Source organism: Vigna unguiculata, chromosome 4 (assembly GCF_004118075.2).
Source record: "Vigna unguiculata cultivar IT97K-499-35 chromosome 4, ASM411807v1, whole genome shotgun sequence".
Taxonomy (NCBI): domain Eukaryota; kingdom Viridiplantae; phylum Streptophyta; class Magnoliopsida; order Fabales; family Fabaceae; genus Vigna; species Vigna unguiculata.
In genome coordinates, this window is record NC_040282.1 from 23,005,688 (window position 1) to 23,077,776 (window position 72,089).

The 72,089-nt window shown below is 31.4% G+C and overlaps 1 protein-coding gene, 2 long non-coding RNA genes and 1 pseudogene across 3 annotated transcripts; 2 read left to right on the forward strand and 2 right to left on the reverse strand.

Moving 5' to 3' along the window:
- Positions 1-1,051, reverse strand: part of LOC114180610 — a 6,107-nt pseudogene extending 5,056 nt beyond the window's left edge.
- Positions 1,052-13,892: 12,841 nt separating this feature from the next.
- On the forward strand, positions 13,893-32,197 carry LOC114182508. The gene is made up of 7 exons (XM_028069393.1): positions 13,893-13,906; positions 29,271-29,394; positions 29,487-29,573; positions 30,174-30,455; positions 30,715-30,857; positions 30,940-31,703; positions 31,785-32,197. Exons 2-6 carry the CDS (start codon positions 29,347-29,349, stop codon positions 31,127-31,129), a joined length of 750 nt encoding a protein of 249 aa, XP_027925194.1. The 5' UTR covers positions 13,893-13,906; positions 29,271-29,346; the 3' UTR covers positions 31,130-31,703; positions 31,785-32,197.
- Positions 24,700-27,219, forward strand: LOC114182509. Its single transcript, XR_003604102.1, has 5 exons — positions 24,700-24,834; positions 24,902-24,991; positions 25,377-25,473; positions 25,583-25,654; positions 27,007-27,219. It is a non-coding gene; the product is annotated as an uncharacterized LOC114182509 (long non-coding RNA).
- A 15,523-nt stretch (positions 32,198-47,720) lies between the features above and the next one.
- On the reverse strand, positions 47,721-51,111 carry LOC114182657. Its single transcript, XR_003604160.1, has 4 exons — positions 50,823-51,111; positions 50,267-50,713; positions 49,457-49,596; positions 47,721-47,893 (listed from the first exon to the last, which is right to left on the reverse strand). It is a non-coding gene; the product is annotated as an uncharacterized LOC114182657 (long non-coding RNA).
- Between the last annotated feature and the right edge of the window lie 20,978 nt (positions 51,112-72,089).

The window sequence follows — 72,089 nt, forward strand, 5'->3', positions numbered from 1 at the left end:
GCACGGAACATACGAACCTACCTCGCTCGTATCCCCACGTGAGAGTAACAAGATATGAACCTCCCCGCTCATATCATCACATGTTAATCACCATCCATGAACCTCCCCGCTCATGGTACAGCATCTTCCGATCCAAGCAAGGTATCTTTATTAGTTAAAACAACACACACAACTTACAACCTGTCACGTAAATGCCTAGCGCGTCAACTAGTGCCGCCTGGCGAAACAAGTTCAGGCCGCCTAGCGGTTCACGTCCCACCGCCAGGCGCCAGCGCCCTTCCAGCGCTACTGAATTCCACACACTGCCTGGCGGAGCACTCCCTTGCCGCCAGGTGCCCCGCAGTACAGGGACCTCTACAGTGATTTCTATCGCCTAGCGGTATCAGCAGACCGCCAGGTGCCATACCAGTAACTCCCTGCTACTGATTTTGGCACTCAATATGACTAATCATGCAATTCCCGAATACCCTAGAATGTACCGTACAACTGTTCTTCAGTATTTATGAATTCTCTATCAAATATCACAGTTTAGAAACATTATCAAGTCTACTCTCATCATGCTTAACTCACGCTGCACTACCATGCCTTTCATTGCATACAATATTGTCTAATCACACAACTTACCTTTAAGCTTACGAGGCATCAACCACTTAAAATCTATAATCCAATTCCCAAGGGTATTTAACAACATTTATGCGGAATTCTAAACTTTTGAATCCTAATCCATTAACTGATATTATCCAATCTCTTTCTTTACTTAGCTCAACTCTCAACAACCCATCACATAATCCTCCCATCAATTTCTTCCCATTACCATACATACTTACCCAAATATGTTACTTCTTACTATGCCCATCTTTAAGCCCCAATATCACTTGTAACTCTTCCCACACGACCACACAAGCACAACACAGATTACGCCATTGTTCCCGTCATTGCCTGGCGACAAGCTAGGCGCCGCCAGGCGGTGTATCAGAACCCAGAAATCTCCAGGTTTCTGTACCCGAGTCATGCCAAGTGCTCCAGAATTCAAGCCATACCATGTAGACATTTTACGCAATAACACACACCTAGTTTACTGTTCCCATTTCCTTTAACATAATCCCCTTAAGTTCATTCACCATGAATCCTAACAACTCAATTCGAGTTTTTTACCCATTCCGATAATCCAACTTTGTCCATGTCAAATTATAAAAGGTATTCTCAAACACCATCAGACTCCAATTCAACCCATTTCATAATTTCAACGAATAAAATCACAATCAGAAACCCCCCACGCCCCTGTTCAACTCGCAAACACAGAAACGCAACACTGTTACGTCGCCTGGCGGATATTCATCCCTGCCAGGCGGTTTAAGCAAACAGACAACAAAACCATGCATAACTGCACGAACCGCCTGGCGGCACATGCATGCCCGCCAGGCGGTTTCTGGGCTGAACCCAGAAACGTGAAAAGTTGTACATAACAAGCAGAGAATTCAACACATATGATCGTACAAGGCACGAAATGATGTACACAATTAATAGCATGCGAAAAACAACTCCCCTTACCTGGAATTTCTTGCTAAACCACAAATTCTTGATGTATCTCCAATCCAAAAAGCTTCCTTAACCCTCTCTTGCACGTCCACAATGTTTTCCAGCCACTCCACCCTCTTACAATCAGTTTTCCCTTCTGAAAACCCAGTATTCGACCCTTACACCCACCGTGGTACTCTTTGCCTCTCCAACTAGCCTTTTCTCTCTCACTTATTACCCAAATTAAAGATGCTCAATGCTAAAACGAAAATACCTTAAGTATCCTTACTAATGACTACTCATGAACCACTATTGAATGGTTTCTTACCCATTAGACTGCCTTCATAATATGCAGCTAGGGTTTCTACGTCCCTTCAATACCATGCAACCCAAAATTGCCAAAAAGAAAAATTAGTTTTGTTCTTAGCAAGGATTGAACCCACAACCAATCAATTAACAATTTAAGTACATAACCACTTAACCAATCCATATTTCATGATAACTCCTACAATTTTAGGAGTTTATCATTACACTACGCATTCAATATATAAACACACAAAAACACATAATTTAGATAACATCCAAGTGGCACACATAGGACTCAAACCTAAGTCCTCACACACCATAAAGTACTCCCAATCACATGAGCTAGCACTTTTCCACATCATAGCTTCTCACATTTATTGCTTTAAATGTTCTCATTACCCGTCTTAATTAAATAATTAATTAAATAACTATTAAATTTTCCCGGATCTTACAAAGATTGTTAGAATATGAATCAAAACAGATCAATTTAAAAAGAGAAATAAACCTAACAATATTTAAGTAGTTCTGAATATCCCAAAACAATAGAATGTGGAAGCGTACCTGATCATTACGAACAACCTATGATGCATCGATACTTCAATCTAGATCACCTATCCGTATCTGACACATATTTGTATCAATACTTTAGGATATTTTACCAATGCATATCAATGAAGTATCTAATCTATTAAACACTAATACTTTTATGATATATATGATTTTAATTTGGATTAACAGAATAACAATAATATATTTATCATATTTTTTTAGAATAATTATACACTTTTCAAGTTGCATATATTACATATGATATCCTATTATCTTCAAAATAAATGTATCGACGTTTCGAATACGTGTCGTATTGGATACATGTATCGTATCCGTGCATCATAGGGAACAACAAATAAAAATGGTATCTGATATTCCAATTGTAGAGCACCTGAAGGTTCCCTCTTAACTTCCCTTTTAATGGGGAGGAAGAGAAATGTACAAGAATAGTACGTATTGTGCTCACAAATGGGGACCACAACCTTATATGTAACTTTTATCAATTACTCACTTAAATTTCAATATTTGTAATTTGTCCTCTTCAACAAATTAGAATATTGCTGGTATTTTCACATTTAATATATTATGACATATTTATGCTCTTAATCATAGATTTAATTTTTTTTATCACTTTAATACTTTGACTAATAATAATATAATGGCCCTAACATATTTAATTATTCATTATATATATATATATATATCCTTATAAATGTGTTAGACTTTATAAGCTCAAATTTGTCATTAGACGCTTAAATTTGATTACATTTGAATATAAACCCCAAACAGTTTTAGTTGCATTAATTGCAGCTAAACCTCACAATGATCATTAATGCTGACAGAACCAAGTACATTGGCTTATCATGACATGTGTAGCATGAAAATTATGTGAAGGTGACCTACACACATCTATTTTCAAGTGGTCCTTACTTTATCTCAATGAGATAAATATAATAACCTTAATATACAAATTGTAATTTCTTAATAATATTTAAAGTATTTCCAAAGACAATGCATTTATACATAAAACCAAATATAAAACTCAAAAACACGTAAAAGTGACTAACTCCCATTAAACCAACGATTCCTTAAAATGTAAAACATTCATATAAGCAACATGTTCATAAAAAACCTTGGTGGAAGTCCCCTAGTAAGAGGATTTGTCATCATGGAATTTGTCCCTTATTGTTCTATTGGTAAATGTTTTACCGACAAATTTATTATCATCGGTAAATTTTCTTGGTAATTAAAGAATTTCTTGTAGAGACTAAGAAATTTTTTTAATCTCTCTTTGTTTGTAATGATCACTTTTGTGGAATGAGCAAAAGATAGTGTAGAAGTTGATGCATCTCTGGATGATGAAGAACCTGAGTTTAAGTTCATAAGATAACATTTCCTTTTGTCATGTTTAATTTTGGGATAATTCTATGTTTTGAAAGTTTCGATGTATATATTATGTTAATATGATTATTTTCTTTTTAGATAATTGTACAAATATATTATATATCGAGAGATGGTGGTGGTGGTGCTGATTTTTTAAAGTAGGATATTATTTTTCTTTAAGTATCGACAAAATGTTAAAATACATAATTTAATTAATTATAATTTATATTAAATAAATAATATTTTATCTATCGAAAATATTGAGTGATCACTTACTATATTAAATATATTTTATAATATAATACTTTCTTTGGTGGCTAAATCGGTGACTAAAGTATTAGATTCTGGATAATAATTTAGCGACTGAAAATATTTGGTGGCTAATTATCATATTAAATATATTTTATAAAATAATATTTCTTTCGGTTGCTAAATCAGGGACTAAAACATTACATATTAAATATTGTTTTAGCGACCAAGAATATTCGGTGGGTATTAGCATATTAAATATATTTTACAAAAATAAAATGTATTTTGATCGCTAAATCAGTGGCTAAAATATTAGATATTAAATAATATTTTAGCCACCAAAAATATGCAGTGACTAATTACCATATTAAATATATTTTACAAAGAAAATTTATTTCGGTCGCTAGATCGGTGACTAAAACATTACATATTAAATAATGTTAAGCGACCAAAAATATTCGGTGACTAATTACCATATTAAATATATTTTGCAAAATAAGATTTATTTTGATCACTAAATTGGTGGTTAAAACATAATATTTAGAGACTAAAAGTTTTCGATGACTATTTCAGTCGCTTTAGTAATGAATACTATTGTACATGTATTCAGTCGCTAGATTAGTGGCTATTTGTGACTACTATGAATCGATGGCTACTTTAGTCACAATTTGCAACTAAATCATTTTAGTGACTAATATCGGTTGCTAAATTGCATTTTTCTAGTAATCTTTTGTCTTTATTTTATATATATATATATATATATATATATATATATATATATATATATATATATATATATATATATATTTCACTGTTATATGGGATATTACAAAATTAATTGTGTTATTGAAATAAAATAAGATTAAAGTGTTATATTGTAATTTATTGTAAAAAAGTGAAATTAAAGTAATTTAAAAACATATTTATTATTTATTTAAAAAACTTATACTAATAAAACATTTCTTCTTAATACCAACCCAATATTATTTATAAAGAAATAGAAAACATTTTTTTATAAATTGTTTTTACGATCTCAAATGTTTCTCATTATAAATTATTATCACAAGTTACAAATAGGTAAATATTAGATTAAACTAAATAACCTAATAATAATAATATCACTATTATTATTAAATTATTATTATTATTATTAAATTACAATTTCTAACGCCCCATTTAATTTAATAAACGAAATTAAAGGAAGCATCACACTAAACTAATATCTTAGCGCAGTCTCAGAATTTAAACACCACTCCTTACAATCCAAGGCACACCATGATGCTAAAAAAGAAACAAGTTATACAGTTTACTGGAATCATATAGAAATCTAAAGACAAACAAGTACATGGGTCATAGCCCTAAAGAAAGCCTAAGAAGAACATGAAGTCCAGCCCAAGTAGACTATGCAGCGGAGTCTCTCTCCTGTTGACCACGAGTAACTCTCGCATCTGCTCCCATGAATAAATTGATGATCATCGCAAAGGTAGAAGAACAACATACAAGCAATTCAAACAAGCAAAGGGTAAGTTAAAGTCAAAAAGATTTTCATCATGCAATCAGATATACTTTCACAGTTCAATATACACACATCTTCCAAGCATGTTATGACCTTCCAATCAATACACTAAGACTCAAATCGACTCATCTGGATATGTATAATTAGGTCGGATTCAGCGGATGCTTGCGCTTGTGGTCGATATCTCTGCTGACCCCCGAGTTGCTCACTCCCGAGCTAAGTGTTACAAGTGTTATAATATATCCAAACCTCCACACACAAGGTTAGCCCTTAATGAGTTTCAGGCCTCCTGCTACCCACACCACAAGAGTCAGTCCGCTCTAAGTGAGACTAACTGACTCCTTAGAGTGTCAAGATGCAACCTTACCTTGAATCCTTACCCAATTATATAGATTGGACACCATCATGAATTCTCACTACCAGGGGTCATGGAAATACGTCCCGACCACTGAAGCACGACCCTGAAATCTCACCTAGAGATTTCAAGGAAATTACGCACTGACCACAGACCAAACATATACATACAACCAAGCAATATTTATCATGCGGGTATATATATATATATATATATATATATATATATATATATATATATATATATATATATATATATATATATATTACATCGACCTTTATAACCAATCCCTTTCATGTTCCAAATCAAACTCATACCAACTCATCATACTCCATCCATGAATATAGAATTTCAACTCATCTCACTACCATGCCTTTTTCATAACCAACCATTTCATGTTCATTACATGCCAAGTATTATTCAAGTTCATCATTCACAACTCACACACCCTCCCACTCATGCATATTCATTCCCCTCATGCCATTATATAATAATCTAATCAAACAAGAGCCAAACATCCAAGAACAGGAAAAACGCCAAACCAGAACGTACTCTCGCCCAGCTCCTCGCTCAGGCTGAAGGGTCTCGCTTAGGCTGAAGGGTCTCGCTCAGGCGAGCCCCCTTCGCCCAGGCGAAAGCTCGACATACAAGTATAGTGACTTTTGCGCATTCTCGCTTAGGCAAGACCCTCCTCGCTTGAGCGAGACGCTCACTCGCTCAAAAATAGAACTAGTCGCCTGAGCAACCATTCACGTGGAAAAACCTAGGCGAGCCTCTATTAATCTCGCCTAAGCGAGGCAGGCTCGCTTGGGCGAGAAGACCAGTGCTCACCACTATTCTCTCGAGTAACAGCCACCCACACACATCCAAACAGTTCAAACAGGCATTTTCAACGAATTATATTCTCACACAGGCCATCCAATCATCATATACTCATCAAATAAGCAGATTCTACCAAAAATATAGTAAGTTCTAGCTTCCCTAACCTGGAAAGGGTTAGCCACACAACTCCGACACTAAAGCGAATGAGTACGAGCACTCCCGGAGCAGATTTAAGATCTGAGGAACCCTAACATATATGAGGCACGAGATTAATTACACAGAGCCCTAACAGGAAACACGAAGAACTAAACCAGGGATGAAGGTTAAGGGTTCGTGAACAACTTACGTGGTAAAACGAGTCCAAACCGACTCAGATCTGACTGAACTTCAAAACCCTAGCAGAGGTTTTGTGGCTGCTCTATGAAGGAATGAAGGAACTGTTTCTGCAAAGTGAAAGGGGATGGAGCATTAGGGCAGACTTAGGGTTTGTTGCCCCTTTGGGCCAACCCTTAGGTCCAATAGTTTGGGGCAACCTTTAAAAATAAAATGGCAGAATAAAAGTGGGCTTTACACAATTTCCTATAAATATATATTATACCAGTTGAGAAATTAGTGGTGGATGTAACCAATGTGAAACAGAAAAAGACAATATATTTTATAATCATATATGAAAATGCTCTTAACGAGGTCAAATTGGAAAGTTTGGGTACATATTGTTACTTTATATCTTACTAGCTTTAAAGTTTATCTATTTATTGTAAGAGTTGACAGTTGTTTTTCTAATCTAAAGAGAAAAGAGGATGTGATGTCACAAGAAGGGACTCGCACTTGGAAGGGAGATTGTTAGGGATCTAAGTGTGAATCTAAGTCCCACATTGGCTAAAAATGAGAAAGTAGAGCACTATATAAGGATAAAGACCCATAAACCAATTGTGTTAAGATTTTGGGTTGAAAGTGATGTCAATAACTTATGTGGTTGGACTTAGGTCTCATGGTGTTGTATCTCCCCAAAGGAAGGCCTTCCTCCCTCTTAAACCAAACAAATTTTTATATCAAATGACATATATCTAGATAATTGAGTTTAATGTTCACTAATTGGTGTGTGTATATATATGATGTACTGTATTTTATTCATACTTAGCTTTATATTTAATATGATTTAATTGTCTTAGAAAATTCTTTGCACACGCTTCTAAATAGTTCCTTAGACTCTAGTAATTATTTTGTCGATGGATAGTTCTTTTGAAAAACTTATGTTGTCTATAATTGGTTTGCATGTATGTTATAGTTGTTTTCTTTTTGAATAACTATATATTAATACCTTATAAACTAGGTCTATTCAATTTTATAACATTTTATTTAGTAATTCTATAAATTTACGTTTAATAATAAAATATTATAAATGGGGTTTTCATTTTAAAAGACTTGTTTTAAGATCCAATAATTTATTTATAAAATAGTATAAATTTTTTAAATATTAATATCTTTATACTTTCTTATAGTTGTAGAATCTTTTAGAATTTTATGACACAACCTGTTATATAAGCTAAAGAAACAAGGAAGAGATCATTGAATCTTACCAAATTTATCTAAAACAGTGTAAAAATTTAAATATATTAATATGTATACTTTTCTTATTATTTCTGTCTCCAACATGAAATTTAAAAACATTTAAAATCACCATAGTATTTAAGATTTTTGTTTTCTTTTTAAAAACTTTATAAAAAATAGTACATATATATATTATATTATATATAATTTAAATGTAACAAAATCTTCATCTCATCATAGATCATATAAATAAGTATGTGTTTAGTCCCTGAACTTTGACTCAAAATTGGAATTCGTCCTTAACCAAAACTTTGATAAATTTTAGTCCCTAAACTTTAAAAATGAATGAATATAGTCCTTTTAACTCAATTTTATTAACTTTTTTTTAAGTTTCGAACGCATTTCTCAGTAAATATTGAGTCGAGAATGTGTCAAACGGCGTAAACAACTCCAATATTAATACGAAATACATTCAACATGTTGAAAAAAGTCAACGTAATTGGGTTAAAAGAACTATATTCATTCATTTTTAAAGTTTAGGGACCAAAATTTATCAAAATTTGTACCAGGGACAAATTCCAATTTTTGACCAAAGTTTAAGGACTAAAAACATACTTAAAATAATAATTTAACATGAGTACTCTATCTTTTTATGTTTCTATATTTAAATTACACTCTTTTAAGATGTGATAAAGTTATTTATTTTATCTTGCGTGTGAATAGAGGAATAGCGGATTATTTTGGCACATAACCCATGAATGGTGAAAAATCTTATCTCTTGTGGTGGCACAGAGTTACATGCAAATGCAAACTACTTTATTATGTATTTAATAGTTCTTTACAAGTTAGTTTTCACTGAATGGTTCTCACATGAACACTAAAATCTGCTGGGCAGGTTTCTCACAGTAACCTTAACCCTCCTCCTTCTGCTATCCCCACACTTTTTTTTCTTCTTTTTCTTTTTTTCTTTCTCTTAAGAGGTATTGTTTTGGTGGTGCATTTCTATAAAGTTCTACAAAGATGAATGCATACTATGAATAATTTCACTACATTCATTCTTGTGGCTAATTCTGAAAGTTGCACATGTTTTCTCACAGTAACTCTAACCTAAAAGTCACTCGAGATTGGTGAAGTTAAACCTGTTTCAGATTGGAGAAGCGTTCTCAGAATTCTGACTTGGTGAGCTTTCTATTCATGAAACGAGATGACTGCTTTATTTCATTTCAGATTTAGAAGCTGTTGACTGGTGTTTTTTTTGTATTTAACAGATTTTTTCTCATTTTATATTTATAATTCTTTTTACCCAATAAATCGTAAATTCTAAGTTGATTAGAGATGGCAAATAAACCCGTCCCCGTTGGTATTGCCCGAACCCGTCCCCGTTTTGACGGGGAATTCCCGCATTGACTGGATATGGGTATGGGTATGGGGAATCCCCGACTTTTTCAGTTGGGTACGGGGATGGGTATGGGGATGTACATATACCCGCCATAATACCCGTCCCCGCCATATCTCCATTCTCGTTTAAATTATTAAAATATTAACAATTAATCAAGTAACCCCTATATATATATATATATATATATATATATATATATATATATTCTATTTTTATTTCTTTTAATTATTTCATTTGTCATGAAACTCATTCTCATCTTCAATATATTTTTTATCTTATCATAACCTTTATGTAATTATGTTAAAATGATGTATGTTAATTAAAAAAAAATTATGCCTCACATTTGAATATTTATATTATTTTTTAATATTTTTATTTATTATAAATTTTCCTTTCACATGAGAATGTTTATACTCTCAATTCAAGGTAATATAAAAAAAAAATTCTTTACTTATTATTATTATTATTATTTGTTTAATTTGAAGAACTCTTTTGTTTCATTAAAATAATTTTCATTATTTTTCAACCATTAAGTATATATGTTGATATTTGAAAAGTTTTCTTAATTCACTAAGATATTTTTCGTCTTATCATACCTTAGTTATACATTTGATTTCCTTTGTGTGATTTTTTTCGATAGTCTCTCAAATTATTTCTAAAACACACATTTGTTAGTTTTTTAATATTTTTATTTATTGTTTTTATTTTCATCATGTAGAATAATATTTCGATATATTCTATCTAATTATTTTTTATTTTATAACTCATTATTAATCATAATGTAAATTTTTCACTTTAAATTCTGTTTGAAGTGGTTAAAATTATATATATATATATATATATATATATATATATATATATAATGATATTTAGGAATAATATATGATAATTCACTACAAGAAAAACATGAAATGGTGACTGATTTAGTCAGTAACCCATATCAGTCACTATTTTTCGTCATTGGTGGTAGTAGTTGATTTATTGTCTGAATGAATGACTAAATTAGTGACCGATTCAATGATCAAATTGGTACTTGATTTAGTGACCAATTTAATTACTAATTTATTTGTAATTTAATGACAAATTTTTTGGTCACTAATGATATTTCTATTTAATTTTAACCACTTCAAACATAATTTAATAATTAGTTCTCTAAGGTATTTTTCATTTTATCATACCTTAATTATACATTTGATTTCCTTTCTGCGATTTCTTTCGATAGTCTCTCAAATTATTTCTAAAACACACATTTGTTAGTTTTTTAATATTTTTATTTATTGTTTATTTTCATCATGTAGAATAATATTTCAATATATTCTATCTAATTATTTGTTATTTTATAACTCACTATTAATCATACTGTAATTTTTTTACTTTAATTGTATAAATAAATTTTATTTACTACAATATAAAAATTTAATGTAATTGCTATGAATATTTTTTTGTCACTATCCAACATATATTGAAGTTCAAAAGATACAAAATCTATGTCAAAATTTTATTATTATGTTTATTATATGTTATTTGTGTCATTTTGATCAAGTAATGTATTATAACTTTTATTAGTGTATAAAAAAAGAGATTCATTATAATTTAAAAAATTGAAGTAAACAAACATTTAAAATATATTTTAATTTGAATATTTGTTTTCCTTTTATTATTATGTTTATTATTTGTTCTTTGTGTCATTTTGATCAAGTGATATATTATAACTTTTATTAGTGTATAAAAAAGAGATTCATTAGAATTTAAAAAATTGAAGTAAACAAACATTTAAAATATATTTTAATTTGAATATTTGTTTTCCTTTTATATTTTTTTGAAATATTTTTTAATTTTATCAACTAAGTTCATCAATGTTGTAGTTTGCAAATTTAATAAATGTTTTGGTTCACATGAAATTTTATTTGGTATTCTAATATAAAATGTAAACAATTATAATTTATTTTAAGGTATTTGGCATCGAAGAAAATTCTCCTAATATTGAATATTTCATAATATTATGTTTTCTTTACCGTAATTTTTTTTCTTTTATAAAAATTAATATTGAAGTAGTTAGAACACGGGTACGGGTACGAGATTATACCCGTTACCCGGTGGGGATGGGGATGAGAAAAAAGTTTGATACCCGTTGGGTTTGGGTATGGGGATGGGGATGAATTTTTTTTGTGGGAATGGGTATGGGATAGCGAAACCCGTCCCCGCCCCGTTGCCATCCCTAAAGTTAATGCTATGAATTTAAAATCTTATCTTCAAGAGACAGAATTTTTAATACTTTGACAAATATATTCTTTTAATTTAATTTTTTTAATTTATTCTTTAGAAAAATTACAAAATTGTAAAAAAAATAAAAGTATATATTTATACTCATATTTTTATTCTTTGTTAGCCACAGTAAGAGTGAATACTTGTTTTAAATTTAGTATTTAGAAAATAAAATGATTTTGAACTTGTCATGTAGAAATAAAATAGACAAAATTTTAAAAATGTACTCGGAAATTTTCTCATAACAAAGATCTTGTGTTAAAAATTATCTTATCACATAGTTGTAATGAGTTGAATAATGCCAAGAGCCCAAAATATCTGTGTGACGGAGAAGACGATGCCTCTATCAGAGAAATTACAGAATATCCTCTGCTAATTGCTTTCGCTGTCTTTGTTTCTTCTTACATATAATTGTCATCACATATTATAAACATATTAAATTGATAAAAATGAATTTTTTTAAATAAAAAGATATGTACTTTTCATTTAATTTAATAAATTTTCAAAAAATTACTAAACAGAATTTAAATTTATTGTATGTTTCAAATAGTTTTAGGAAAAAAAAAATAGTAAGAGAATAATTTAAAAAGAATAGAAATAAAATAATTAATTAATAAATTAAAAGTTTGTGAACTAACATCTGTATTCAATACTAAAACAAAAGACTGTTGCTGTAGCGCAGGTTAGTCACGCGTATAAACAGAGGTGGTCCAACATGGGGTTAAAGGTTACGGTCTTTGAAAACCCTAACTCATAAGATAATGAGAAAAAATAATTTCTAACCTACAGAGAAGAAAACCTAAATATAGAGAAAAATAATTTAACAGTCGTTTGCGGTGTGTATTCTTGGAGGTTTTATGAATATGTTTGGCTGTCTTCCTTCTGCATAAGAAAGTATGTTGTTGATGGTAAACTTCTTTTCTTTCTTTTTTTATTTATTTATTTTGTTCCTTTGATGAAGCCAGTGGTAAGGTTTAGTTTTGCTCTGATGCATGCCACCTATCGCCATATTCATTTACCTCTTAGAACTTTCTAACACTGTCTATCATTTATTTTATTTTAGCTTTCCTTCCTGCTGTGAAGGTACTGTGAAGGAATGATTCACTTCATCTCAGCTTATTTTCGCTGGAATGAAATTCTATCACGCCTCCTGTTGGTTCAAAGAACTTTTCTGGAGAGGTATTCTTCTTTTTCATCTTTACATTTTATAAACAATCTGCATGCTTTACTTGGTCACATTATGCATATTTTTGTTTTCTTGTCTTCTTGTACCAGGTCATTGGTATCCCTCATGATTGTTTAAAATTGTTTATCATGCTGGATACGTGTGCCTTAGTATAGAAAAAACTATGACTACTATTGTTTTGTAAATGTGAAATGTTACAAATGTCAGCTGAGATATCCATGGTACAAAATGAAAGAATGAGAGAGTATAAAATACAGTACTTGTATTGTTGTTTTGAGGTGGGTATTCACCAAAGTCCTACATTGACTAAAGTGAAGAAAGGAAAAGTAAGAAACTACTATAAAAGTGATGAGTTGATTTGAGAATTAACACCACAACACAATAGGTCTTTTGGGTGTATGAGGGGCTTGGGTAGTTGTGTGTCATTAGAAGGTTTGCAGTTTTTGCCAGAAAAATTACACTATGAAGGGTTTGCAATTTTGGTCCACAAAAAATTACACTTTGAGTGATAATATTTTTGTTGAGTGTTTGTGGATGTAGACCTTGAGGTGCCGAACCACGTTAAATTTTCTGTGTATTTTTATTTATATTTTTCTACTCTTATTTATGGGTGTGCTTCCGCTTGAAGAGATTATTTTTAGTACGTGATTTCCCAACATGTATATATGTATATGTTTTCTTTAATGATGGTTTTCCTGTGATGAATACAGTACTCGTTTCTTATATGGTAATGCCAAGGAATATGGTTTCGTCCAAACATGTAGGGAATGCGGTGCAATTCTTAGAGTTTGGGGAGTGTTTGGAAAGGTATAGTTTCGGCATGTATACAATATTTAATTTTAATGCTCTGTTTGGATGTTACATTTTAGTTATTGTAGTTTTGTGTTTAATAATGGATGCTGCACAGGTGCAAGCAATAAAATGGTTTCTTTCCTACAATTGTTGCAGGGCTAAAAGACTTAAAAGCCACAAGTTTTCTCCCGTGCTTTTAACTGAAGCAAAGTTGTAGGATGTTTAAGGTTAGTATTGCCCTCTCTAATCCGGAGTTTACTTGTGACATCTAATATTGCTTCAACTATTTATGGTCCCATGTAGTGTATAATAGCATAATTGTTATTGTTTGAGGTAGATTCATATAGGTAGGTCCTTCCACTCATGGAATATTGGAGTTCATATTTTATTTGTAAGATGATGAAGTTGATGGTAATGGTAAAACTTGAAAAAGAATATGAACTTGTTGTATCTTGTTGTAGTGGATTATAAAGCTAGAAGTTCATTTTTGATAGAAACAAGAGAAACATACGTTTGTCTTTTCAGCATTTGAGATTGAACTAAACACGTTTGTATCTCTCAGGGTTTTTTTGGTATCACAGTATATGTGTTGGTTTTGGAATATAAAGCTACGGCTAATTCCTTGTTTAATTATTTCCAGTTACATTTAGATTGGCCTTTAAATTTCCATTGTAATCCACTTGGCATGTAGTAAACTACTTTTAGTAAATTAGAATAACATCTTCTGAAACTTGTTCAGATTTAGCTTTAATACATTTATAGATTGATAAAAGTAAATTAATACGTTTATTACTACAATTAATAAAGTTTTTTTTATTATATATAGAGACCGAAGGTGCCTTGTCCTGGACAATCACCAGCCTTTCCATTTTGCTACTTCTTTCAACTCACCATTCAACGAGGGAATTCCGTTCTCCTACTCCAAATTGATGCCAGATTGAACTCTATTGTTTCCAAAAAAGTGTTTATATAGTCCAAGAAAATAGGTTAATATTACACAGTTTTTGTTATGTTATTCAACAAAATATAAATGAAAAAATTACACATTTTTATCATGCTAATCTAGAAAAATTTGTTTATAAAACGGTTGTTTAAGTAATTTATTATAAAGATAATAATTAAAGATTAAAGTATCAACGTATATAATTTGTCAATCAACTTAATTAAACAATCAAACTATTCAAATATTATTGAGCAACATTTACATTCTAGCATTTAAAAACATGAAATTTTGATCTTACATAATTAGGAGTAGTAAATAATTATAACAAAAAATTAAAAACAATTGTAAAAAAATGTTCATGGGTTAAGTGGGTCAATCCGGCTCGAACCCATTTAATCCGTAGATTAGATGAGTCAGGTGGAGTTCAACCCACCATTGAAAAAGCCTAATGTTTTTCAATCCAACCTGACTCGAACTCGTGGTGAGCCAAGTTGGTTCACAGATTTAAACCCATTTTGACATCTCTACACATAAGGTTGTTTTGAGATTGACACAGTAACTATGCGACTCTTGATAATCACAAAATGCTAGTTACTCAATATTAAAAAAATATAAATTTTAGAGCAACGGTTATGGGACACAATTGTATTTTAGACTAGATTAAGTCGCAATCGGTAGCGTCAGTTAGCCGACGCAAGTTAGCAAAAAAAAAAGAAAAATAATTTTGTGGAGATGGCTTAGAGTGAAGTAAAAAAAAATATTATTATTAAAGAATAGAGTGGGTTGACCGACACTCTTATATTATTTTTAATGGAAAAATAGATTAAGATAGTAGGGAGGGCTAAGGGACGCAATCAGTAGCGTGAGCTAGGCGACGCAATTTAATAAAAATAAAATTAAAAATTAATTTTGCGGAGATGACTTGGCCTAAGTTAAAAAATAAATATTATTATTTAGAAGGGAGAGTGGGTTGGCCGACACTTAAAGAAGTAGGTGAAAAGTTTAGATAAATTTTAACTTTACCAATTGCCTCATTTTCACTTTACCAAAATTTAACTCTTCATTTTCGTTCTTGCGTGTAGAGAGTTTCTTTCTCTCCATTCTCATTTCGCTTCCTCTCCTTTCTCATTTTCAATCCCTCCACCCAGAAAGTTTCAGTCTCCTCTTTAATTGGCGCTCAACGAAAAACCATTTCGGCCCTTGTGAGCTGTGGTTAATGAAGAGCGGCAGGATCAACCCAGAATTCGTGTTCTCTTCGATCACTAGTGCAGATTTGATAATTTACCTCGCCTTATAGGCCTCGGTTATGGCGGAACCGAAGCCTATAAGGAGGCAGTGGCAATTTTGCAATTTCAGCAACCTATATTGCTTCGGTTCTACAAACAATCGATGTCGTAAGCAACTTTAGGCCTCAGTTCCTTAAGAACCGAAGCCTATTAGGCAGCCCAAAAATGAAAATTTTAAAATTGGCGCCAGCGAGAACACATTTGGCCTCGGTTACTTTTCGACCGAGGCAATATTGCGCAGTTTTAGGTCTCGGCTGAAATAGAACCGAAGCCTATAACCCTGTCCAGAAACCCTAATTTATAAATTTCATCAGCGCCACCCCCTTTGGCTTCGAGTCCCCTTCGATCGAGGCCATTGAGCCTATTAAAATCCCCAAATCGCGAACCCCGATCACTATTCATCTTCTTCCCAAATTCTCTCTGCGCGAACCACAATTCTCTCGTCATTGCTTGGTGGACTGGCGCGAAGGATTCGCGATGGGTGCACGCTGTCGTGGAGCACGAACCAGCGGGGGCGCCACCCGCGCTCATAGTTCACCCACTTGTGAAGGATGCCGGAGATGCCGTTCCCGACGATGTCGCTGAGCATTACCTCGCCGCGTGTGGTGGTGTGCTGGTGGGTCATGCACGCGGAGGCAGAGCACTGCACTACGTGGGAGGCGGAGGGGCGGCTGTGGCCGCAGTTTGAGAGGGAGCGAAACTACGATGGCTGACGGCTACGTGGCTGAAAGGTTGGACGTAGTGCAGATCTGAAAGGTTCGCATTTGCGTTGTTGTTTCGCTGTTGTAACTGTTCCGGCGTGATGGTTCTGGTTCGCTACTTCCATGGTGGAGCGTTAATGGTGTTTTGAACGCTGTTGTTGCTGCAAGCGCGGTGGTGATGGTTCAGCTGTTGTGCGAGCAGCTTGCTCATGGTGGTTCGATGGGGTATGATGTTGCGGTGGTTGTGCGTTGCAGAGAGGATGGAGAAGCAGTGGCTGCCGACAATGGTGGAACGTGAACTGCCATGGTTGGTGCGCGAGGAAGCTTCGCGGAGGCTGCAAATTTTATTTTATTTTTTAAAAATATTGAGTCTATGGCTTCGATCTCTCTACAACCGAGGCAGAAAAGAGACCTATGGCTTCGGGTAATGACCGAGGCCAAAAGGGGGTGTCTTTTGGCCTCACTTTAATATGTCTCGGTTCTTAAACCGAGGCAGAATCTCGAAAATAACCGGGGCCAAAAGGGGTTACTGTAGTAGTGGATGTTTCTTTGGTGCAGAAGGAGGTGGGTAGTGGGCAACGAAAGGGAGATGATGACTTCAATATTTTTCTCGCATTCTCTATGAAATGAGCTAGTGAGTTCTAATCCCTCATATTTGAATATATTTATCATTTGAAGAAATTGGTTTTCCAATTGATTGAATAATGGTTTCCGAAATGTTTGGCAGCTATTTTCCCGATCGAATACCCCGTGTTATAGCTATTTTTATCTACCTAAGTGAAGGTGAGGTGGTGGGAGGCCAACTGAAAAAAGGGGTTGTTGTAGTGTCGAAGTGGTCGCCCTGCAGTGTTGGAGTGTTGGTGGTGTAGACCGCAAGGGTGAGGGATTCTATTAATTCATTGGTATTTTATTAATATTCGTTTTGCCACATTTGGATATATGATGCATGTTTGAATGTTTTAAGTGTGTTTGCTACATGAGATACTGAAAAAGTTAACAATGCATTCTGCTATATTCTTCTTAATAATATGATGAATCTAATTTATTTTACTGGTAGCCAAATCATAAGTTATTGATAATTTGATTTGTGAATGAGGCATTCAATGCATGTGCATAATGGCTTTGAATATGTGCAAGAATGGTTATTGCTTAAACAAATATTAGAATCATTCACAAACCATTCTCTCTATCAGCATCACAAACCACTTAGGTGAGTCACTATAAACTAATATAAAAGATACTGTTTCTATTGCTGTTAGTTTGCATCTGTAATCTTTATTTTTGAAAGAAGGGTTATGTTTTTGTAATTAGTGCTCATATGAATCTCTACTATTGGAGACCTTGAAAGGGCACAAGCTAAAGTCTTGTGTATCAAGACTTTCTCGAACCTGCAACTGCAGCATATTACTTGTTTCTTTATGAGCAAAAGATTTTTGATAAGATATGAAGTAAATGTTGCTTAAGATTTAAGGGAAAGAATGTACTGATCACTAATACTTTGCTTTGATGGTATGAAAGAAAGTGGTTTAGTTTTAATTTGAATTTTGAACACTTAGCGCAGGTATTTGATTTGTGAATGGGATGTGCAATATCTTTTTTAGTTAGTAGTTTTATTTAGTATCTTATTTTTTCTAATACTACTTTAATATTTTAGAGTTTGGTGTCCAGATTTTTGTTCTAAAGTTATGGAATAATTTTTTATTTATATACAGAGCGGTAGAAACGTATAAATGAGAAGTTAATTTTAAAAAAACACTCTTGCATTCATACCATATAATACTAAATAATAAAAATATTTTTAAAGAAAACTTATATTGGAATATAGTTTATTTTAAGATTTTTTGAGTTTATAATTTACAAATTGCTATTACTTTAATTAGTATTTTATTTAATTTGTTTTCTACTACTACTTTAATATTTCAGAATTTGGTGTCTAATTTTTGTTCCAAAGATTAATTTGTTTATTTATAAGAAAACAGGTATATCTTAGAGGTTAATTTAAAAAATATATTCTTATATTCATACTATATAATACTAAATAATAAAAACAACTAAAAGGAAACTTATCTCGAAATTTAAGAAGTAACAAAAGGAAACTTAACAAGTAAGGGTGAGAAAATTTATGGCAAAGTGAAAAAGAGTTTGACATCAAAATTAGCTTTATTCTAATGCATGGCATTAGTTACCACATTCATTTACTTTTGTAACTTTTCTTAAGCTATGTAGTTATATAAGTTATTTCTTTCCACTATAAACTCTATTTAAAGGTAATGAAAATTACCGTTATAGGAGAATTCTCCTTTTTACCATCAACGATTCCCAACCAAGTATTAATACTTAATCTTTTCACCATTATGTGGGAAATATTGTACTTCAAAAACTATTTTTAATATAGTTTTTGAAATTTACAATTGTGTTTGATAGTTGATAATAATTCTTTGTTGGACATGTAGAAAAGATGGATCGTAGATGGACAAGAGTTCGTTACTAGAGTGACAGAGTTTGTGTCCAAAGCAATGGAACAAAACTATTATATTTTAGATGGAGGGATTAGGTGTCTGGGCGTCAAATGCAAGTGTCGAAAAATACATAAACCACCGCAAGTGAGGGCTCATTTGCTACAATATGGATTTATGCCAAATTACGACATTTGGGTTAATCATGGAGAAGATGGATCAAATGTTCAGAACTTTGGTTATGTATCTTGTAGTTATGAAAACATGAATTGTGGGCATCAGTTTGTTTCGGTCACTGAAATGGTGTATGATGCCTATATGCAAACATGTAATTTGATGCATGTTGAAGTCAATACGGGGAATGAAAATTTATATGAAGAGCCCCCTAACGATGAAGCGCAAAGATTTTATGAAATGTTAGCTGGTGCAAATGAACCCATTTATGAAGGAGCAATCAAGTCAAGATTAACAATAGCTATAAGACTTTTAGTAGCTAGAATCAATTGGCATGTTCCTAAAAAATGCTTAGACCATTTTATTCAAATGCTTTTGGATGTCGCTCCCAAAGATAAAAAATAATAATAATATCACTAATAATAATAATAATAACAATAATACAAATAATAATATATCGCTAATAATAACAATAATATTAATACTAATATTAATAATAATATAAATACTAAAAGCAATAATAATAATAATAATAATAGTTACTATTATTATTAAAACTAAAAATAATAATAAAACTAATAATAATAGTAATACTATTAATATTTAATACTAATAGTATTAATAATTATAAGAATATTAATAATAGTAATAATAACAGTAATATTATCAATAAAATAAAAATAGTAAATGTAATAATAAGAAGTATAATAACAATAAATATAATAATAATATTATTAATTAAAATAGTAATAATAATGATATTAATAATAATAATTTTAAAATAAATATACTAAAAAAATAATATACTAATAATAATAAAATAATGATAATAATAATAATAATTATTATTATTATAATAATAATAATATTGTTAATAATAATAACAAATACTAATAATAAAAATAATATCAATACGAATAATAATAATAATAATAATATAAAAACTAATAATAATAATTATTATTATTAGTAAGATTAACAATAGTAAAACTAATAATAATAGTAATACTATTAATATTAATACTGATAGTATTATTAATTAAAATAATATAATAATAATAGTGTTAATAATAATAAATATACTAATAATATTATGGTTTAATCATGCTTTTGGTCCTATTTTGGAGGCAAAATCTCAATTTGGTATCTTTATTTCTAAAAGTCTCAATTTGATCTCCTTTTTCATTAAAATGTCTCAAATGTGTCCTTTCTGTTAAGTTGGACTAGACAGCGTTAACTGAACAGTGACATGTGAAGGTTAACCAGTGGTGAAACTGTGACTAAGAACAGAGTACAATGACGTAGAAAAGGAATTCTTTTTAAAATAGTAGTTAAGTTAAATTAGGATTAGAGGTTTTAAACTTTGGGGAAATTGGAATACAATCAGATGAGGTAGAGGAAGAGGAAATTGCAATATCTGGTGATTCTCACATGGACCATCATTAGTCTGGAAGTTGGATTCATGATCGTGAAGAAGGTGAGGATGAACAAGTACTGCAAAAACCAAAGATTAAAAGCAAACGCAGTCTTCGTGTTCGACCTCGTCATCCCATTGAAAGACCTGAAGAAAAAATCTGGTGGTGAAATGGCATCTCACTTGGCAGTCCAAGCAGACCACAAATATCAAGTGCAACTTAGGACTGACCCAGAATCCAAACCACTTGGTGACTCAAATTCCAACAAGCATGAACAAAACATACCATCATTAAAAAATAAACGAACTTTGCCTTCACAGAGAGTAAATTGCCTAGCAAAACGAACAGGATGAGAAAATTGCCAAATCTTAATCTTAGCTTGGGCAAGCTTGTCGATACAATCAGGAACCTAGCAAAACAATATAGGTAGGCTTATTATCGGAGTGTTGTTCCACTAGATATATCTTCATATATGTTAACTTTTTTTCTAAACTACCCCATTACCAGATACCTTCATATATGTTAACTTTTTTTCTAAACTACCCCATTACCAGATACTGCAATTTCCCCTTCTTCTACTTCATCTGATTGTATCCCCAATTTTCCCAAAGTTTAAAACCCTAATCTAATTTAACTTAACTATTATTTAAAAAAAAAAAATCTCTTTCACGTCACTGTGCTATGTTCCTTGTCACGGTTTCACCACTGGTTAATCTTGTCATATCACTGTTCAATTAACGCCGTCTAGCCTAAATTAACAAAAGGACACATTTGAGACATTTTAATAAAAAAAAATGGAGACAAAATTGAAACTTCTAGAAATAAGGGTACCAAATTGAGATTTTGTCTCCAAAATGAAGAACAAGGACATGATTAAACCTAATATTATTAATACTAATTATGTTTCTATTAAAATAATATTACTAATAATAATTATAATAATAAAAAAATAATACTAATAAATAATAATAATAATAATAATATTAGTAATAGTAATATTATCAATACTAATAATAGTAATGAAAATTATAAATGTAATAAATAATAATAATAATGCTGCTAATAAAATAATAGTATTAGTAATTATAATTTTAATAATAAAAGAATTATAATAAAAATGATAAATATAATAATAGAAATGTGTGTTGAGTGGCATTTTTGAAAATAAGATAAGATAATGAGGGTATTAATTGGGTGGCATTTGCGTAAATTAGAAAAAGCACTAGTGTTATTTCGGATAGAACACCAAATGAGACGTATGAAATGACAAAAAATTCAAGGAAAAGTTATTTAGGAATTGACACATGACAAAGTACAATGTTTCTTTTATTTATATATATATATATATATATATAATAATAAATTGTCATCACATAATATAAACATATTAAATTGATAAAATGAATTTTTTTTTCAAATAAAAAGATATGTACTTTTCATTTAATTTAATAAATTTTCAAAAAATTACTTAACATAATTTTAATTTATTGTATGTTTCAAATAGTTTTAGGAAAAAAAATAGTAAAAGCATAATTTAGAAAGAATAGAAATAAAATAATTAATGAATAAATTAAAATTTTATGAACTAACAACGATATTCAATTGTATGTTTCAAATAGTTTTAGGAAAAAAAAAATAGTAAAAGCATAATTTAAAAAGAATAGAAATAAAATAATTAATGAATAAATTAAAATTTTATGAACTAAACGATATTCAAAACTAAAATGAGAGACTGTCAGTGTAGTGCAGGTCAGTCACGCGTGGTCCAACATAGAGAGGAGAGTGTTAAAGGTTACTGTTTTTTTTTTTCCTCCTTATAAAAGAAAGTATGTTGTTAATGGTGCTCTTCTTTTCTTTTCTTTTTTCTTTATTGTTTTCCTTCTTTCTTTTATCCCCATATTCATTTATCTCTCTTAGAACTTTTCAACACCGTCTATCATTTATTTTATTTTACCTTTCCTTCCTGGTGTGAAGGTACTATGAAGAAAACTGTGAAGGAATGGTTCACTTCATCTTAACTTATTTTTACTAGAATGAAATTCTTTCTGGCTTGAATTTATGATCAGTCAGATTAACTTACAAGTTTTAATCTATTTTGACAACTCTATTATATAATCTTAATATTTTTTTTTAAAAGAAAAAAGAACAATAATCCTATTTTAAAATTTTAGTTGTTTACTCTTTTTATAATGTCACAAAATGTCATGTCAAAACACAATATAATCAGTTCATAGTATAATTAACTTTCATTAAAAATCTCGGCATGGAGTTGTGAGTTTAGCATAAACATTCCAAACAAATTAAAGCATATTTGAAGAAAATTTTAATAGAATCAACCTGTATCCTTTCATGCATCCAAAAATTAGGAAGTCACAAAACTCACTATAAGAATATAGAACAACTATCATACCTAAAAAAAGCATATGAGAAATAAACATACATAAATAAAGTAGGAGATAGTACTTGCAATGATTAACATTGTACCAGTTATATCCAGTTAAGAAGGGAGATTTACTCATAAACATTATAAAATGACACTTAATAAATTTAATGTTTTAAATCACTTAAGTTAGACAGACAACAATGTGTAAACAAATGTTGAAACTAATGAAATATTGAAGAGATAAATTAGATATTAAATGTTTAAAATGAATATTTCCAAAAATAAATTATTTGTGAGTAGTAGGTGATAACTCCTTTGTTTATGATTCTGCAAAGCATAAATAGTACTATAAATATGTACGCCTCCGGTGAATTCTATGACATATATATGAATAATTGAGTTTAATATTAATTATTTGGTATATATATATATATATATATATATATATATATATATATATATGATGTACTGTATTTTATTCATGTTTAGCTTATATTGTCTTAGATCATTCTTAGCACACCAACTTATCATGTTATTTTGTTTTTCTTTTGTGTTTTGTTTGTCTATTTATGATGATCACTTTACGATATCAGCAAATGAGGAGTTAGGTGATGATACATTTATGATGTAAGGAGAAAATGCTTCTGATTAAGCTCCTAGTAATTATTCTGTCAAGAGATAGTTCTTTTGAAAAACTCATGTTGTCTATAATTGGTTTCTATATATTTTATTGTTACACTTATTTTCTTTTGAAATAACTATATATAATGTTTTATTCAATATTTCTATAGATTTAATAATAAAATATTATAAATGAGGGTCTTCATTTTGAAAGACTTGTTTTAAGATCCAATAATTTATTATATAAAACAGTATAAAACTATTAATATATTAATACCTCTACACTTTCTTATAGTTGTAAAATCATTCAGAATTTTATAGCAAAACCCTATTATTTAAGCAAAAGAAACAAGGAAGAGAACATTCAATCTTACAAAATTTATGTAAAAATAGTATAAAAATTTAAATATATTGATATCTATACTTATCTTATAATTTCTGTTTCCAACATGAAATTTAAAAACATTTAAAATCTTCACAGTATTTAAGATTTTAGTTTTCCTTTTAAAAATTTATAAAAAATAGTACATATATTATATTATATATAATTTAAATGTAACAAGAATTTCATTGTCATCATAGATATCATATAAATAATTTAACATCATTACTTCTATATTTTTATATTTAAATTATGATTTTCAAGATGTGATAAAGTTATTTGTTTTATCTCGCGTGTGAATAGAGGAATGGTGCATTATCTTCCACAGAACGATGAATGGTGGAAAATCTTATTTCTTACGGTGGCATAGAGTTACATACAAACAACTTTATTTTGTATTTAGTAGTCTTTTGTAAGTTAGTTTCTACTGAATGTTTCTCACATCAATCCTAAATTCTGCACAGGTTCACAGTAACCCTAATCTTCCTTCTTCTGCTATCATCCCCACACTTTTTTTTCTTCTTTTTCTTCTTTTCCTTCTCTTATTAAGAGGTTTTGTTTTCATGGTGCAGTTCTGTAAAGGTAAATAAATGCATATTATGAATAATTTGACTCCATTCATATTTTTTTCTAATCCTAAAAGTTGCAGATGTTTTCTCAAAGTAACTCTAAAAGTTTCTCGAGATTGGTGGAGTTAAAACTGTTTAGATCGAAGGAGCGTTATCAGGATTCTGACTTGGTGAGTTTCTATTCATAGAACAAGATGATTGCTTTATTTCATTTAAGATCTAGAAGCTGTTAACTAGTTTACTGTTTTTTGTATTTGACAAATTTTTTCATGTTTATAATTCTTTTATTTAATAAATCCTAAATTTTAAGTTCATGCTGGAAATTTAAAATCTTATTTTCAAGTGACAGAACTTTTAATACTTTAACAAATATATTTTTTTAATTTATTTTTTAGAAAAATCACAAAATTGTAAAAAGAATAAAAATATATGTAAGGCCCCTTTTTATTTTTCTGCTTCTTTTTTAGGGTTGCCCTACAGTAATGGGCCTAAAGGCCGGTCCATAGTAAAAGCCTCCAGGTTGCCCTAATTTCACACTTACTCTCACTCTTGCAGAAACTCAGCAGCCGTCACTTTCCCCTTCCGCACTAGAGCTCTGCTAGGGTTCCTCCCCAAGCCTCTCAAGCTAGCTCCGAATCAGTTTCTACTCCACGTAAGTACCCCTCTAGATCATCAGAGTTCTCTTTTCGCTTTTCCCTTGTATTCTCGCAGTTAGGGTTTAATACTAATTTGCCCTTGTTTCGTGTACCTTCTGTTTTCAGCTCTTTAGTGCGTTCTAGAGCTGCCGTGCTCTTTGGTTACGCGTCGAACGTTCTGTACGAACCCATTTCTAGGTACGGGAAGTTAGGGTTTCGAGTGTGGGTCGTCTTTGTCCTGCTTTTGTGCTTGTTGAATATTTGTATGGATAAAACTGTTGTCTGTGGCGTGTGGAATGCCTTGCATGCTTGGTTGGTTCGAAATACATGGTTGTTGCAGGTGAAACAGTGGCGAGACCTGTTAATCTCGCCCAAGCGAGCCAGTCTCGCCTAGGCGAGACAAACAGGGATTCGCCCAAACCAGTTTATGCGAAGGGTCGCCCAGGCGACCCGCTCAAATTTTGAGCGAGCAAACATCTCGCCCAGGCAGGAGGGGTCTCGCCTAAGCGAGATCCTGCGTTGATTTCTGGATGCTCTTTCGAGCCCTCGCCTAGGCGAAAGAGGTTCGCCTGAGCGAGCTTGCCTCGCCTGAGCGAGACCCCTCAGCCTGAGCAAGGTACTGGGCGAGAACAGTGTTGTGATTTGATGCCTGTTTGTTCTTGAATGATCTGTTTTGGTTGAGTATGATTGTATGATGAGTAACATGTATATAATGGAGCATGAGGTATGTTCGGCATGATTCATGAAATTTAATGATGGGTTTGGTATGAGTTTTGGCATGAGAACTAAATGAGATTGGTATTACTAAAGTGACATGAAAATGAGATGAGTTGTATCTTATGATCATGAATGGATTATGATGAGATGGAATGCGTTGGACCTGGAGATGTGAAATGTAACGACTTAAACGGTTGACATAATGAATGCACCCTTGGATGGTAAATCCTATTTGACCGTATGATTGTATTTCGTCTGTGTCAGTGCATAATTCCTTGGGAATCTCTAGGTGAGACTTTCAGGGTCGCGCTTCAGTGGTCGGGACGTAATTCCATGGCCCCTGCTAGTGGGTGTCCATGGTGGTGCCCCATCTGTATAACTAGGTAAGGATTCAAGGTAAGGTTGCATCCTGACACTCTGAGGAGCCAGTTAGTCTCACCTAGAGCGGACTGACTCCTGTGGTAAGAGTAGCAGGAGGCCTGAGATCCAGTAAGGGCTAACCTTGTGGTGAGGGAAATTTGATTCAACATAACACTTGTATTACATAGCTCAGGATCGAGCAGCTCGGGGATGAGTAGAGGTATCCACCATAAGTGCAAGCATCCGCTGAATCCGACCAAGTTATACATATCCGAATGAGTCGAGTCGAGTCGTAGTGTATTGAGTGAAGAGTCATAACATGTTTGGTTGTTACATGGATGCGAGATGATGAACATATATTGGACTGTATGATGCATATGTTGTTGGCTCTAGCTTACCCGTTTTGTTGCATGATTGTGTTGTATGTGATTGTTCTTCCTTGCGATGACCATCGACTTGGTTGATGGGAGCAGATGGGCGAGGTTCTCGTGGTCAACAAGGGAATGGCGATTCCGCAGCTTAGCCATCTGGGCTGGAGTCATCTTATTCATGATTTCTTTAGGGCTACGGCCCCTGTATCGTCTTATGCTTTCTTACTCTACACTCTTTGTTAGAATTATATCTGATTTATGCTGGCATCGTGATGTGCCAGGTTGTAGGGGTTGCGTTAAGGACCCCAAGACTACGCTGCTATACTTTATCGCGTGACGTTTTCTTTAATTTCGTTTAATATTTAAATGGGACGTTACAATATATATTTCTATTTATTCTTTGTTAAATACTGTAAGGGTGAATACGTGTTTCAAATTTAGTATTTTTGTAGTGAAAGATAAAATAAAATGATTTTGGGCTTGCTATGTAGAAATAAAACATAAAAAGTTTTAGAAATGTACTAGAAAGTTTTCTAAAAACAAATATCTTGTGTTAAAAAATATCTTATCCATATTTGTAATGAGTTGAATACGGAAGAACCCAAAGATATGTGGCAGAAGCGATGATGCCTATACCGTGGAAATTACAAAATATCCTCTGTTAATTGCTTTCTATGTCCATTTTTTTTCCTACATATAATTGTCATCATATAATATAAACATATTAAATTGATAAAAATGAATGTTTTTTTTAAATAAAAAGATATCTACTTTTCATTTAATTTAATAAATTTTCAAAAATTTATTAAAGAGAATTTTAATTGCTGGTATGTTTCAAATAGTTTTAGAAAAAAAAATAAGTAAAAGAACAATTTAAAAAGAATAGAAATAAAATAATTAATAAATAAATTAAAAGTTTGTGAACTAACATCGGTATTCAAAACTAAAACAGAAGAAAAGAATGTTGCTGTAGTGTTGGTCAGTCACGCGTATAGACATCGGTGGTCCTCCACCATAAAGAGGAGAGGGTTAGGGGTTACTATCTTTATAAACCCTAACTCATAATAGAAAAGAAGATTAATTTCTAACCTAACGAGAAGGAAAACCTAACTATAGAGAACAAAAAAAAACAATCTTTTGCGGCGTGTATTCTTGGAGGGTTATGAATATGTTTGACTGTTTTGCTTCTGCACAAGAAAGTATATTGTTGATGGTACTTCTTTTCTTTCTTTTTTTTTTTTTTTTTTTTCCTTACTTCTGGAGAAATTTGGTGAAGCCAGTAACAAAGATTAGTTTTCTCTAATGCATATCACTTATTTACCTCTTAGAACTTAGTTAGAAAACTGTGAAGGAATGGTTGACTTCGTCTCAGCTTATTTTCACTGGAATGAAATTCTATCGCGCCTCCTGTGGGTTCAAAGAACTTTTCTGCAGAAGTATTTTTCTTTTTTAACTCTTTTTTCATCGTTACATTTTATAAACACTCTTAATAGTTCTTCAATCAATCTGAATGCTTACTTGGTCACATTATGCATATTTTTGTTTTCTTGTCTTGTACCAGGTCACTGGTATCCCTCATGAGATACTTTATCTTATTTAAAATTGTTTATCATGTTGGATACGTGTGCCCTAGTACAGAAAAACCTCCTTGGTCATTTTTGTATGTTTCAACTATAGTTGGAAAGCGATAGAATTTTTGACACACTTGCAATGCAAGAAAAAAATTAAAATATTTTAAAAACCATGACTGCTATTGTTTTTGTAAATGTGAAATGTTCCAAATGTCAGCTGAGATATCCATGGTACAAAATTAAAGAATCAGAGAGTATAAAGTACAGTGCTTGTATATATGTATATGTTTTCTTGAATGATGATTTTCCTGTGTTGAATACAGAGTACTTGTTTCTTATATCGTAATGTCAAGGAATTTGATTTAGTCCAAACATGTTGGGAATGTGTTGCAGCTCTTAGAATTTTGCAGAGTGCTTGGAAAGGTATGGTTTCGCCAAGTTAACAACTTTTCGTGATGTTTTTTTTTTTTTTTATTAATTGCAATTCATTGTTGCATTTAATAGTTGACTGATTGAATAAGCATAATCGAACAAATTGCTTTAATGATATAGAGTGATGTTACCAAATTGGAACTAATTATTTCTATTAATATTATGCATGAGTGATATTCCCTTCTGATACATTAAAGTTATAATGACATGTCGCAGCCATTCATATTATATTCATACTATATATAGTTACTTTTGTTTTTTGTTTTTTGCAGGTGAGTTTCTTTTGTTTTTTGTTTTATTTCTTTGTGTTTTCCGTTGTTATTGTATCTTGAGTTCATTCTGAAAGATGAGTGCTTCTTTTAGGAAGAAAAAAGGCGAATTACCTACTGGTCCACTGTTTCATACAGCTAAGGCAACTGGGTTTAAATTCGTGTCTGAAATGCTTGTTGCAAACACTTCTAAGTATAACGAGATGGGATCCATCATGGTGAGTGTTTTGCTTTCAAAGCAAGTTTACTCATGTTTTCTGATCGAAGAAGCTCCTATGAATGCAAATTCACGCTTTGTTAATGATATCAGGAGCATGAACATGTTAGTTGTTCAAGTTTTGATGAAGTTCTAGCTTGCAAAGGTGCTTCACCCATGAAACCAATTGCGTCGGAGAAGGTACCATACCTTTTGTTGGGTTAATTTGTGTTAGTTATTAGCATATACGTTTCACTCATTGGTGCATAGGGTTTATATGTGTGTGGTGCATCCCGTGAGAGGAGTTAATTTTTTCTGTATGACTATGCATGAATAGTTGAAATTGTTTTACCTACATCAAATCTTGACATCCATGTTAACTGTATGGTATAGATTAACTTTTCATACCTGTGATGCATTAATATTTTAAATTGGACTATGTATTCAAATCTTATTACTAGATTTTTATATGCGTACTGTACTTATGCCTATGTATCTCATATGGACTTTTGTGTTTAAAACTTCTATAGTGTGTGTGCCTCTCTCTCTCTCTCTCTCTCTCTCTCTTTATATATATATATATATATATATATATATATATATATATATATATATATATATATATATATTTACAATTATATTTTGTTTAATTCATAATGATGTATCCATTATTTTGTCTTTTTAGATAGTCATATTTACCTATATCATTGTGTCTTATGTGATGATACATGTACACATGAATCACAACTTCTTATGCTCTGGTGAGTTTCGTTGATGTTTTTTTTTTCTTTTTTTTTTCAGGACCTTGTAGTATTTCTCTCGGGGGAAGTGGAGAAGGAAAACTCTTTTAACAGTAGTTTACAGCTTGACCCTGTAAACACTCAGAGGAATTCTACCAAAATATCTAAGAAGACAGCGCGTGAAGAATTAAAGGAAATATCTAATGCAAAGAATGGTGATAGTGCTGGCAAAAGGAAGAGCTACAAAGAGCGTAAAATTTGCCAAGAAGTTCGAAATGAGGAAAAAGGGAACGCAAATGATGACACCAGAGCTTGTAGCAAAGTCTCTGAAAAGGAAACAAAGGTAGATAGCAACCATGATTTTTGTCACAATAAAATATTGTTAGGAACTGATGCTGAAGGAAAATCGTTGTCTACGGTGCAGATATAATGGTGTAACTCTGTTGAGGGTGATATATTTTGTGTAACATTAAATTATGCACTCCAGATATAATGGTGCATTTGTTACATATATACTTGTATTACACTGACTTATTTTGCTGCCATTCATAATTGCTTTATAAAGTCCTTTTTCACATTTACCTGTGTATAAACTTAATCAGGCTCTTGATTTGAAGAATGGAGAGGCTGAGGCCATGTTACGAGAATTGATACGTAAGCAAAATTTACGTCGAGGGCAAAACAACTTGGTGGTTCAATTTCAAATTAGAGTGTTGACCTTGATATTTAATGATTCAGAGAATGAGTGAGTTATTCCTTATATCTTTGATCGATTTGTTTGTTTCCTGTTTGTGCAGTGATAATTATTTTATATGACTTTGGTTTAGGTGTCCATCCTTGACTGCTAGCAATGGAAGTAATTCATGGTTGAAAGCGTCGAAAGATTTAATAGCTGAATCTGATCATATAATAAAGGATTTTCCTTTGGATTGGCTCGAAGAAGGTGCAAGTAGATATCACAACTTGGATTTGTCTAGGAAGCTTAGGAAGCTCACTTTGCTGAAATTTTCTCTGTGATGAAGCTTTAGGCACTGAGTAAGTGTGTCAAGTATATAAGAAGATAGCTTTCTTGTGCATTTTGCTTTTGTTTTATTGTTTTACCACTTTTTCAATTCTTTTCTTTTCCATGTTGTCTTCATAATCTTGTTTTGAAGTGGTTGGAAATGTTCTTAATGTGTACAGAAAATTGAGGTGTTGTATTGAAGATCAAAATGCAAAACATGCAGAAGATGTGAAAGAAGCAAAAATCCAAGGTTGCTGAAGCTGTGGACAAGGTAATAGCAAGCAAGGTTTTACGTTCTTTGTATCTGGATGTTTTTTGCTCTTATATTGTATTTGTAATTTTATATGCATCCTATTTATAGGAGAAGGGTCTTAGGAAGAAATTGCAGTCTGAGACGGTTAACGGTATTATGCTAAAGGTGACTCCACTTCAAATGGAGAAGCATAATGCTCTACTTGCTGAGGTGTTTTATTATCATATGATGAGGTTTTGATGCCATGAGAATAAAGCTCGAGTTTGTGGACAATGATGGAAAGGTGTTTTGGAAGTTGAAAAGTCATAATGATGAAAGCAGTGTTCTTTTGCAAGGTAACTCTCAAAATCCATTTGAAATGATGATACCATGGTGATTTGGCTTTAGGAAGTTTTCTAAAAGAAAGCGATATGCAGATGTGAAAATGCAAGATGAAACTGCTTCTTCATCTGAAGAAAAAATGGTTTGTCTATGGTCCTGAGAAGAAGGAAGAGGTTGATAAGTATATTCACTCAAGGTGAGTAAGAGGATTGGTGTTGTATTTATGAGACTTATGTAAATTTATCTAATAATATTGTGTTAAAGTGTGTTGCTAGCATATTTGTAGCTTGATTTATATTTTATTTGTTCTGAATATGTGGATATGATTAACATCGTGGAAAGTGTTTTGTAGGTATTGGTGGACATCTTTCTATGCTCGACCATTTTTGATTGAGAGTTGAGTAGGTTCCCCCGTTTTTTGTATTCTTTGTATAAAAGGAAGCATTATTGTGATATACAATCATGTAGTACGATTGTAAAGTTGATGATAATGCTAAACCTTGAAAAAGAATATGAACTTGTTGTATCTTGTTGTAGTGAATTATAAAGCTAGAAGTTTATTTTTTATAGAAACAAGAGAAACATAGGTTTTGATGTTGTGATCTTATTCTTCATTTAAATAGTTAGATATGGATTGAAATCAATTGCAAAGTGATACATTCTAAATATTCTTAAGTAATTACATCTTTTACCTTAATATTTATTAACTTTATGTTTTCATTTATCTTAATCATTATCTTACCAAGTGTTAATTCAATAGTGATTTGGTTATTTTAACGATTAAATTGTTTTATTTTTGTAATAATAAAGTGTACGTTGACTTTCCCTAGGAGATAAAAGTTCATGAATAAATTATATTTAGTACTTTTTTAGCATCTTCAATTTTAATCATAGTCAAAATAATGAACTTAGAACTTGAGTTTTGTAAAATATCTGTTACATTAAATTTTGAGATTTTAGCTTTTAATTGACAACGTAAGTTATAAGAACAAAATAATTACCTTCTAAACTAAAAAAGTTAATGTATTAAAAATTATAAAGTAAGTTTTATGACTTGTGTTTTGAAGCATAAATTGCAAGAATTTCTTAAAAATAATATGATATAGTAAAATAATATCACATAGCATAATATGATTTTATAATATGTTTAAAAACTATACATTTTTTTTTTTGTATTTTCCTTAAAATCATTATATTGTTTCTGTTCTTTTATTTAAAGTTTTACATTTTTTAAAAAAAAAATTAACACTTAAAAAGCACACAATTTTGAATAAAGTTTAACATATCTTATATTTAAATTTATTTATGGGTTTATTAACATTTTTTATAAAGTATTATCCAACAATTAATTATTCTATATTTATTACAACATTCAAAATAATTAAAAGTAATAGAAAATAAAGGATTATAACTAATGTTACTTGTGTAAAAATATTTGAGAATTAAATTTCTCTCTGGATCAAACATTATTATTAATTTCTTCTTTTTTTTATTAATATTTTATTTTTGTTCCTTATATATGGTATAATATTTCAAGTTCCCTTGTTTAATTAAGCTTTTATTTTATTTTTTTTGAATTAGAAGAGTAGAAATGAACGAAAAAACGTGAAAGTGTGGTCGTTTAAATTAAGATAAAGACGATAATAAATGACGACAAATGAAAAGAAAATTATAAAGATTTGTAAATGATTGAATTGATATAGATGATAAAAAATTGATTAATAGATGATATTATGAGACGACTAAATTTTTCTTGTAATCAAAATAATAATAATTATTGTTACTTATATTATTATTATTCATAGTAATTATTATTACAATTATTTTTATTACAATTATTATTATTATTATTTTATAAATTTATTATTATTATTTCCTCATATTATATTTTGAAACTCTATATCACCATTTCAATTGAATAACGCACTATCGTCTTCATATATGATTGTTAATTCTATTTTTGTTTATGATAGACCACAAATTTGTCAAACATGTTGAATTATAGACTTTAACCAAATACATTCACAACTTATCTCGTGTAATGCTAAAATTATGCATGATTTGACAATGTTGTTATGGTTTGTTTTACAAACCACCATAAAATCATTTTGTGCTACCACGTGAACAAATATCCTATTTGTCATCAATCATTGTGACAATGGGAGAATCTGATATATGCATAACCCATTAAATATTATTTTGAATCATTTGGATAAAATAAGTTTATATGTGTAATACCCTTGAGGTAACAAAGTATATGTTTTACTCCAATCCATTGTCTTCTTGTATGTGACGAACTATATCTTGCTTAATAAATTTACATCGAATATAATATCAAGACGAGTATAATTACCAAGATACATTATTGTTCTTATAACACTAAGATATGATATTTTTGGACCAAGAAGATCTTCACTATTTTCTTGAAATCTAAGAAGAGTTTTTATCAACATCTAACGACCTCATAACCATTGGAATGCATAACAGGCGTGTCTTGTCCATTTAGAACCTTTTAAGCACATTGATTATATAAGAACCTTTTAAGCACATTGATTATATAAGCGTATAAATTCATCTTTATTTAAATACTCAATTTCTATTTTCAAACAAAACTTTGTCCGTCGAATATTCTTCATCTCAAATTCGTTCTTTAAGCAATTAGTTGCCTTTGTGACCTCATTAGCATTTTCAACAATGTTTATGTCATCTACGTAAACAATGATTATGGAAAATTCATTTTCTAATATTTTCATATAAATACAAAGACAAATAAGATAATTTCTATACATCTTTTTAACAAATACTCATTAAGACGGTTATACCACATACATCCTAATTGCTTTTGTAAATAAAAAACAAAAGTCAAATTTTAGATGATTTTGCAGTTTGTTATTTAATTGAACGTTTTCACCATGAATGATATTCCCTTCTATTACATTAAATTATATACTCTAGAAAAAAAAATGGTAGTATGTTTCAAGCGTAATCCTTGCTTTACAGTTACAGTGTCGCAGCCATTCATACTATATTTATTAAGTGTTTCTTTACTGTTATTCTTGTGTGTAATTTTAAAAGACTTGGTTCGTAAACCATGAATGCATGGACATAACTCTTTGCTAGTTGAATTTCATATTATATTAGACTCTTGGCTTTAATCCTAAACGATCCAGAAAAAGAGTAAGCTATCTTTTACAATTCTTGTTTGGAGTTTTTTCAGTGATTAATTATTTTGAGATACTTGATTTAATGGTAGCCTTTATCTTATTTTCTTATATACTACCAATTAGTTTAAATTAAATTTTGCTTACTTGGAAATAGAGATGGCAAATAAACCCGTCCTCGTGGGTATTGCCCGAACCCGTCCCCGTTTTGACGGGGAATCCCCGCATTGACTGGGTATGGGTATGGGTATGGGAAATCCCCGACTTTTTCAGTTGGGTATGGGGATGGGTATGGGGATGTACATATACCCGCCATAATACCCGTCCCCGCCATATCTTCATTCTCGTTTAAATTGAAGTAAACAAATATTTAAAATATATTTTAATTTGAATATTTGTTCTTTGTGTCATTTTGATCAAGTGATATATTATAACTTTTATTAGTGTATAAAAAAGAGATTCATTAGAATTTAAAAAATTGAAGTAAACAAACATTTAAAATATATTTTAATTTGAATATTTGTTTTCCTTTTATACTTTTTTGAAATATTTTTTAATTTTATCAACTAAGTTCATTAATGTTGTAGTTTGCAAATTTAATAAATGTTTTGGTTCACATGAAATTTTATTTGGTATTCTAATATAAAATATAAACAATTATAATTTATTTTAATGTATTTGGCATCGAAGAAAATCCTCCTAATATTGAATATTTCATAATATTATGTTTTCTTTATCGTAATTTTTTTTCTTTTATAAAAATTAATATTGAAGTAGTTAGAACATGGGTACGGGTATGGGTACGAGATTATACCCGTTACCCGGTGGGGATGGGATGGGAAAAAAGTTTGATACCCGTTGGGTTTGGGTATGGGGATGGGGATGAATTTTTTATGCGGGGATGGGTATGGGATAGTGAAACCCGTCCTCGCCCCGCCCCGTTGCCATCCCTACTTGGAAAGTTAGATTTTGATTTAGTTATATATCATGTTTTCTGATAATTTTTTTTAAAAAATTTATTAAAAATTAAACACGAAATTAATTATAAAATATAAAATATGAGTATTTGGTATCACTCTGTAACGACGGAGATTCCCTCTAAAGAAGTCTCTCGTACATGAAACAAAATGAGTATACCATTTTCACCATTTTTACTTAAATAACTGAGTTAAAATATATGCAAATTTAATAAAATATTTCTCTCTTTTATGTTAGAAATTATTATATGCTTCACTGCATTTTTAATATATTTTATAGGTTTTAATAAATTTAAGATCTACTATATATGTTTAATTTATATTTGGCGTATCTTGTATTTTTAGGACATAAAACGTTTTGTTCAGTGTTCTTCCAATATTTGAATATATCTTTTTAGTCAAGTAACTTTTTTTTGTTATAGAAATCAATGTGTTTTCAATACTCTTCAAATGATTATGCTAATGAATATTTAGAATAACAACAATTATGCTTATGAATATTAATAACAAAAATATGGAAAATATTTTTGATTATATCTTTTGAAACTTATCACCAAACAATAATAGAAGAGGTCTTACAATTGCGTATGAAGACAAATTTTAGTGAAGAAGAAACAAAAGCTCTCTGCAATATTTAGGGTTTTCTGATTCTTGCACTCATTCCAACTCAACCATTAAATGAAGCAATTTACAGCTGTGTTTTGTTTTCTCTTATAAAGCAATTTTTGATTATCGCAAAAGTAAAAACAATAGGAAGAGACGAGAAACTAAGTGAATGGCTAATGTATCCTTTTAGGTTTAGGTTTCCAATGAATTTTTGTTTTTTATGAAAAAAGTTTTTCTTTGCCTCTACTATGAACCAATGAGCTGAATTACGATAGAAACTAAGTTTAGATTTTCAATGATTTTTTTTTCTTTGCCTATTTTCTCAACCAATGAGTTCTAGTGGGATCATAGGAATCCATATTTATGCAGAATGACGCAGCAGGTTTTAGGTTTTCAATGAATCTTGTTTTCGTTGAAAATCATTTTTCTTTGCCTCTTTTCTCAACCAATCACCTCAATTGGGGACAGTAGGCTCAAAGCAATTTCAGATTCAGACGACATGTAATGATAGTAAATGTGTTTTTTATGCACATAAGAAATCACATGTACAAAGATTTTGAAATTATTAGCGATGTTATGTTTTCTTAAAGTATATACGGAAAGTTATTTATAAGACATGTATAGTTTAATAGCTCAATTCATTAAACAGATATTGTCGTATTTAAAACTTATAACTTTGATACGGTTTAGAATTAAAGGGAAATTATCTTTAATATCGACTACTAAATAATATAAGTATCAGAACACCAATTAATTTAACTTTTCGTATCTAATATCTTTTTTGTATTTAAAGTTTTAAACAATAAAAAATTAATTATATTTATGTTAGTTTGATTATATCTCTTAGAAACTTATGACCAAAACTTATCACCAAACAATAACAGAAGTCTGTTACAATTTTTTATGAAAGCACAAAAGAAGAAACAAAATCTAGGGTTTTCTTATTGAACGGACATATTGAAATTGTTTTCTTATAGAAAGTATTCTTGATTCTTGCAAATATTTAAAAGAGGAGGAAGATGAATAATGTTAGGCGAATGACTATGTAACCTTCAATCTATTTTACAACAATCATGCATCTATATGATAAAAAATATTTTTCACTTATTGTTATGAGTCCAGTGTATAAGTTTAAATTTTGAAAATTAATTACTTACCGGTCTATTATTTGAAAATTAAAGTTATATTTTTTCGTTTTAATTTATAACAAAAGACATTTTGATATATGATTGTAAAATATATTTTTCTTTTTCTGTTTCACATTAGTTACATCCACCACTACTTTCTCTACTCAAATAATAGATAATAAAATGATGATGGTTGTCTTTCTCAGGTATAATATTTAAAGGAAATTGTAATTTATTAATGATAATAATAATAATAATAACAATAATAATAATAATAATAATAATATTATTATTATTATTATTATTATTATTATTATTGAAAGGTCTATTAGCTTAATCTAATATTTACCTGTTTGTAACTTGTGATAATAATTTAGAATGAGAGTACATTTGAGATTGTAACAACAATTTATAAAATAATGCTGTCAATTTCTTTATAAATAATATTGGTTTGGTATTAAGAAGAAATGTTTGTATTAATATAAATTTTTGAAATAAATTATAAATATATTTGTAAATTACTTTTAATCCACTATTTTGCAATAAATTACAATATAACACTTTAATTTTATTTTATTTCAATAATATAATTAATTTCGTAATATTCCATATAGTAGTAAAATACATATAATAAAGAGATGTGATAGTTAAGAGACAAATGTAGATAACTCTCCGTATATATAATATATTTGTACAATTATCCAAAAGGAAAATAATCATATTATCCCAAAATTAAACATGACAATAGGAAATGGTATCCTATGAACTCAAACTCAGGTTTCTCCTCATCCAGATATGCGTCAACTTCTGCATTATCTTGTGCTCATTCCAAAAAAGTGATAATTGCAAAACAAAGAGAGACTAAAAATGTTTCTTAGTCTCAACAAGAAATCATTTAATTACTAACAAAATTTACTGATGAGAATAAATTGATCGTAAAACATTTACTGATAAAAATAAACTCATTAGTAAAACAACATTACCAACAAATTTTATTGTTGGAAATAATTATGGTGGTAAATTTGAATTTGAATTATCAACGAAAATATTTGTTGATAAATATTTGTCTGTAAAATCCTTAGGTAAGCTAGAATTGTTATTATCAACTGCTTTTTTTCGTCGGCAAAATGTATTGATAAAATGATGTCACATTTATGTTTTTGAGTTTTGACCATTTCGTGGTAATATTTGTCAACAAATGTACTAGTAGTTGAATTTGTTAAACACTACAAAAAATATGTTTATTATTTACGCCAAAATTTCGTAGGTAATATGTAAATTTCGTAGGTAACTCGATATTATCTATGAATTACCTACGAATTAAAGTTCGTAGGTAAACTGCTGCTAGGTAATTTTATCTACGAAAAATATGTTCGTAGATAAATTACCTACGAAAGTTATCTACGCAATCCTGGTGTGGGAATTACATACGAAATCCGGGCATGGAAAAAATATTCGAGTTATCTACGAAATATTTCGTAGGTAAATGACCTACGAACTTACCTATCAGATTTGTCGTAGATAACTTATCTATGAAAGTTTTCGTAGGTAACACTACGAAAAGCTATGTATGTAAATGACCTACGAAATATTTCGTAGGTAACATACGAAATATTTCGTAGGTAATTTACATACACAAATTTTCGTAGATAATTGCAAAACAGATAATAAAATTGAATTTTGTAACAACCCATACAATTTTCCCTAGAACATATATACCTTGTATTTTAAAATGTATACACAACAAAAAACACCTTCTTCAAATATAACAATAATTTTATAGAGGTTCCAATAATATCCATATCATCACATCAAAACAAGTCAAGCAATATCCATCATCACATCAAAACAAGATTAAGATATAATTACAAAGTAAAATAGGAAATGAAATTCAACATATTTTGAAGTACTGAGATATTAAAACTAACTAATAGCCCTAGGTCAAGTCTTGCAATTAAATAACTAACTAATAATCTGCATAATGAGATGAGTTTTGTCCATGATGTTGTGCACCCTCCTAAGCATCATCTTGGTTTTGGTCCCCATTTTGTGGTTGTTCAACGTCTTGAAAAATGGTTTGTGCGGTAGGAGGAAGAAGAGGGAGAACAACAGAAAGTAGGGATTCCAATTTTCTATGAAGTCGTTGATTCTCCTCCATAGATTAACGAAACTCCTCCCTAGATTGGCAAATCTCTTCTTCCAACCTTTGAATATTTTGTGAATCCACAATTGTAGTAGAGGTAGATGCTTGTTGTGTGAAGGCTTCCCCACAAATATTTCCTTCATTTAGTTTTCCAACCCCATATACTTGTCCCTTAGGATATTTGCCACCACCACCAGCAACCAACTGACTTTTTTTCCTTAACTTGTCTTCCTCAATAGGGTCCAATAGGGATACTTCTTCTCCTCCACCACAAGAAGCAGCCTCAGATCTTGCTTGGGAAAATATAGTCTGAAATTCCTCTTGTTATTCAAAAATAGACATTTTATATAATTCCAATTTCTATTCATCGGGGTTATATCTTAAAGCATTTTTGTTATAAAATCTACACATTGGTCAAGTACATTCCAATTTGACTTGCATGCTAAAAGTATAACACAAATTGATAATTTAGACTTTGATGATCCTTCAAATAATTGTTCATTTGACTCAACTAATAGATTATAAAATCGCTGAATTGCTTCATTTGGAGGCTTTTCTAAGTTCGTTTCTGGTATTTCAAATGACCGATGTTGTCTAAGAGCACCACACAACATGTCATGCATCGAGTTAATTGTTTCACCTTCAGTCACATCTATACCACTTCCTAAACCATCATGAACATTATGGGAATTATACTCTACGGATTCCCCGTGATCAATCCAAATAAAGTAGTTAGGCATAAAACCATGCTTGTAGAGGTGGACCTTGACTGTTTGAACATCATAAATCCTTGTACACTCACATTTATTGCATGTACATTTAAGCTGCCTTTCATTAATATAACTTTCTTGTTGATAGGCTATTTCGACAAACTCTTCAACCCCAGCTATGAAAGTAGGTTTCAAACCTCTTCTACCTTTATACATCCTATCATACATCCAACCACGACTTGAAGGAAATGAAGTCATGATCTGTGTATTTTAAAAAGATAAATATATATTAGAATATCTTTATGCTATCATGAATAAAGGGAAGGAAAAACTCTAGTTCTGATTTACACAAGAACTAATGATACTTATGCACATGTATATATTTTTTCAGTATAATAGGACTAGTGTAACTTACAAAAATGATAAATACAACAAGAGACAAATCATTGACCCTATTGATCAATTAACACAGGTATACATAATAGTAAGTATCAAATTACTAGCAACTAATAAATACGATGATACATCAATATAACATCAAATTATAAAGTGTATGTTGTAAAATCATATATGAAGAAAAGCAATGGGTTCTCAATATTAAAATAACAACAGTGATGAATACACCAAAAGTAACTTAGTAACAGTAAATAAAATACTATGAAACTTAGTAAGAGTAAATAAAATACATGAAACTTGGTAACAATAAATAAAATACATGAAACCTAGAACTTGAAAAAGATTCTAGCAAAGCATAATTAACTTCATCCTACAAGATCCACCCAAGATGAATTAGGAAAGCAAAACAATGTTTGGTGGATGAATTATGAAGAGGCATTCATACCAATGCCATATCGAAAATAAGTTTATTATTGTTTAGATTTCTTACATATATAATTTATTATTGTATTTATTTCTTAAATAAATAATATATAATACGTGGTAAGTTTTGGTATCATAATTTTAAATAGTAACAAATGGATGCACCCAAAAATAAGAGATATCATTCAAAAAGTCATCAATCTAGTTCCTTAAAGAAGTTTTATGAGGAGAGTGTGACTTCAGGACCAGAACTTTAACCTTCTCACCAACAACAAAGCCAAGCAAGAATCTCAGATGGTGCAACTCTGTCCACAAAAAGAAAAGGGATAGATATGTGCATGAGTATAAAAATTGTGATTTAAGACAGATTGACACACCTTAAACTTATTAAAATCATGTGCTAACTAAGATAATACAAATTTCAATGTAAAATGCATTAATGCATATAAATGAAATTTAGTCATGTGTACTTCTAGGTTAAAGGGTCTAGACATGTTTCTTTTAGCATGAGCATGGGAAAGAAAGGCCTAAACATGATCCAATATGATGGAATCACAAAATCACCTATCAAACCAAGCTTGACAACACTTTTAGTCAAAAAAGTGTTTCATAACACATGAAAATTGGTGCAAATTTTGTGTTCTGTTTGTGTGCTATGAATGAGATAGTGTGTTTATAGTTTGAACATGTATAATATGATGCAAACTAATTCATAAAACACAATATTGCCTAAGATATGCATGAATTCAGAAACTACAAATTTGAACCTAGATGAATGCAAACTATCTACTACAAATGGATGAAATTATGCATGTCAATATGAATTGAGTTTCTTGAACTGTGAATGGTGTGAAAAAGTTCTAATACACTAAAATATGCAGAAATAAAGATCACAATTGTCCAGTAGCTACAAACTCACAAAAACACTATCCAAACCACAATTTTCAAAAGAAAAAACCATGCTAATTATGCCTATTTTTGTGCTACCGTGGCTGGAAACATATAGCAGTGTATAAAAGCATGGACCTATCATCTAAACATGTTTAATATGATGAAAATGAACTGCTAAAATAGAAAATTTATCACAAGGATGAATGCAGAATGAAATTCCCTATTTTGGGTAGACTAGAAATCCTATAATGAACTCAATGGGTCAAAATCTATAAAAGGCATGGAATGGGATAATTGATGGCTCAAACATGATCCTATACACTAAACAAACATGCTTAAATATAACGAAACATACAGAATTGAGTAAAATACAAAAAGAGTTCAATTCTTAAGTTATAACCTATTTTAGATTAGCCTAGCATGTGGTTTAGGTCTTAGATAGTCAAAGGTATAGTTTTATGCAATGTGAATGAGCTAAACATGTTTTGATATGTAGAAATTCGTAAAATGACTGATCAAAATGAAGCAAATACTCCAAATGCTCAAAATTGATGTTTCAAACTAAAGTAGACAACAAATGCATCCAAACTAGTTTTGACAACATTTTAAAATGTTTCATGCAGATTTTTGGGACTAGATGCAATGAAAAAGGTCTAGACATGTTTCTTTATGCATGAGCATGGGAATGAAATGCGTAAACATGATCAAATATGATGGATCACAAAATCACCTATCAAACCAAGCTTGACATCTTTTTTAATCAAAAAAAGTGTTTCACAACACATGAAAATTGGTGCAGATTTTGTGTTCTGTTTGTGTGCTATGTACGAGATATTGTGTTTATAGTTTGAGCATGTGTAATATGATGCAAACGAACTCTTAAAACACAAAATTTCCTAAGATATGCATGAATTCAGAAACTGCAAATTTGAACCTAGATGAATGCAAACTATCTACTACAAATGGATGAAATTATGCATGTCAATATGAATTATGCCATTCTTGAATTGGGAATGGTGTGAAAAAGTTCTAATACTCTAAAATATGCAGAAATAAAGGTCACAATTTTCCAATAGCTACAAACTCAAAAAAACACTATCCAAACCACAATTTTCAAAAGAGAAAACCATGCTAATTATGCCTATTTTTGTGCAATCATCGCTGGAAACGTGTTGCAGTGCATAAAAGCATTGACCTATCATCTAAACATGTTTAATATGATGTAAATGAACTTCTAAAATAGAAAAATTTATCAAAAGGATGAATGCATAATGAAATTCCCTATTTTGGCTAGACTAGAAAACCTATAATGTACTCAATGTGTCAAAATCTATAAAATGCATGGATTTGGATAATTGATTGCTCAAACATGATCCTATACACTAAACAAACATGCTTAAATACAAAGACACATATAGAAGTGACTGAAATACATAAGGAGTTCAATTCTTAAGTTATAACCTATTTTAGACTAGCATAGCTTATGGTTTAGGTCTTAGATGGTCAAAGGTATAGTTTTATGCAATTTGAATGAGCTAAACATGTTTTGATATGTAGAAAGTCGTAAAATGATTGTTCAAACTTAACCACATACTCCAAATGCTCAAAATTCATGTTTCAAACTAAACTAGACAACAAATGCATCAAAACTAGTTTTGACAGCATTTTAGAATATGTGTTTCATGCAGATTTTTGGGACTGGATGCAATGAAAAGGGCCTTGACATGTTTCTTTATGCATTAGCATGGGAATGAAATTTCTAAAAATGATCAAATACGCTGGAATCACAAAATAACCTATCAAACCAAGCTTGACATCAATGCTAAAAAGGTTAATGCAGGTTTTGGTGCACCATCGCATCAAATTGTGGTAACATCAATCTCCTTCCATGATAAAAAATACCACACGAAGAAAGGAGATATAGATGCCAAAAAGGATCAAGCATTGACCTACACGATGAGTTTAAATCATTGCACTGCCTAATCATCTTTTTCTCGCTAAGTTAAGATAAATTAAGTATAACATCAGATTTCATACCCTCCATATATGGCTAGCTATAACTTCTTGCTTGAAATTCATATATGATTATGGTAAGAGTGGTTAAACATCAATACATACTCTTTCCTAGACAAACCAAATCCAGCTATACATTTTGATTGCTCTTTATAAGTTTGACTTCCCAAAATCTCTAACAAGTTCATAAAAAATGGTGTGGCATGAAAAGGTGGAGGATTCAAGAAAACTATCATATCTAAACAACTCATTTATATTGTATTTAATATTTAAAGCTCTCATTTATGACAATTATTTATGACTCAATACTTCTCTTACACCAACCAGTTTTTCTTAATTTCTAAATAAACACTCTATGCTCTACCTCCCATATTCTAAGTCTTGTGATACGAAAAGTAATCAAAATGACAGAATGTTCTACTCTAACATGAACACTTTCACAATGTTCTACTCTAACAACCTGGGAAACGAAAATATGAGGTGCTAGAATGCAGTGAAATGGAGCAGTAGAGCCAAAGGAAAAAGTAGAGTAAAAAAACTAAAAAAACCAACACAAAATCGATTGAAACAATGGTTCACTAACATCAATCCCAAAATGTTAAACACTAAACCCATGACTTACGATTTTTTTTCCAATTCTTCGAGGGTTTCTGATTCCTTCCCGTGCGCAAATTGTTGGATGGTGAAAGGGGTTTTTTGATCATCTTGGTGTGGCAGGAGCTAGACCGCGAACGCGCAAATTTGTTGCTACTACATTGCTTGGTATGAAGGCGAAAGCTGCTACATTGTGTGTTGCTACTCCATTGTTGTGCTAGAGTCTAGTATGTGTGGACGTTTGGAGTGAGCACCGGAGTCGAGTTTGTGTGGAGTGAGCGTTGGAGACGAGGTTTCGAGAGAGGGTTATGGTCTGTAGGTGTTTGTAACTTAGATTTTTTTTCCTCAAACCTATAATATTACATAATATGTGTGTGCAGCTTACAAAAAGTAAATTTTTAATAAAAAATAATTTAATTTTTACATACGAAATACTTTCGTAGGTAAGTTTCTTTTAAATAATTTTTATATTTATTTTTTTATGATATTAGTTATCTACACTGAGTTTTGTAGGTAACGCTTCGTAGAAAAGATTCCCACCAAATTCAGTCATGCTTCTTACGAAAGTTTCGTATGTAATGTAATGATTTGTTACCTACGAACAATTACGTTATCTATGATCATATTTCGTAGATAAAAAAAATTTATCTACGAAAAAAATTTCGTAGATTATTTTTCCTAGATAATACCCGATTTTGTTGTAGTGAAAGTCTGCTAGTAAATTCCGTTGATAAAATTTATTACAAAGAGTATTTGTCGTTAAATTTGTCCAAAAGTTAGGAACCAAATTTTTCGTCCATTTTGACAAAATATGTTTATAAATTAATTAGAGGCGTGTGAGAAAAAGAAGGGCGTGTGAGGAAAATAAGAGGTGGAGGATGAAAAGGAGGAAGAAAGATGGCAGAGGCGATGTAGCGACAAAGCGGTGGCAGTGGTGCATGGTGACGACAGTGCAACGGTGAAAATGGTGCGGTGCTACCAGTAGAACGACAATAATGATGGAGGTGGTGGTGGAGAATCAAATCATGATATTTATCGATGGATTTACCGACATAATAAGGTTGCTAGTAATTAGCAATAAATATTTACCGACATATATTAATCGATAGATTTTTTCATTTACAATTACAGACAAAATTTTGGTCATCAATAATAATTACCGATAGGTTTTTTGATCCATCAGTAAAATTTATTGAAGAGCATTTTACCAATGAATTTTTAGACGTGGGTGAGCCGTCAATAATTTTGATTTATCGAGAGATTTTAGGTACCAATTATATCCAGTTAAGAACGAAAATTTACTCACAAACATTTTAAAATGATATTTAATACATTTAATGTTTGAAATCACTTAAGTTAGACAGATAACGATGTGTAAAAGAAATTTGAAACTAATTTAATATTGAAGAGATGAATTATATATTAAATGTTTAAAATTAATATTTTTAAGTATATGTCTGGCATATTTCTGCGTGACCAGCATAAGTCCAAAATCCTTTTTCTTCATACATATACCCCTTATGCAGCGTCAGTTTATAAAATACAAAAAACATAATAGCCAATCACCATTCTAACTTTGCCAAAATTATATATCTATATAATATCAAAGTGTAAACAATTTGACCCTTCATGAAAAGGTTGTTCGACCATTAGCAGCATCCCAATTTTAATGGCTCCAGCGTTCCGAGCAGCTCTTTGATTTAGCTACAACAGTCCCTCATTCACACATCCCAATTTTAATGGCTCCAGCGTTCCGAGCAGTTCTTTGATTTAGCTGCAACAGTCCCTCATTCACACTGCTCTACACTCCTCTGATCCAATAAACATATAAGCCACATCTTCATCTCATCCCCATGTGTATTTCGAACAACAATTTGGTATATTCGATATATTCCATTATGAATGTTCTACTACCCATAGTCCATGCAAACATGAAGAACAATAATTCCTTGTTGTTTAACTCTCTACAAAAAGAAAAAGAACACTCCTTTGCATGCTTCATTCCTGTAAAAAACAAAGAATTGCTCTCTTCAACTCCCCTCATCCCAATACATAGCAACAACATCCCCTACTATCTACCCTAATGTATGACTGTACTAGAGAGAATTTCAATGTCACAAAACATTTTACACCTTCTAATGAGCTATATATGTGTTACAAAACATTTGTTTAGCCATCACAAGATATCACCCTCACCTTACCACCACCTAAACATTGTTAAGCTAATTGGCTTATTAGTCCTTTCTCTAACCATATATCTTCCTACTTCCCTTTCGTTATGGTTATATCCTGCACTATTTTGAACTTTTGTATGTATACCCATATTTCTTATTTCTTAGGATTAAAGCCAATTTATTTTCATAAATATTTTAAGCATGTGGCTGGGCTCAAACACCAATCTGAGTATGTAAATGACAATTTTGAATACTTGTTAATTATCTACCCCCATCACTACAAAAAAACATGTAAATACCGATGTTTATTTTTGTAATTTATGTCATTTTTAAATGTCATTATTTACTTGAGTGACGGTTTCCTGAAATATCGTAATTCTTGCCGTCACAAAGTATAATAAGGCGGTTATAGATTAACCGCCACAACAACCGTCATTTTATACAACGTATAAAGTGGCGGTTTAAAGTGGCAAAAAGCGTCAGTTAAAATTGATGTAATACTTTTACTGGATGACAAATATAATGTGAAAAACGACGCTTTAAACTGACACTATTATCATTATATTATGACATTTTTAAATGTCACCAATTTAATTAATTATAGTTAATTCTGAGATTAATTACGTCATTATCAAGTGTATCAAGTGACGTAATTTTAATATTTAATTATTTACTATTTTTTAATATTTCTTATACTTTCATAATTCGATAAAATTATTTTTTCATGATAATTTAAAATATATAAAAAATTATAGCACTATCAAGTAGAAATTGATAAACTAAATTGTTTCATTGTCAATATAACATAACTACACCAAAGTACCAATTCAAGCATTTGAAAAAAAAAGACAACATTAAGAGTACCAAAATATTCAAGCATCTAAGAAAAAAAGACAACATTAAAAGTCCTAAGTCTAAGGTGTTTTGCTTCCATCACTTGATCCTAGTATTTCATGCGGAGATGACACACCACTCCCAATATCTGGTGCCTGCAATGAAGAAATAATATAGTATATATGAGTAAGTGAAATTGAAATAAATGAAATTCAAGGAAAAAGGAATATTTGATTTGGAGAATTTGTTTCCATTTCTTTACATCTAATTACAAAAATGTTACCATTTTGTCCATTTGTTACATATTTTTAAATTATTTTCCATAATTCATATACAAACTCTAGAAAATAATAACATTTTTTGTTACTTATACGAAGAATGTTACTTCAGATAATCATACATCTCTAGCAGTTCTAGAAAATGATATTCACTTAAGAGAAAATAAGTATTCTCGTCCTATAATTTAATTAGAAATCTAGGCCCAAAAAAGAATATCAATAAGATGCAATAAATATTTGGAAAAGTAGAAAATGTTTCCCTCAAAATTGTGTTCCATGAACCAAGAAAATGAATCTGGAAACTCACCACAAGTATACCCCATTTGATCAACATGGGTAGTTGCTAATATATCCATGTTTGAGGACAAAGATAATGTCGTGATAGGTAAATCAACAGGTATTGCATCTAACTATCTTGCTAAGATTACATCCCAAATTCTAAGAGTTCCATCCATACTAGATGACAGAAGCCACTTCCCGTCCTCACGGAAGCACAAATTTGTTATTCGATCCGTGTGACCTTCGAATTTACGCACAAGTCTAAGAGCCACCACATCAAACAATCAAATTGTTAAATCATCTGCTACTGTAGCCAGGAGACATAAAAATCAATAAAACTCTATAATCACTTCATGACCCTATACAGTAGGAATTTCTTTTCCCACACATTTTACATTTTATTTTTTAACCAGACATAGGAATTACGAAAAAACAAACATATAAAATATTCTATTTACCATTATAATGATGATACACAATCTTAACAACTGAACAACCAATCTCCCATATGGATTTAAGATCACGTTCTTTGAAATTCCAAACCTGCAATTATATATATATATATATATATATATATATATATATATATATATATATATATATATATATATATATATTATATGAGAACTTCATGTACAATGTAGCTCTGCTAACCAAAGTGATTATGCTTTCTTTCTATTAACTTTAACAAGTGGAAATTAGAGTATCTTCAAATAGCAAATACAGACCTTTATATCTCCTTTATATCCTGCACTAATCATGAGAGTATTTGTTGAGTCACAAGCAACTCCAACTACTTCACCATCATGAGCACAGCTTCTTGATTCTGAAATGTCAATGTAAGAACCCCTACGAATTCTAGATTAAAGGTTAAACCTTTCAATCCAACCACCTGCTGTCCCTAGAATGGCAAAATTGCCACAAGCACTGATAGCACAAGCCTGTTACCATATGAGAGCAGTAGTCAGCTAGAACCAACCCATTTGTCAACAGACTTTTACACACTTTGTAACATTATTACTCCACACACTTTGTTACTAGAAAAAGGAATTCAAAGCAACAAGTAAGTACTAAAAAATAAGTATAATATTTGTGTATATCTTCTTTGAAAGCAAAGGTTTCCGAGAAACAGAACATATTGAATAAAATGGGATTTCTAACCTTTACAGGTGTTGGATTTTCAAGACATGGATTCAATATGTGCTCACCAAGAACAAAGTTTTGAAGTCTCCAAACATATGCCTTGGCAGTATCCATATGACAAGTAATCACATTGCACCAGTCACGTTCTCTAATTTCAGCTGAAGTTTTCAAAAGAAAAGATGTGATACTTCTAAAAGTAGATTAAATAACAAATTCATCGAATAAAGAAATTTGGAGCTGCAATAATAGATAAGCTACATCTGTATACGTGTCAATCTAATCACAAGATTTTAGGGACTTTTCTTTCACTCAATAATAAATTAGCGACTATATTTGACGATAGGGGCCTATTTGGTGTACAACACAAGACCTTTCATGCGGCTTTTCTTAGTAGAGACATGCAAAAATACACAGCCTTATTCCATTCCGTCAATGTTTTCTCTTTCTCATTGTTATTTTATTTGTAACCTGTTTTTCTTATGGATGATCCTCTATCCTCCAAATTTAGAGTAACTTTCTAATCTTTGTCTCAATGTTTTTATTCTTTTATTCAAAGGAAAAAGTAAACAAACAGTTTGAATTCCAAATTGTGACAATTACTAAATCTTAATTAAATTGACCAGAAGACAACACAAATTATCATTACCACAAACTTCTTTGTAAGCCTATGGCCATATAATCTTCAATCATTTTATCAGTTCAGCAGCACTTTTAGTAAATGAAAAGAATCAATTCATATAAACGACAAATCAATAGATGAAGTTCCATTTATACGTTTGGCCTTCAGGAAAATTACACCTGAATGAAAACGTGCCAGAAAGAACTTACCACAATCAAATGCAATCACAGGCTTCAATTTTCTTTCTTCCTCTTGAGCAACAAATAGACACACAAAATATAAGAGGATAAGTAGATAATTTGAATTAAAGTGTGTAAAACACAAGTTGCAAATTAAGTGTTCACACAAGAAAAATTATTCAGTAACCCATGGATGAATAATATATTTTTAATAATAAAAAAATTCATACACTCATGTTGTGCTGAGTATGTCTGCATGGAGATTATATTCTTTGGCAAATATAAAGGGAACAAGAGCCTCTGTAAGAGAAGCCTACAAAATTAATTACACAATTAATGGTGTCACAAATAGCTATATTGTAGAATTTTCTCATTTAACACTGGACCTGTAAACCTGCCTATCGATTTCGAGCTTCAATGTAGGGGAGACAATGGGTGCGAGTTCCTCGCCCTTCGATGTCGAACTGGCGTTGTCCACTACATGAAGGAATCAAAGAGAAAACCCTAATCGTACAATTGGCCACTCAAATGAAAAATAGGCAAGAGTAAATTCAGAAAGACAACACTAATTTGATGAATGTCATACCAGAAACCGAAAAGGAGTGGTTACATGACCCAATCGAACCTTTCTCCTTCTTGAAGAACCCAATCGAGCAAATGCAGGTGCTAATGTGTATGTGAACGGAGGCAATCGTGGACTGAGGTGCAAATGGAGGTGCAAATGGAGGTACAAACACAGATCGAGAAGGAAGGAGAAAGGAGAAAGAGGTGAAACGAAGAGGTGAAATGAAGGAGAAAGGAGAAAGGAGGAATAGGTGAAACGAAGAGGTGAGTGAACGTTGTGAGAGTGAAGTGATTTGGGGTTTGAGTAATTTGGGTGTTAGTGACTTTTGGGGTTTGAGTAATTTGGGTGTTAGTGACTTTAGAAAGGTAATCTTAGTTAAGAAAATATTAGATTGTTGAGTGGGAAAATGAAATAGAAAAGAGAGCGAACAAAGTTTTACAAATAAAAGGGTACTGAGACAAAAGTGGGATAGGAAATAATTTCATAAAATTATAAAAATAATGTTTTATATAAAGTGGCATTTCAAAATGACACAATTTTAATAATAATATGACAATGTAAAAGATGGTGGTTAGAACCGCCATATTATACATGTACATTATGGTAGTTATCCAATTGACATATTATACTGTGAAAAGCGACAGTTTTAATTAACTGTCGTATTAATAACATCGTTATATACATGATTTTTTGTAGTGCATGTTTTTAGTTGTGCCATTGTAAATACCTCTTTAGCATATACCATTTCATCTCTAAAGATAATATTGTTTCTATGATTCCAAATTACCCAAACTATTGCCATCCACACGCATTTCCAAACACCATTTTGTTTATTGTTCAACTATGTAAGGTAGAATTGTTGGAAATGTATCTTTGCCTTAAAATGTTGAACATTATTAATACCTATCCATTTGTTACATTGATTCCACACAGCCCTTAACACATTACAGGTAAAAAATTAGTGGCTAATGCATTCTTCCTCAACCTCACACAACGAACAACATCTATTATCTATTCTTATCCCTCTATTGATTAGGTTGTCTTTTGTTGGAACCCTATTAAGAATCACTCTCCAAGCAAGTGTTGGGCAAATGGAAGAGCTTTAATTGACCAAAAACAACAGAACATGTCTGAATCATCACCACTAATGTTATCTTGCAATATTTTATAAGCATAATTATCCGAATAATATTTTGAATTTTCGCCTTTCCACTCCCAAATATCTTCTCTCTCCCCATTTAAAGATTTATCTAACAATTGTTCCATCATTAGAGCTAATTGGGGTGTTTCCCAGTCAAATAATTCCATCCTCCATGCCAAATTCCACTCCCAACTTTCATTGTTCCAACAACCTATCTCTCTTATTGTTGCTTCTTTATTAATGGAATTTGCATATAATCTTGGGAATTTTTCTTTTAGTGGCACTTCTCCAATCCATTTGTCATTCCAAAAATTAATCAAATCCCCTTTTCCAAGTTTCCACTCAATAATTTCCTCAAACCAGTTCCCATTTTGGCCTTCACTTGTCACCTTCTTAATATCCCTCCACCACTCTAATTCCAACCTATTACGGACCCTATTGTTTAAATTCGTCCCAGTTTAATATTTAGATTCTAGGATTGCTTTCCACAAGTCCTCCCTTTCTATTCCTAGCCTCCATCTCCATTTCCCAAGTCAAGCAATATTGAACAACTTAAGGTCTTTAATTCCTAGGCCCCCATTCTCTTTTTATTTGCATATATTGTCCCATTTTACCCATGCTATCTTTCTACCTTCACTGCCCCAACCCCATAAAAACTCTTTTTGAATTTTCTTTATCTCAATTTGTACACTTGTTGGCATTTTGAAGAATGACATGTAATATAGGGGCAATGCTGTAATAACATATTTGAACCAGCATACCCTACCAGCAAAAGGACAAGTATTTTCCTTTCCATCTAGCCAATCTTTTCTTTATTTTATCAACTACCTCTCTCCACAATACAAATCTCCTAGAGATGCCACCAATTGGCATACCTAAATAAATGAATGGTAAATGCATAACATCACAACTCAAGATTTCTGAGTATCTTTGTATAATGCCTTCCTCTACTTTTTGCCCTCCTATTTTGCTTTTAATGAAATTAACTTTAAGTCCAACAACTAGCTCAAAGCATCTAAGAATGCATTTTATGCCCAAAATATTTTGTGTGTTTGCTTCACACAAAAATAATGTGTCATCTGCATATTGTAACATGTTAACCTCTATCTCTTTGGTCCATACTTTTATCCTCTTTAATAATTTTTTCTTTACTACTTGCCTAACCATATCAGCCAGACCCTAAACTATTATGTTGTACAAGAATGGGGCTAGAGGGTCACCCTGTCTAAGACCCTTTGTAGGGTTGAACTCATGTGTTGGACTGCCATTGACCAAAACTGAGATTGTGGAAGATTTTAGGGACTCCTTTATCCAATTAATCCGTCTTATGCAAAAGCCTAATCTTTCCATCATGTAAAATAGAAAATCCCACCTGATTGAGTCATATGCTTTCTCATAATCCACCTTAACTACAATACATTTTTTCTTTTTTCTCTTGACCTCATCAATGGTTTCATTAGCAACTACAACACTATCAAGCAACCCTCTCCCCTTTAGAAATGCGGATTGAGTTTGATCGATGACCTTATGTAGAACACTCTTCAACCTTAAGGATAAAGATTTGGATATTATCTTATAGATGCAACCAACTAGAGATATATCCATGTATTGATCTAATCCTTGAGGGTTATTTCATTTAGGTACAAGAGCTATGAAGGAAGCATTACATCCTTTAGGCCACTTACCTATGCTATAAAAGCTATTAATTGCTTGCATTATATCCCCTTTAATAGAACCCCAAAATTTCTTAGTAAAGCTTAAATTAAAGCAGTTTGGACCATGGCTTTTATTACTTTCAGAATCCCACACTGCCTTCCTGATTTCATCTTCTGAAAATAAAGGTGAATGCATACTATGAATAATTTCACTCCATTCATTTTTGTTGCTAATTCTAAAAGTTGCACATGTTTTCTCAAAGTAATTTTAACCCTAAAAGTCCCTCGAGATTGGTGGAGTTAAAGTTGTTTTAGATCGGAAGAGCGTTCTCGATACTTTGTGAGCTTTTTATTCATGGGATGATCGCTTTATTTCATTTCAGATTTAGAAGTTGTTAACTAGTTTTTTGTTTTCTGTATTTTATAGATTTTTTTTCTCATTATCATGCTTATAATTCTTTTACCTAATAAACCCTAAATTCTAAGTTCATGTTATAAATTTAAAATCTTATCTTCAAGAGACAAAATTTTGAATACTTTGACAAATATATTCTTTTAATTCCATTTTTTAATATTTTTAGAAAATCACAAAATTGTAAAAAGAATAAAAATACATATTGATACTCATATCATTTATTCTTTGTTCGCTACTATAAGAGTGAATACTTGTTTTAGATTTAGTATTTAGAAAATAAAATGATTTTGGACTTGCTATGTAGAAATAAAATAGACAAAATTTAGAAATGTACTTAGAAGTTTTCTCAGAACAAATATATTGTGTTAAAAATTATCTTATCACATAGTTGTAATGAGTTGAATAATGCTGAAGACCCAAAAGATATGTGGTGGAGAAGATGATGCCTTTATCCTAGAAATTACAAAATCTCCTCTGTTTTTTTTAATAAAAAGTTTAGTAAATTAGAGAAGAGAACAAAAACATCATGGGAGGACTAGAGCCACAGCCCATGTGATAAAAGAGACATAATATTAGCTAAATCTAAATTCAGCTAACCCTAAACGATTTCTCAAGAAATTTTCCCTTTAAGATGAGGGTAAAAAGGAAAAACCACAAAAAATCATGTTTTGCATGTAATCCAAGATTAGCTAACCTATTCGCACATTTGTTGCCTTCTCTATAGATGTGTGTTACTGTTAGTTGCATGTTCTGTGTCAATGCTATACAAGTTTTCCATCTCTTTATAATATCCCAAGGTGCCATTTCCGGTTTAGCAAAAGCTAGATTCACTAGTGATGAATCACACTCCAACCAAAGGTTAGTCCATCCTCTATCCACTGCAATTTCAATTGCGATGATAGCCCACATCAGTCCAGTTTTAAATGCGACAACCCTTCCAATGAAGGCGCTAAAGCTTCTTAAGTATTTCGCATCACTTCCTCTGAATATTCCTCCACAAGTAGCTGGACTAGATGTTCCCTTTGCAGCACCATCAACATTTCATTTCACCATACTTGTAGTGGGAGGTTTCCAACAAATCCTTGTAATTTGTTGTTACTTTTTACGATGCACATTTACATTGAATATTTTTATGACAATAAAATCTTCTATATTATTGTGCATAGTTCCCCTAGAGATATTGCCTACCATCTTACAATTACTATTTAAAATAGAAAAGGAAGTAGACAGAGTAATTGGGGTGTCATATTTGGCATTGTTTCTCATCTTCCATATTATCCAAAAGATGTTGATGCAGGCCGCAATTCTTATATCTTTGAGCTGAGAGCTACATTGCTTCTCCATGAAATGTAATACATCATTTATGTTATTGCAAATTGTGTTCGTGTTGAACATTTCAGCCAACCATTTCCAACAGACTGATGTGACATTCCAATAGAAGAAAGTATGTTGAAGTGTTTCTTGATCAGCTTTGCATAAACCACATCTAGAGCATAAAGAAATGCCATATTGTTGCAAATTGCTGTCCAATGGGATTTTGTTTTGCAGGATTTTCCATGCCACCAAGCTTTTTGCTGGTGGAACAATTGTAACCCAAATCAATTTCACCAACCTAGGCCCTTGCATAGGTTGCTACAGAAAACCTTTTGTCGCCTTGGTGGAAAAAATTCCATCTGATTCCATCATCAAATTAGGTTCGTCTGGGAAGTCCCCAACATTAAGATTCTTTAGCCAATCATGCAGGAGAGGTAACCATTGCAAAATTGTAGTAGGCAAACACCATCCGCCATTCCAAGCATTAGAAGCCTTTGCTTTTAGATTAAGCATAGGAGGAACCTGTAAACATTCCATTAAGGGTTGAGAACCACACTAAAAATCTTTCTAGAAGCATATAGTTTTTCCATCCCCTAGAACCCATCTTGTATGTGTTAGTATCGCGCAGCGCGCAGCGGAATGTTTAGCGTTTGGACAAAAACCAAGAGGAGGGTGAATTGGGTTTTTAATAAAAATTGTGTTTTTAAAATTTTCCTTTTTAATATCAAAGATTAATTAACATTATTTCCTTTATTTTAGTAAACACAATAAAATAAAAAGAGTAGAGAAGAGAAAATTGCACAAAGTATTTATACTAGTTCGAATCAAAAGACCCTACGTCCAATTGTTAATCTCTAAAAAATGAAACTAACTCAATCACTAAAATAAACCAAACTTACAATCAATGATAAGAAAGATTAGGGTTTAGAAAAAACCTCTCTTGAATCACACAAGAGATGAAGACACCTCCCTTGAAATCCACAAGGGATGAAAACACCTTCCTTGAATCACACAAGGAATGAACACCTCCTTTGAATCACACAAAGGATGTCTGGCTTCTCCTAGCAACAACATCAACACTCAATCATTCAAGATCCCACTTGATGAAAGTTATCGCTCTACCCACACTAGGTTTTTCAAAGCCTTCCCACAGAGAGTTCTCAAGTACTCAGACTTCTCTAACTTTTTGTATTTGATAATGAAAGCCTACCACTTTATTTATAGAAGCCTATTTAGAAATTAGGTTAAGAATATGAAAAGTTAAGTCACAACTGCCATAGATAATCGATTATCATAAGTGATAATCGATTATCATAGAAACTTTTTCTAAAAACATTTTTCTCGCTATGATAATCTATTTTCAGTCAGGATAATCTTATCAGCAGGTGATAATCGATTATCAGTAGTGATAATCGATTATCACCGAGGCTTTTCTCAAAAATCAGTTTTAACTAAGATAATCGATTATCACTAAGAAGAATCGATTATTCCAGTGAGTTTTGCAAATAAATAAAATTTTCTTAGTGCTCTACTACTTGAGTTTTGCCTTTTGACTCTTGACATACTAATTTAACTATTTTAAATAACATACACATATTACAAGACCTAAATAACTCAACCCCTAAGTCTTTAATGTATCTCTTGAATCCAAGCATTCTTTTCAGTCTTCAACATTTTTTTATGCATCATCATCAAGTCTTCCATATTTCTTTATAAGTCACCATCATCATCAAAACTCCTTATTGAAGGAATATGTCCATCTTCTTCCTTTTGTCAACAGTATGTTCTGAGATATTAGTCAAATGAGGTTTCAACCCTAACAAAGTAGAGGATGTTATGTATTTTGCAAGCATAAACCTCTACTATTGAGAAATCTTTCTCTTATAAACTTGGCCCAAACAAATTTTTCAAACTTGAATTCCCATGCCAATTTTAGCAGGGTCGTTTGATTTCTCAAATTTAAATAAATGATTCACATGCCCTTTTCTTGCTTAAGTCTGCATATTTTGTTCCATTTCATTGTCACTAAGCCTCTGTCATTGATGCTTCCAGTCCAAATGAAATTTCTAATCCACCTCTCTATGTCCTTAATGAGGTGTTTAGGCCATTTATAAATTATGAATGAGTAATTCAACAACCCTCCTACGACAGAGTTTACAAGTTGTATTCTCCCCATCATGCTCAACAATTTTCCTTTCTAGTTCTGTAGTTGTGTCTTCACTTTAGTTGTAAGGTGATTGAAGAAGGTTGGTCTAGGAACCCCTTTGAATATAGGAACCCCCAAATAAAGAAGAGGTCTATCCTTTTTGAAACCATGTGATATGTCTCACAAAATTAGAAAAGTGAGTTGTGGCTTTTTCCCCAACATAAAAATTACTTTTGTCCTTATTGACACGTTGCCTGAAGCCAAAGCATATTGGTCCAGAATATTATTTAGGGCAATTAGAGATTTCTTTCGTCCACTACAGAAGGTAAAAATGTCATCACCGTATATGACGTGAGAAGGAACAATCTTCCCATATGAGCTAGTCATATGTTTTACTTGGTTGCTTTGGAAAGCATTTTCCAGAGCTCTGCTAAGACCTTCTTAAGCTAAACAAAATAACAAGGGTGACAGTGGATCACCTTGCCTAACTCCTTTTTAACATTTGAAGTATCCAACAAAATTGCCATTCACCCTAACCGACAAGTTGGCTGATTCCAAAATTGTTCTATCCAACTACAGAATCTTATGTTGAAACCAAATGCCACTAAGCTGGATATGAGGTAATTTCAGTCAATGGTATCAAATGCCTTTTGGATATCCACCTTCAGTGCCACACATCCCCCAAAAGCTTTCCTGTCTAAAAGATTGATGGCTTCTGAGGCAGTGATGATGTAATCTTTAATGTTTGTACCTTTAAGAAACCTCTTTTGATGTTTGGAGATATTCTATCAGCTATCGGTGGCAACATATCAGCTAGAATCTTGGATATGATTTTGAATCTAAAATTGGCCAAAGCTATAGGTCTAAAATAAGAAATTTTGACAACATTTATGGTTTTCAGAATTAGAACAACGACATTGCTATTCATCCCAAGCATGATCCAATTTTGTAGGAAAAATTGTTGTATAACAGTAAAAAAGTTGTTTTCGGTTTTGCCATAATTTGGAAGAACTTCGTGTTTCGATCACCATGCAAAAACCAATTTAGGTTGGCCTTTTCTTTCCAGTCAATTTCCTCCATATGCAACATTTCATTCAGTTTATCTTATAACTTTTGTTCTTGCAACACTAAGTCTTCAGAGTGCCCTTGTTGTAATTTTGTCTGAACTTCATTTAAAGCAAGTTGTAGGCTAGAAATTTGATCCTGTATATTCCCCACCTTATCTATGTTCCATTCCCTCAATGCTGTTTTAAGAAATTTTAATTTCCTCTGTAACACCAACATAGGACATCCTACAATGTGTGTAGCCCAGATTTTTTCCACGAGCGTTTGACAGTCTTCTCTCTCAGCCCACATTTCAAACACCTTTATCCAACCTCATGTCAATTAATTGTCTTCCTTTTCTGCCATTAGTCCAAGTAAACAATTGTCCCCTTGTAGGTATATCCATCATGCCACTATTGTTGCACCAACTGTGAAATTCTTCACATGAGAGCTTATGTGGTCTTATTCCTCCTTTTCTCTCCTCATTTGAAATAATTGCATTGAAGTCTCCAAACACAACCCATGGCCCTGATAACCCTTGTTGAAGGCTACCCAAAGTTGACCACAAGATCCTTCGGTTAGTGTATGAGGTAGCACCATAAACCCCCGCTAAGAAAACTGAGCAGTTCTCCCACTACACCTTTACTGCAATAAATTGAGTATCATAGCCAATAACGTCACATTTAACATTATTTTTTGCAAAAACCCATATAGAGGGTAGCTTGTTCCCACAATCATTGATCGCTTGGACTTACAATCCTAAGTTAGACCAAAATGAATAATTTATTTTTTGCAGCTTGACCATAGGTTCTGTAACAAACAAGAGATCCACGTTGGAGTCTTTGGTGATTTTTTTTAGGTAGTTCCTTGTGCTTGAATTACCTATGCTATTGGCATTCCAATACATTAATTTAAAAACCATTATTGCTTTTTACTACCTACCTTCTCAAAGGCTTTTTGTTCTTTGGAGGTCTTCCTTTTTTCTTGGTGACAAGTTGAAATGTGACTTCATCTTCCCCTTCCGATATGGAGTCATCTTCCACCTCTACTCTATCACCCCAAAACTTTGAGATGAGTATTCCATCTTTCTGCATAACTATCGATGTTTGTTTTTGTTGTACATGATCTCCTTCCCCACAAAAATCTTCTATTTGTGTTTCCCTCAGAAATTGAACTTCAGTTGTTTGTTTTTCCTATGGAGTTGTTATTTGTTGTTGGATTGTTTTTTCCTTATCTTCTAATAAAGCAGAATTTGGATGGGGTACACCTTCATTAGGGTGATGAATCACAATATTTATCTTTAATTCCCTGTTGGAGTTAATCTTTGTTTGTGAATTAATGTGTTGGCTATTGTAATCAATTTCTTGGGTTTGGGCTTGTATTTCTTTTTCTCTGGTTACCTCTTTGGTATTCTCTAATCCATGCGGTTGTGAATTTTCTTTATCCTTGTCCATGAGAGTGCTACTATCATGAATTTGTTGTTTTGATGCATCCTCAATTTTTGTTGTATGTTCATGCTTACTATCTTTTTCCCCTTCATTGTTGACCCCCTTAAACAAACTCTTTTTTTTTTGAAGTGTTCCCCAACGGTTTCTTTTGACCTTTTTCCCCTATGATATTATGTTCACACACTGACAGCGAATGACCAATTTAAATGAAATATATGTGCTGTTTTGTGAGATTTAACAGATTGAAACAATTTAGAACATAAATTATGCAGATTTTGACATTTTAAGTGAAATCTATGTGTTAAATTTGCCAATTTAGCTAACTGAAATTCTAGCAGTTTTCAAATTATGCATATTTTTATCATTTTAAATACAACACACACATGATCTAATAAGATTAACAAGCCAAATAGATATCAACATATATTCTGTATGTCAAGAATACCTAATTCAATTATAAGCTTATTAAATCTATCACGTGCAAGTGGTTTAGTGAATAAATCCGCCAATTGATTTTCAGTTTTCACAAACATGATTTCAATATCACCTTTTTGAATATGATCTCTTATGAAATGATGCCTAATTTCAATGTGTTTAGTTTTAGAATGCTGGATTGGATTCTTAGTTAGGTTGATTGCATTTGTATTATCACAATAAAGAGGTACCTTCTCTAGCTTTACACCATAATCCATAAGTTGATGCTTCAACCATATGCTTTGAGCACATGCATGTCTAGTTGCTATGTACTTAGCCTCAGCTGTAGAGAGTGCTACACATGCTTGCTTCTTGCTATTCCATGAAATTAGGCTTGATCCAAGTAGATGGCATGTACCACTTGTGTTTTTCCTATCCAATTTGCACCCTGCATAGTCAGAATCTAAAATACCACTAAGAACAATGTTAGATTCCTTAGGATACCATAATCCAACATTAGTTGTTCCTTTCAGATACTTGAGAATCCTTTTTGCAGCTTTGAAATGCAATTCCTTTGGATTGGATGGAAACCTTGCACACAAGAAAACACCAAATTGTATATCTGGCCTACTAGCAGTTAGATATAGCAAGGAACCAATTAACCCTCTATATTTGGTTGAATCAACTTGTTTTCCAACTTCATTTGCATCTATAAGGTAGTTTGTAGCAATTGGAGTGCCAGCCTCTTTGCAATCCTCCATTATAAACTTTTTCAGTAGGTCAAAACAATATTTTGACTGGCTTAAAAATATCTCATGCTTGAGTTACTTCACTTGCAACCCTAGGAAGTAGGTTAACTCACCCATCATAGACATCTCAAATTCTCCCTATATCGCTGCAACAAACTCTTCACACATGGAGTTATTATTTGATCCAAAAATTATATCATCTACATATACTTGAACCACATATACTTGAACCAGTATTACATCACTTGCATGCTTTCTAATGAAAAGTTCTTTATCAACAACACCTCTGTAAGACCCGAGAGATTTAAATAATTAATTAAATAATTATTTAATAAATGCAGGTAGTAGAAGCCATTAAGACATTAAATACGGAATGTTATGTCATGGAATAGTACTAGCTCAAGTAGTTGAGAGTACTTGACTGTGTGAAAGGACTTGGGTTGAAGTCCTATGTATGCCAATTGTGTGTTATATAAATTAGTATTCTTTTTAATATATGTAGATCATGTTGTGAGATATTATAATAATTGAATCATATGAGTTAGCATGAAATATGAATTTGGTTGAATGGTTGATCATTGATTTGGCATTGACATGGTTGTGAGTTCAAGCCTTGGAGAACCCAAATTAAACTTTATTTTTATTGTTTTTAGTTTTGGCTTGAAGTTGAAAGGTTAAAGGAAACCCTAGCAAAACTAGCAGCCAAGGGTGGCTGGAAAACAATCCATTAAGAGTGCTTGAATGATAATTAACACCATTAATAGGACATTTTCGTTTTAGCACTTGAATCCACCATTAAAACACTATTAAAAAGCAAATTGAGGGAAAGAAGAAAGGTTTCTGCAGCTGTCATTGTGGGATAGGTAGATAAGTGCAAAAATCAGTGAGTATTGAGAGTCTGAGTGGACGTTTGAGGCTAAATTGAGAGAAGTCCAAGAAGGCTAGTGGTGAAGCAAGGGAGAACCAAGGGATACTCAAAGCTTTACGCAAAGGAAATCAGGTTAGGCGAGTTAATTTTGTGTGTTGTATGTCATTTATATGTTTCCGTGCTATTCTGGATGATATGGGTTGTTTAATTTGGAGTTTCATTGAATTTTGTCGCATTTCTGGAAATTCCAAAAACCTCCTGGCGGTGTTGAAGGCCTACCAGGTGACTCATGCCTCCAGAACCATTTTCTAGGTTTTCTGCTATGCACCACCTGGCGGCTATGTGCTGTCCGCCAGGCGACACAAACTGGCTGGCCCAATTCTCTTGGATTTTTGGTATTTTTGTGATGTGGGGATGTTTGGAGTGATTCTTATGATATGAGAATAATTGATATGATGAATTGTTATCTGTAAATGCTTGATTTGTGGAACATTGCATGAACCTTCACTTGAATTGGGGATTTAGGGTTCGTGTAGGATTAGGATTGAGAAACATGGATGATCTTTGTGATTGGTGCAATGTTGGTGTGGAATCAACGTTAACATGATTAGATTATGAAAACTGGATATTGTGTGCACATGAAAGCCTGTCAGTCTGAATGTGGACTGAGATTGTGGTGTCTATGAATCCTGTGGGATGCGAGAAAAAGTGGCAGAACCCAAAATGGGCACGAACCGCCTGGCGACACATCAGGGCAGAGGGTGTCTTGAGATGATTTCTGCGAGTTATGTTCTTTAGGGTTCGCCGGTGAATTTTTCTATGCAAATTAGGTTAGTGGGCAGGGTTTCCTCATTTGAATTGGGTGAGGGTGAACATTTTAATGTGTGTAAGGGAGAGTTGATGGGAATCAAAGGCAAAAAATATATTATAACTGTGAAATGGGGTAATGGCATGGGTGGGAGTGGGTGCACATTGTATTGCAAATCAGTATCAGATTATGATGTCACATAAAGAGTAGGGAAGGAACTTTACTTAAAGAATAACTAAGGAATAGGTAAGAATAGATAATAAATGAGATAAGATGCAGGTAAATTAGAGATTTTGCTTGGACGACCATGGTGATATTTTTTTTATTTTGGGATATTTGTGTAACTTACGATAGTAGTGTTGTGTTTAGTGGATAGTGGCATGTTTCAATTAACAAATCTAGGAGTGTATGTTATGCATAGTAATGATTGATTTAGTGACATGATTAATTGTGTGTCTGGTAATCTAGATATGAAATTGTGCCTAGAGTACCATATTTGTATTACAATTGTTGGTGTGTTATATGATTGGTGTCTTTGGAATCTGTTTAAGTGCCAAAAACCAGTAGCAGTTGCGCTACTGGTATGGTGCCTGGCGGCAGGTAGCGAGCCGCTAGGCGGTAAGGTCTTGAAACAGTGGCAGAAGCCACTAGCTAGGAATGGCACCTGGCGGCAGGTTTGGGTTCGCCAGGCGGTGATGGAACAGCGCAATTCTTGTTTGGTGCTTGGAGCCTAGCGGTGAGTGTTGACTGCATAAGTCCAAAAGTACTTAGGTAGTGAATTTTCATTTAACATAGTTCTAGCTAGTTACTCAAGTGACCTATTTTTCCTTTCAACAACACCATTTTGTTGTGGGGTTCTTGGTGTAGAAAAAATATGCTTAAAGCCATGATTTTCACATTATCTTGGAATTTTGAAATTTCCCTCCATGGTCACTTCGAATAGACACTATCTTGGAACTCTTTTCATTTTCTAGCATCTTGGCAAGTCTTTTAAAAGCATGAAAAGTGTCATTTTTGGCAGCTAAGAACAAAGTCCATGTGTACCTAGAGAAATCATCAACTATGACTAATGCATAAAGATTGCCACCAAGGCTCATGGTTCGAGATGGACCAAATGGATCCATGTGAAGCATCTCTAAAGGTTTTTCAGTTGAAACAACATTTTTGGGTTTAAAAAAGACCTTGGTCTGTTTTCCTTTTTGACATGCTTCACACACTCTATCCTTCTCAAACTTGAGTTTTGGTAGTCCTTCAACCAGCTATTTTCTATTTAGCCGATTAAAATGATGCATGTGTATGTGACAAAGTCTCTTATGCCATAACCAAGTGTCATCCTCTTTTGTAAGCAAACAATGGATGTTAAATGATGCATGATGTTGATATAGTAGATATATATTGTTGACTCTTTTTCCTATCAAAACAATACTACCATATGCATCATATATAAAGCAATTATTTGGTTCAAACATCACTTTAAAGTCTTTGTCACATAATTGACTTATACTTATCAACTTATGTTTCAGCCCTTCTACCAGCAGCACATTCTTAATGTTGAAAGAGGATCCATTACCCATGACTCCATTTCCAAGGATTCTTTCTTTATTGTTATCTCCATAGGTTACAAATCCTTCCTCTTCAGTTCTAACTTTGCAAATTTGGTCTTATCTCCTGTCATATGCCTTGAGCAGTCACTATTTAGGTACCATAGATCCTTCTTTTCCTGTTTTATGACCTGCAAAACAATATAGTATTACATGGTACCCTTTGATAGTTTGGGTCCAACATGGTTATGCCTTTCTAGATCCTTTTGGGATCCATTTCATAAATCCCTTAGGTACATCATACTTTCTAGCATAGCAATTCTTAAGAACATGATCCTTTTTCATACAGTAGTTGCGAGAAATCCATTTGTTGGCTCACTCTTGGAAAAGAAACTAGAGAACTTCTTAGCTTTCTTTTCATGGATAGGTGTATAACCAAGTCCAGCCTTTCCAAAAGCACAATTTTGAGAGCCAAGAACAGGTTCCGGGTTTGCTTTTCCTCTTGTGAACTTTACACAAGTTTTCAAAAGATATTTCACTTGATTTTTCAAAGTAGTGCAATTTTCACAAGGTTTTATAGCTAGCTGTTTTTCAGAACAATCGACTGAATTACTGTAAATCATTTCCAAATGTTCGAAATCAGTTTTTAAGTCGACTGTTTCTGATTCTAGTTGGCTAACTCTGTTTTCTAGCCAGCTATTTAACCCTTTTAGTCGATTGTTCATGACAACAATTTTGTTTGCCTCACTATTCAACTCTTCAAAGTCATGCAACAACTAGTAATAGTCATTCAACTCTTCAAAGATGAAATAAAAGCAAAATTAGATTTGCTTGTTAAATAAAAGGTTTTTGGACCTGTAGTCCGCACACTTGAAGGTGTAAAACTCATTGAGTACAAATGGACTTTTGTGCAAAACAATATTATAAAGAATTTATATGAAAATCTCTAAAGGATTTAATTTACCCAACAATGCAAATTCTAAAGTGGATTATTCAATAAAATTGAACAAGTCCCTTTTATGGATTAAAGCAATCAAGATGTATAATTGTCCTTGTAAGTACTTGTTAAAAGAAAGGTACTTATCGTTGTATTTATGTGAAAATATCAAAAAATGAAAATTTGTCATAATTGTTGTTTATGTATATAACATAAACATCGTTGGAACTCCTAATGAGTTCACAAAGGCAATTGATTGCTTAAAAAAAGAATTTGAGATGGAAGATTTTGGAAGTACAAAGTTTTGTTTAAGATTACAAATTGAGTATTTAAATACAAGTGTTTTTGTACATCAAGAGGTTTATATAATGAAGGTGCTTAAAAAGTTCTATATGGACAAACGTTATACATTTTTACACTTCAATTGTGAGGTTGTTAGATGTTGATAAATGTCCTTTTAAACCTAACAATGATGAAGAACTTCTTGGTTAAGAAATACCATATTTTTAATGTTATAAGAGCACTAATGTATTTTGCTTATTATACTTGATTTGATATAGTATTTGTTATAAATTTGTTAAGCAAGATATAATTATTCACCTACAATAAGACATTGAATTAGTGTAAAACATATATTTTCTTACCTTAATGGTACTTTGAATATAGCCTTATTTTAACCAAATGATTCAAAATCAAATGAGTTATGTAGATGCAGGTTATTTATCTGATCCTCACAACAATTGATCACAAACAAGATATTTCTTCACAAGTTTAGGCTCCAAAATCTTAAAGATGAAAGCTTACATGAGGGGGAGAAATAGAAGATGTGATGAATAATATTATATCGAAGAATGAAGTATGATGTACTCTTTTTCCTTAACTAGGTTTTTATCCCAAAGGGTTTTTCCTAGTAAGGTTTTAATGAGGCATGTTCTTTGATCAATGGAAACCTAAGGGAGAGTGTTATGAAATGTATAGATGTCCATTGAGTTGCTAGTAGTTACCTATGATTGATTGCTATTGATGTTATCATTAGTCTTGTAACCATTGAGTTGTATCCCTTAGGTTGCCTTTTATATCTATAAATAGAGACTTCTCCTATTAATAATTACACTCAGAAAATCAATCCCTACTCTCTATTCTCTTTCTCTCCTTTATTTTATAACAAAATGTAATAATAAGAAGTATAATAATAATAAATATAATAATAATATTATTAATTAAAATAGTAATAATAATGATATTAATAATAATAATTTTAAAATACATATACTAAAAAAATAATATACTAATAATAATAAAATAATGATAATAATAATATTAATAATAATAATAATAATACTAATAATAACAATAATAATAATATTATTATTACTAATAATTATAATAATAATATTGTTAATAATAATAACAAATAATAAAAATAAAAATAATATCAATATTAATAATAATATAAAAACTAATAATAATAATAATTATTAACAATAGTAAAACTAATAATAATAGTAATACTATTAATAATAATATTGATAGTATTATTAATTAAAATAATATAATAATAATAGTGTTAATAATAATAATAAATATAATAATAATTACATGGCAATGTTGACCAATAATGAAACTATGACAAGACAATGACATGGCAAGGTTGATTAGTGGTGAAACTATGACGAGGAACAAAGTACAATGACATAGAAAAGAAGTTTTTTTTAAATAATAGTTAAGTTAAATTAGGATTAGGGGTTTTAAACTTTGGGGAAATTGGGATACAATCAGATGAGGTAAAGGAAAGGGGAAATTGCAATATTTAGTGATTCTCATATGGACCATCAGCAGTTTGGAAGTTGGATTCATGATCGTGAGGAAGGTGAGGATGAACAAGTACTGCAAAAACCAAAGATTAAACGCAAACGCAGTCTTCGTGTTCGACCCCGTCATCCCACTGAAAGACTTGAAGAAAAATCTGGTGGTGAAATGGCATCTCACTTGGCAATCCAAGCAGACCACAAATATCAAGCGCAGCTTAGGACTGACCTAGAATCCAAAGCACTTGGAGACTCAAATGCCAACAGGCGTGAACAAAACAGACCATCACTAAAAAATAAACGAACTTTGCCTTCACAGAGAGTAAATTGCCTAGCAAAACGAACATGATGAGAAAATTGCCAAATCTTAATCTTAGCTTGGGCAAGCTTGTCGATACAATCAGGAACCTAGCAAAACAATATAGTTAGGCTTATTATCAGAGTTGTGTTCCACTTGATATATCTTCATATGTTAACTGTTTTTCTAAACTATCCCATTTTGGAGCTTATCCTCTACAGCAGTGGCACCAAGAAGGATTAGATCACTAGAACAAAAATCACTTTAGGCAACAACATAAAATTATGATCTAAATTATAAAAATCATGGTCTAAAGATTATACCACATTTTTTTAGGTGTGGTGTAGGTGAGTGTGGTTATAGGTGAGTGTGGTTATAGGTAATAGACAACGATTTTTAGTACGACAATGTTTTTGAAATCGTTGCTTAAAATCCTTATAATAGACAACAGTTTTTCAGGTTGATTTTAGACCTCAATTATATTTTTAGACCACATTTTTACTGGTTTTGTCCACATAGTTTAAAGCAACAGTTGTATAATCATGGGCTTTCATGATATTTATACAACATTTATAAAAATGTTGTTTATTATATGTTTAGGCCACATTTATTTAGTCGTTATCTAATTTAGTATGGTCTAAATTACAAAATGTTACAGTAGATTCCTCTCAATTGTATCCAATAATTCTTCAATCAGTGTTTCGCGGTCTTTCGAGACTGAATTTTTTATTTCAGACAATTTACCCTCAAACTCCTTATATTCTTCTTCATCAAGTTCGCGATAAGCAAGTATTAGGGTCCTTAGACTTGCATCAGCACGCCTTTCAAACATGACACTGCATCAAAATATGAGTCAAGGCATGTTTCTACAATTTCCATATAAGAATTACCAGATACTGCAATTTCCCCTTCTTCTACCACATCTGATTGTATCCCTAATTTTCCCAAAGTTTAAAACCCTAATCCTAATCTAACTTAACTATTATTTAGAAAAAAAAATTCCTCTTCCACGTCATTGTGCTCTGTTCCTCGTCACAATTCCACCATTGGTCAACCTTACCATGTCACTGTTCAATTGACGCCGTCTAGCCCAACTTAACAAAAAGGGCACATTTGAGACATTTTAATAAAAAAAGGGACCAAATTGAGACTTTTAGAAATAAGGGTACTAAATTGAGATTTTGTTTCCAAAATGAGAAACAAAGACATGATTAAACCAAATATTATTAATTCTAATTATGTTTCAATTGAAATAATATTACTAATAATAATTATAATAATAAAAATAATAATACTAATAAAAATTATTAATAATATTAGTAATATTAATATTGTCAATACTAATAATAGTAATAAAAATTATAAATGTAATAAATAATAATAATAATAATAATAATGCTAATAAAATAATAGTATTAGTAATTATAATTTTAATAATAATATAATTATAATAAAAATAATAAATATAATAATAGAAATGTATGCTGAGTAGCATTTTTGAAAATAAAATAAGATAACGAGGGTATTAATTGGGTGGCATTTGCATAAATTAGAGAAAGCATTAGTGTTATTTCGAATAAAACACCAAACGAGACGTGTGAGATGATGAAAAACCCAGGAAAAAGTTATTTAGAAGTTGACACATGACAAATTACATACTTCTTTATATATATATATATATATATATATATATATATATATATATATAACAAATTTTCATCACATAAACATATTAAATTGATAAAAATGAATTGTTTTTTTTCTTAAATAAAGAGATATGTACTTTTCATTTAATTTAATAAATTTTCAAAAAATTACTTAACATAATTTTAATTTACTGTATGTTTCAAATAGTTTTAGAAAAAAGAAATAGTAAAAGCATTATTTAAAAAGAATAGAAATAAAATAATTAATGAATAAATTAAAAGTTTATGAACTAAAAAGGGTATTCAAAACTAAAACGAGAGACTGTTGATGTAGTGCAGGTCAGTCACGCGTGGTCCAACATAGAGAGGAGAGCATTAGAGGTTACTGTTTTTCTTCTCCATATAAGAAAGTATGTTGTTAATGGTGCTCTTCTTTTCTTTTCTTTTCTTTTTCTTTATTGTTTTCCTTCTTTCTTTTATCGCCATATTCATTTACCTCTTAGAACTTTTCAACACCATCTATCATTTATTTTATTTTACCTTTCCTTCCTGGTGTGAAGGTACTCTGAAGAAAACTGTGAAGGAATGCTTCACTTCATCTCAGCTTATTTTCACTAGAATGAAATTCTATCTGGCTTGAATCTATGATGAAAGTGGAAAGAAGGATTTTATGCCACCTTGTGAAGGAAAGGAATATACTCACGTTTACGACGCAAATGCCAACAATTATGTTATTAAGGTTTTAGTCTTGGAGGTCGATACTGTGGAAGCTTTGATGTAAAAGTCCTTGTTATTCTGTTGGGAAGTTTGTTTTGATTGGGTTTGCGGTTGTTAATTTGCTGTTGAATGTGAACCTTTATCCTTTGTTTTCTCTGTTGATGTAATTGCTAGCATATTCTTTTCTTCTTCTTTTTTGTATAAGGGTTGGGGCAACCCTAAATAATACTTGCAATGATTAACATTGTACCGGTTATATCCAGTTAAGAAGGGAGATTTATTCATAAACATTATAAAATGACACTTAATACATTTAATGTTTAAAATCACTCAAGTTACACTGACAACAATGTGTAAGCAAATGTTGAAACTAATGTAATATTGAAGAGGTGAATTAGATATTAAATGTTTAAAATGAATATTTTTAAGAATAAATTATCTGTGAGTAGTAGGTGACTCCTTTGTTTATGGCTCTCCAAAACATAAATAGTACTACACATGTACGCCTCGAGTGAATTCTATGACATATATATGAATAATTAAGTTTAATGTTAACTATTTGGTATATATATATATATATATATATATATATATATATATATATATATGATGTATTATATTTTATTCATGTTTAGCTTATATTGTCTTAGATAATTCTTTGCATACTAGCTTACCACATTATTTTTGTGTGTGTTTTGTTTGTCTATTTTATGATGATCACTTTACGGTATCAGCAAATGATGAGTTAGGTGATGATACATCTATGATAGAAGGAGAAAATGCTTCTGATTAAGCTCCTAGTAATTATTCAATCAAGAGATAGTTCTTTTGAAAAACTCAGTCTATAATTGGTTTGTATATATTTTATTGTTACACTTATTTTCTTTTGAAATAATTATATATAATCTATAGATTAATAATAAAATATTATAAACAGGGTCTTCATTTTGAAAGACTTGTTTTAAGATTCAATAATTTATTATATAAAATAGTATAAAATTTTTAATATATTAATATCTTTACACTTTCGTATAATTGTAGAATCATTCAGAATTTTATAGCAAAACCCTATTATTTAAGCAAAAGAACAAGGAAGAGACCATTCAATCTTACAAAATTTATCTAAGTATAAAAATTTAAATATATTGATATCTATACTTATCTTATAATTTCTGTCTCCAACATGAAATTTAAAAACATTTAAAATCTCCACAGTATTTAAGATTTTATTTTTCCTTTTAAAAATTTATAAAAAATAGTACATATATTATATATAATTTAAATGTAACAAGAATTTCATTGTCATCATAGATATCATATAAATAATTTAACATCATTACTTCTATGTTTTTATATTTAAATTATGATTTTCAAGATGTGATAAAGTTATTTCTTTTATCTTGCGTGTGAATAGAGGAATGGTGCATTATCTTGCACAAAACGATGAATGGTGGAAAATCTTATTTCTTACGGCACATAGTAAACAACTTTATTTTGTATTAAATAGTCTTTTGTAAGTTAGTTTCTACTGAACGCTTCTCACATCAACCCTAAAATCTGTGCAGGTTTCTCACATTAACCCTAATCTTCTTTCTTTTGCTATCATCCCCACACCTCTTTTTTCTTCTTTTTCTTCTTTTCTTTCTTGAGGTTTTGTTTTCATGGCGCAATTCTATAAAGGTCAATATTGTAAATAATGTGCCTCGTTAAAGAATGTGCCTCGTTAAAACCTTACTAGGAAAAACCCTTTGGAATAAAAAAAACCTAGTGAAGAAAAAAGAGTACAACATTCTGTATTCTGTAATACAATATTGTTCATCACATATTCTATTTCTCCCCCTCATGTAAATTTACATCATTAAGGTGACGGAGTCTGAACTTGTGAATCATTTGCTCAAAAGTTCTCCTTGGCAAAAACTTCATAAATGACCTTCCATATTTTCACATGAATGAATTTTTGGATATCTATATCATCCTTTCAATTGAACAATATACTATTGTCTTCATATATGGTTGTTGATTCCATCTTTCTCGGGGATAGTCACAAGTTTCTTGCACATGTTGAATTATAAACTTTAACCAAACATATTCACAACTTTCCTCGTAATTTTGTATGATTAGACGATGTTGCTACTATGGTTTGTTTCATATACCTTCATGAAACCATTGTGCTACCACATATGAACAAACATCTTGTTTGTGATCAACCATTGTGACATTGTAAGAATATGTAAAATAACATGCATATCCATAACCCATTGGCCTGAATCATTTGGATAGTAACAAAGTATATGTTTTACTCCAAACCATTTTCTTCTTGTAGTTGAAGAACTATATCT

Coding starts and splice junctions, on each gene's coding strand:
- LOC114182508 (XM_028069393.1), top strand. CDS start 29,347: ATGCTTGTTGCAAACACTTCTAAGTATAACGAGATGGGATCCATCATG. Junction 29,395..29,486: donor ACGAGATGGGATCCATCATG/GTGAGTGTTTTG, acceptor TAATGATATCAG/GAGCATGAACATGTTAGTTG. Junction 30,858..30,939: donor TTTAATGATTCAGAGAATGA/GTGAGTTATTCC, acceptor ACTTTGGTTTAG/GTGTCCATCCTTGACTGCTA.